Source organism: Myxine glutinosa, chromosome 4 (assembly GCF_964187855.1).
Source record: "Myxine glutinosa chromosome 4, kmMyxGlut1.1, whole genome shotgun sequence".
NCBI classification, from domain to species: Eukaryota; Metazoa; Chordata; class Myxini; order Myxiniformes; family Myxinidae; genus Myxine; species Myxine glutinosa.
The window spans coordinates 50,951,210-51,023,298 of NC_136264.1; positions in this window are offsets into that span (position 1 = coordinate 50,951,210).

Here is a 72,089-nt window from a genome sequence, read left to right on the forward strand (position 1 = left end):
CATTCGCGAAAAGTGGTTTTTCAACACTATCACAAGTGCGAAAAGTGTTTTTTCCACACTAATACAAGTGCAAAAGTGGTTTCCAGCACCAACACAAGTGCGAAATGTGGTTTTTCAACACTAACACAAGTGCGAAAATTGGTTTTTCAACACTAACACAAGTGCGAAAAGTGGTTTTTCAACACTAACACAAGTGCGAAAAGTGTTTTTTCCACACTAATACAAGTGCAAAAGTGGTTTCCTGCACCAACACAAATGCGAAAAGTGGTTTTTCAACACTAACACAAGTGCAAAAAGTGGTTTTTCAACACTAACACAAGTGCAAAAAGTGTTTTTTCCACACTAATACAAGTGCAAAAGTGGTTTCCTGCACCAACACAAGTGCGAAAAGTGGTTTTTCAACACTAACACAAGTGCGAAAAGTGATTTTTCAACACTAACACATGTGCGAAAAGTGGTTTTTCCACACTAATACAAGTGCAAAAGTGGTTTTTCCACACTAATACAAGTGCAGAAGTGGTTTTTCAACACTATCACAAGTGCAAAAAGTGTTTTTTCCACACTAATACAAGTGCAAAAGTGGTTTCCTGCACCAACACAAATGCGAAAAGTGGTTTTTCAACACTAACACAAGTGCGAAAAGTGGTTTTTCAACACTAACACAAGTGCGAATAGTGGTTTTTCAACACTAACACAAGTGCGGAAAGTGGTTTTTCAACACTAACACAAGTGCGAAAAGTGGTTTTTCAACACTATCACAAGTGCAAAAAGTGGTTTTTCCACACTAATACAAGTGCAAAAGTGGTTTCCTGCACCAACACAAGTGCGAAAAGTGGTTTTTCAACACTAACACAAGTGCGAAAAGTGTTTTTTCCACACTAATACAAGTGCAAAAGTGGTTTCCTGCACCAACGCAAATGCGAAAAGTGGTTTTTCAACACTAACACAAGTGCGAAAAGTGGTTTTTCAACACTAACACAAGTGCAAAAAGTGTTTTTTCCACACTAATACAAGTGCAAAAGTGGTTTCCTGCACCAACACAAGTGCGAAAAGTGGTTTTTCAACACTAACACAAGTGCGAAAAGTGGTTTTTCAACACTATCACAAGTGCAAAAAGTGTTTTTTCCACACTAATACAAGTGCGAAAAGTGGTTTTTCAACACTAACACAAGTGCGAAAAGTGGTTTTTCCACACTAATACAAGTGCAAAAGTGGTTTCCTGCACCAACACAAGTGCGAAAAGTGGTTTTTCAACACTAACACAAGTGCGAAAAGTGGTTTTTCAACACTAACACAAGTGCGAAAAGTGGTTTTTCAACACTAACACAAGTGCGAAAAGTGGTTTTTCAACACTATCACAAGTGCAAAAGTGGTTTCCTGCACCAACACAAGTGCGAAAAGTGGTTTTTCAACACTAACACAAGTGCGAAAAGTGGTTTTTCAACACTATCACAAGTGCAAAAAGTGTTTTTTCCATACTAATACAAGTGCAAAAGTGGTTTCCTGCACCAACACAAGTACGAAAAGTGGTTTTTCAACACTAACACAAGTGCGAAAAGTGGTTTTTCCACACTAATACAAGTGCAAAAGTGGTTTCCTGCACCAACACAAGTGCGAAAAGTGGTTATTTCAACACTAACACAAGTGCGAAAAGTGTTTTTTCCACACTAATACAAGTGCAAAAGTGGTTTCCTGCACCAACACAAGTGCGAAAAGTGGTTTTTCAACACTAACACAAGTGTGAAAAGTGGTTTTGCATTGCTAGCACAAGTGTGGACAGTGGTTTTGCATTGCCAGCACAAGTGTGGAAAGTGGTTAGCAACACCAACACAAGTGCGGCAAGTGGTGCTGCAACACTAACACAAGTGCAAAAAGTGGTTTTCTACCCTAACACAAGTACGGAAAGTGATTTTGCAACACCAACACAAGTGTGGAAAGTGGTTTTGCAACACTAACACAAGTGGGGAAAGTAGTTTTCTCCACTAACACAAGTGCGAAAAGTGGTTTTCAATGCAACCACAAGTGTTGAATGTAGTTTTACAACAAGTGGTTTTGCACTACTAGCACAAGTGTGTAAAGTGGTTCTGCAGCACTACCACAAGTGCGAAAAGTGGTTTTGCATTGGCAGCACAAGTGTGGAAAGTGGTTATGCAACACTAACTCAAATGCGGAAAGTGGTTCTGCAACACCAACACAAGTGCGAAAAGTGGTTTTCAACACTAACACAAGTGCGAAACGTCGTTTTGAATTACAAGCACAAGTGTGTAAAGTGGTTTTGCAACACCAACACAAGTGAGGAAAGTGGTTTTGCATCACTATCACAAGTGTGGAAAGTGGTTTTGCAACACTAACACAAGTGGGGAAAGTAGTTTTCTGCACTAACACAAGTGCGAAATGTGGTTTTCAATGCAACCAGAAGTGCAGAAAGTGGTTTTCAACACAACCACAAGTGAGGAAAGTGGTTCAGCAGCACTAACACAAGTGTGAAAAGTGGTTTTCAACACTAACACAAGTGCGAAAAGTGGTTTTCTACACCAACACAAGTGCGAAAAGTGGTTCTCAACGCAACTACAAGTGCGGAAAGTGGCTTTGCAATACTCGCACAAGTGTGAAAAGTGCTTCTGCATTGCGAGCACCAGTGCGGCAAGTGGTTATGCATCACCAACGCAAGTGCGGAAAGTGGTTCTGCATCACTACAACAAGTGGGGAAAGTGGCTTTGCATTACAAGCACAAGTGTGTTATGTGGTTTTGCAACACCAACACAAGTGTGGAAAGTGCTTTTGCATCACCAGCACAAGTGTGGAAAGTGGTTTTGCAACACTAACTCAAGTGTGGAAAGTGGTTCTGCAACACCAACACAAGTGGGGAAAGTAGTTTTCTCCACTAACACAAGTGCGAAAAGTGGTTTTCAACGCAACCACAAGTGTTGAAAGTGGTTTTTCAACAAGTGGATTTGCACTACTAGCACAAGTGTGTAAAGTGGTTTTGCAACACCAACACAAGTGTGATAAGTGGTTTTGCACTACTTGCACAGGTGTGGAAAGTGGTTTTGCAACACGAACAGAAATGCAAAAAGTGTATTTCAACACCAACAGGAGCGCGAAAAGTGGTTTTCCAACAATTACACAAGTGCGAAAAGTGGTTTTGCATTGGCAGCACAAGTGTGGAAATGTGGTTATGCAACACCAACACAAGTGTGGAAAGAGGTTTTGCAACACCAACACAAGTGTGATAAGTCGTTTTGCATCACTCGCACAAGTGTGGAAAGTGGTTTTCCAACACGAACACAAGTGAGGAAAGTAGTTTTCTCCACTAACACAAGTGCGAAAAGTGGTTTTCAACACCATCAGGAGCGCGAAAAGTGGTTCTGCAACACCAATACAAGTGTGAAAAGTGGTTTTTCAACACTAACACAAGTGCGAAAAGTGGTTTTTCCACACTAACACAAGTGCAAAAAGTGTTTTTTCCACACTAATACAAGTGCAAATGTGGTTTCCTGCACCAACACAAGTGCGAAAAGTGGTTTTTAAACACTAACACAAGTGCGAAAAGTGGTTTTTCAACACTAACACAAGTGCGAAAAGTGGTTTTTCAACACTATCACAAGTGCAAAAAGTGTTTTTTCCACATTAATACAAGTGCAAAAGTGGTTTCCTGCACCAACACAAGTGCGAAAAGTGGTTTTTCAACACTATCACAAGTTCAAAAAGTGTTTTTTCCACACTAATACAAGTGCAAAAGTGGTTTCCTGCACCAACACAAGTGCGAAAAGTGGTTTTTCAACACTAACACAAGTGCGAAAAGTGGTATTTCAACACTATCACAAGTGCAAAAAGTGTTTTTTCCACACTAATACAAGTGCAAAAGTGGTTTCCAGCACCAACACAAGTGCGAAATGTGGTTTTTCAACACTAACACAAGTGCGAAAATTGGTTTTTCAACACTAACACAAGTGCGAAAAGTGGTTTTTCAACACTAACACAAGTGCGAAAAGTGTTTTTTCCACACTAATACAAGTGCAAAAGTGGTTTCCTGCACCAACACAAATGCGAAAAGTGGTTTTTCAACACTAACACAAGTGCGAAAAGTGGTTTTTCAACACTAACACAAGTGCAAAAAGTGTTTTTTCCACACTAATACAAGTGCAAAAGTGGTTTCCTGCACCAACACAAGTGCGAAAAGTGGTTTTTCAACACTAACACAAGTGCGAAAAGTGATTTTTCAACACTAACACATGTGCGAAAAGTGGTTTTTCCACACTAATACAAGTGCAAAAGTGGTTTTTCCACACTAATACAAGTGCAGAAGTGGTTTTTCAACACTATCACAAGTGCAAAAAGTGTTTTTTCCACACTAATACAAGTGCAAAAGTGGTTTCCTGCACCAACACAAATGCGAAAAGTGGTTTTTCAACACTAACACAAGTGCGAAAAGTGGTTTTTCAACACTAACACAAGTGCGAATAGTGGTTTTTCAACACTAACACAAGTGCGAAAAGTGGTTTTTCAACACTAACACAAGTGCGAAAAGTGGTTTTTCAACACTATCACAAGTGCAAAAAGTGGTTTTTCCACACTAATACAAGTGCAAAAGTGGTTTCCTGCACCAACACAAGTGCGAAAAGTGGTTTTTCAACACTAACACAAGTGCGAAAAGTGGTTTTTCAACACTAACACAAGTGCGAAAAGTGGTTTTTCAACACTATCACAAGTGCAAAAATTGTTTTTTCCACACTAATACAAGTGCAAAAGTGGTTTCCTGCACCAACAGAAGTGCGAAAAGTGGTTTTCTACACCAACACAAGTGCGAAAAGTGGTTTTCAACGCAACTACAAGTGCGGAAAGTGGCTTTGCAATACTCGCACAAGTGTGAAAAGTGCTTCTGCATTGCGAGCACCAGTGCGGCAAGTGGTTATGCATCACCAACGCAAGTGCGGAAAGTGGTTCTGCATCACTACAACAAGTGGGGAAAGTGGCTTTGCATTACAAGCACAAGTGTGTTATGTGGTTTTGCAACACCAACACAAGTGTGGAAAGTGCTTTTGCATCACCAGCACAAGTGTGGAAAGTGGTTTTGCAACACCAACACAAGTGTGATAAGTGGTTTTGCACTACTTGCACAGGTGTGGAAAGTGGTTTTGCAACACGAACAGAAATGCAAAAAGTGTATTTCAACACCAACAGGAGCGTGAAAAGTGGTTTTCCAACAATTACACAAGTGCGAAAAGTGGTTTTGCATTGGCAGCACAAGTGTGGAAATGTGGTTATGCAACACCAACACAAGTGTGGAAAGAGGTTTTGCAACACCAACACAAGTGTGATAAGTCGTTTTGCATCACTCGCACAAGTGTGGAAAGTGGTTTTGCAACACGAACACAAGTGAGGAAAGTAGTTTTCTCCACTAACACAAGTGCGAAAAGTGGTTTTCAACACCATCAGGAGCGCGAAAAGTGGTGCTGCAACACCAATACAAGTGTGAAAAGTGGTTTGCATCACTCGCACAAGTGTGGAAAGTGGTTTTGCAACACGAACATAAATGCGAAAAGTGTATTTCAACACCAACAAGAGCGCGAAAAGTGGTTTTGCAACAATTACACAAGTGCGAAAAGTTGTTTTGCATTGCCAACAAGTGTGGAAAGTGGTTATGCAACACCAACACAAGTGTGGAAAGTGGTTTTGCAAAACTAACACAAGTGGGGAAAGTGGCTTTGCAATACTCGCACAAGTGCGAAAAGTGTTTTTTCCACACTAATACAAGTGCAAAAGTGGTTTCCTGCACCAACACAAGTGCGAAATGTGGTTTTCAATACTAACACAAGTGCGAAAATTGGTTTTTCAACACTAACACAAGTGCGAAAAGTGGTTTTTCAACACTAACACAAGTGCGAAAAGTGTTTTTTCCACACTAATACAAGTGCAAAGTGGTTCCCTGCACCAACACAAGTGCGAAAAGTGGTTTTTCAACACTAACACAACTGCGAAATGTGGTTTTTCAACACTAACACAAGTGCAAAAAGTGTTTTTTCCACACTAATACAAGTGCAAAAGTGGTTTCCTGCACCAACACAAGTGCGAAAAGTGGTTTTTCAACACTAACACAAGTGCGAAAAGTGGTTTTTCCACACTAATACAAGTGCAAAAGTGGTTTCCTGCACCAACACAAGTGCGAAAAGTGGTTTTTCAACACTAACACAAGTGCGAAAAGTGGTTTTTCAACACTATCACAAGTGCAAAAAGTGTTTTTTCCACACTAATACAAGTGCAAAAGTGGTTTCCTGCACCAACAAAAGTGCAAAAAGTGGTTTTTCAACACTAACACAAGTGCGAAAAGTGGTTTTTCAACACTATCATAAGTGCAAAAAGTGTTTTTTCCACACTAATACAAGTGCAAAAGTGGTTTTTCCACACTAATACAAGTGCAAAAGTGGTTTTTCCACACTAATACAAGTGCAAAAGTGGTTTCCTGCACCAATACAAGTGCGAATAGTGGTTTTTCAACACTAACACAAGTGTGAAAAGTGGTTTTTCAACACTATCACAAGTGCAAAAAGTGTTTTTTCCACACTAATACAAGTGCAAAAGTGGTTTCCTGCACCAACACAAGTGCGAAAAGTGGTTTTTCAACACTAACACAAGTGCGAAAAGTGGTTATTTCAACACTAACACAAGTGCGAAAAGTGGTTTTTCAACACTAACAAGTGTGAAAAGTGGTTTCCTGCACCAACACAAGTGCGAAAAGTGGTTTTTCAACACTAACAAGTGTGAAAAGTGGTTTTGCATTGCTAGCACAAGTGTGGACAGTGGTTTTGCATTGACAGCACAAGTGTGGAAAGTGGTTAGCGAACACCAACACAAGTGCGGCAAGTGGTGCTGCAACACTAACACAAGTGCAAAAAGTGGTTTTCTACCCTAACACAAGTACGGAAAGTGATTTTGCAACACCAACACAAGTGTGGAAAGTGGTTTTGCAACACTAACACAAGTGGGGAAAGTAGTTTTCTCCACTAACACAAGTGCGAAAAGTGGTTTTCAATGCAACCACAAGTGTTGAATGTAGTTTTACAACAAGTGGTTTTGCACTACTAGCACAAGTGTGTAAAGTGGTTCTGCAGCACTAACACAAGTGCAAAAAGTGGTTTTGCATTGGCAGCACAAGTGTGGAAAGTGGTTATGCAACACTAACTCAAATGCAGAAAGTGGTTCTGCAACACCAACACAAGTGCGAAAAGTGGTTTTCAACACTAACACAAGTGCGAAACGTCGTTTTGAATTACAAGCACAAGTGTGTAAAGTGGTTTTGCAACACCAACACAAGTGAGGAAAGTGGTTTTGCATCACTATCACAAGTGTGGAAAGTGGTTTTGCAACACTAACACAAGTGGGGAAAGTAGTTTTCTGCACTAACACAAGTGCGAAAAGTGGTTTTCAATGCAACCAGAAGTGCAGAAAGTGGTTTTCAACGCAACCACAAGTGCGGAAAGTGGTTCAGCAGCACTAACACAAGTGTGAAAAGTGGTTTTCAACACTAACACAAGTGCGAAAAGTGGTTTTCTACACCAACACAAGTGCGAAAAGTGGTTCTCAACGCAACTACAAGTGCGGAAAGTGGCTTTGCAATACTCGCACAAGTGTGAAAAGTGCTTCTGCATTGCGAGCACCAGTGCGGCAAGTGGTTATGCATCACCAACGCAAGTGCGGAAAGTGGTTCTGCATCACTACAACAAGTGGGGAAAGTGGCTTTGCATTACAAGCACAAGTGTGTTATGTGGTTTTGCAACACCAACACAAGTGTGGAAAGTGCTTTTGCATCACCAGCACAAGTGTGGAAAGTGGTTTTGCAACACTAACTCAAGTGTGGAAAGTGGTTCTGCAACACCAACACAAGTGGAGAAAGTAGTTTTCTCCACTAACACAAGTGCGAAAAGTGGTTTTCAACACAACCACAAGTGTTGAAAGTGGTTTTTCAACAAGTGGATTTGCACTACTAGCACAAGTGTGTAAAGTGGTTTTGCAACACCAACACAAGTGTGATAAGTGGTTTTGCACTACTTGTACAGGTGTGGAAAGTGGTTTTGCAACACGAACAGAAATGCAAAAAGTGTATTTCAACACCAACAGGAGCGCGAAAAGTGGTTTTCCAACAATTACACAAGTGCGAAAAGTTGTTTTGCATTGCCAACACAAGTGTGGAAAGTGGTTATGCAACACCAACACAAGTGTGGAAAGTGGTTTTGCAACACCAACACAAGTGTGATAAGTCGTTTTGCATCACTCGCACAAGTGTGGAAAGTGGTTTTGCAACACGAACACAAGTGAGGAAAGTGGTTTTGCATCACGAGCACAAGTGTAGAAAGTGGTTTTGCAACACGAACACAAGTGAGGAAAGTAGTTTTCTCCACTAACACAAGTGCGAAAAGTGGTTTTCAACACCATCAGGAGCGCGAAAAGTGGTTCTGCAACACCAATACAAGTGTGAAAAGTGGTTTGCATCACTCGCACAAGTGTGGAAAGTGGTTTTGCAACACGAACATAAATGCGAAAAGTGTATTTCAACACCAACAAGAGCGCGAAAAGTGGTTTTGCAACAATTACACAAGTGCGAAAAGTTGTTTTGCATTGCCAACACAAGTGTGGAAAGTGGTTATGCAACACCAACACAAGTGTGGAAAGTGGTTTTGCAAAACTAACACAAGTGGGGAAAGTGGCTTTGCAATACTCGCACAAGTGCGAAAAGTGGTTTTGCATTGCTTGCACAAGCAGGGAAAGTGGTTTTTCAACACTAACACAAGTGCGAAAAGTGGTTTTTCAACACTAACACAAGTGCGAAAAGTGTTTTTTCCACACTAATACAAGTGCAAAGTGGTTCCCTGCACCAACACAAGTGCGAAAAGTGGTTTTCAATACTAACACAAGTGCGAAAATTGGTTTTTCAACACTAACACAAGTGCGAAAAGTGGTTTTTCAACACTAACACAAGTGCGAAAAGTGTTTTTTCCACACTAATACAAGTGCAAAGTGGTTCCCTGCACCAACACAAGTGCGAAAAGTGGTTTTTCAACACTAATACAAGTGCAGAAGTGGTTTTTCCACACTAATACAAGTGCAGAAGTGGTTTTTCAACACTATCACAAGTGCAAAAAGTGTTTTTTCCACACTAATACAAGTGCAAAAGTGGTTTCCTGCACCAACACAAATGCGAAAAGTGGTTTTTCAACACTAACACAAGTGCGAAAAGTGGTTTTTCAACACTAACACAAGTGCGAATAGTGGTTTTTCAACACTAACACAAGTGCGAAAAGTGGTTTTTCAACACTAACACAAGTGCGAAAAGTGGTTTTTCAACACTATCACAAGTGCAAAAAGTGGTTTTTCCACACTAATACAAGTGCAAAAGTGGTTTCCTGCACCAACACAAGTGCGAAAAGTGGTTTTTCAACACTAACACAAGTGCGAAAAGTGGTTTTTCAACACTAACACAAGTGCGAAAAGTGGTTTTTCAACACTATCACAAGTGCAAAAAGTGTTTTTTCCACACTAATACAAGTGCAAAAGTGGTTTCCTGCACCAACACAAGTGCGAAAAGTGGTTTTCTACACCAACACAAGTGCGAAAAGTGGTTTTCAACGCAACTACAAGTGCGGAAAGTGGCTTTGCAATACTCGCACAAGTGTGAAAAGTGCTTCTGCATTGCGAGCACCAGTGCGGCAAGTGGTTATGCATCACCAACGCAAGTGCGGAAAGTGGTTCTGCATCACTACAACAAGTGGGGAAAGTGGCTTTGCATTACAAGCACAAGTGTGTTATGTGGTTTTGCAACACCAACACAAGTGTGGAAAGTGTTTTTGCAACACTAACTCAAGTGTGGAAAGTGGTTCTGCAACACCAACACAAGTGGGGAAAGTGGCTTTGCATTACAAGCACAAGTGTGTTATGTGGTTTTGCAACACCAACACAAGTGTGGAAAGTGTTTTTGCAACACTAACTCAAGTGTGGAAAGTGGTTCTGCAACACCAACACAATTGTGGAAAGTGGTTAGCGAACACCAACACAAGTGCGGCAAGTGGTGCTGCAACACTAACACAAGTGCAAAAAGTGGTTTTCTACCCTAACACAAGTACGGAAAGTGATTTTGCAACACCAACACAAGTGTGGAAAGTGGTTTTGCAACACTAACACAAGTGGGGAAAGTAGTTTTCTCCACTAACACAAGTGCGAAAAGTGGTTTTCAATGCAACCACAAGTGTTGAATGTAGTTTTACAACAAGTGGTTTTGCACTACTAGCACAAGTGTGTAAAGTGGTTCTGCAGCACTAACACAAGTGCAAAAAGTGGTTTTGCATTGGCAGCACAAGTGTGGAAAGTGGTTATGCAACACTAACTCAAATGCAGAAAGTGGTTCTGCAACACCAACACAAGTGCGAAAAGTGGTTTTCAACACTAACACAAGTGCGAAACGTCGTTTTGAATTACAAGCACAAGTGTGTAAAGTGGTTTTGCAACACCAACACAAGTGAGGAAAGTGGTTTTGCATCACTATCACAAGTGTGGAAAGTGGTTTTGCAACACTAACACAAGTGGGGAAAGTAGTTTTCTGCACTAACACAAGTGCGAAAAGTGGTTTTCAATGCAACCAGAAGTGCAGAAAGTGGTTTTCAACGCAACCACAAGTGCGGAAAGTGGTTCAGCAGCACTAACACAAGTGTGAAAAGTGGTTTTCAACACTAACACAAGTGCGAAAAGTGGTTTTCTACACCAACACAAGTGCGAAAAGTGGTTCTCAACGCAACTACAAGTGCGGAAAGTGGCTTTGCAATACTCGCACAAGTGTGAAAAGTGCTTCTGCATTGCGAGCACCAGTGCGGCAAGTGGTTATGCATCACCAACGCAAGTGCGGAAAGTGGTTCTGCATCACTACAACAAGTGGGGAAAGTGGCTTTGCATTACAAGCACAAGTGTGTTATGTGGTTTTGCAACACCAACACAAGTGTGGAAAGTGCTTTTGCATCACCAGCACAAGTGTGGAAAGTGGTTTTGCAACACTAACTCAAGTGTGGAAAGTGGTTCTGCAACACCAACACAAGTGGAGAAAGTAGTTTTCTCCACTAACACAAGTGCGAAAAGTGGTTTTCAACACAACCACAAGTGTTGAAAGTGGTTTTTCAACAAGTGGATTTGCACTACTAGCACAAGTGTGTAAAGTGGTTTTGCAACACCAACACAAGTGTGATAAGTGGTTTTGCACTACTTGTACAGGTGTGGAAAGTGGTTTTGCAACACGAACAGAAATGCAAAAAGTGTATTTCAACACCAACAGGAGCGCGAAAAGTGGTTTTCCAACAATTACACAAGTGCGAAAAGTTGTTTTGCATTGCCAACACAAGTGTGGAAAGTGGTTATGCAACACCAACACAAGTGTGGAAAGTGGTTTTGCAACACCAACACAAGTGTGATAAGTCGTTTTGCATCACTCGCACAAGTGTGGAAAGTGGTTTTGCAACACGAACACAAGTGAGGAAAGTGGTTTTGCATCACGAGCACAAGTGTAGAAAGTGGTTTTGCAACACGAACACAAGTGAGGAAAGTAGTTTTCTCCACTAACACAAGTGCGAAAAGTGGTTTTCAACACCATCAGGAGCGCGAAAAGTGGTTCTGCAACACCAATACAAGTGTGAAAAGTGGTTTGCATCACTCGCACAAGTGTGGAAAGTGGTTTTGCAACACGAACATAAATGCGAAAAGTGTATTTCAACACCAACAAGAGCGCGAAAAGTGGTTTTACAACAATTACACAAGTGCGAAAAGTTGTTTTGCATTGCCAACACAAGTGTGGAAAGTGGTTATGCAACACCAACACAAGTGTGGAAAGTGGTTTTGCAAAACTAACACAAGTGGGGAAAGTGGCTTTGCAATACTCGCACAAGTGCGAAAAGTGGTTTTGCATTGCTTGCACAAGCAGGGAAAGCGGTTTTTCAACACTAACACAAGTGCGAAAAGTGGTTTTTCAACACTAACACAAGTGCGAAAAGTGTTTTTTCCACACTAATACAAGTGCAAAGTGGTTCCCTGCACCAACACAAGTGCGAAAAGTGGTTTTCAATACTAACACAAGTGCGAAAATTGGTTTTTCAACACTAACACAAGTGCGAAAAGTGGTTTTTCAACACTAACACAAGTGCGAAAAGTGTTTTTTCCACACTAATACAAGTGCAAAGTGGTTCCCTGCACCAACACAAGTGCGAAAAGTGGTTTTTCAACACTAATACAAGTGCAGAAGTGGTTTTTCCACACTAATACAAGTGCAGAAGTGGTTTTTCAACACTATCACAAGTGCAAAAAGTGTTTTTTCCACACTAATACAAGTGCAAAAGTGGTTTCCTGCACCAACACAAATGCGAAAAGTGGTTTTTCAACACTAACACAAGTGCGAAAAGTGGTTTTTCAACACTAACACAAGTGCGAATAGTGGTTTTTCAACACTAACACAAGTGCGAAAAGTGGTTTTTCAACACTAACACAAGTGCGAAAAGTGGTTTTTCAACACTATCACAAGTGCAAAAAGTGGTTTTTCCACACTAATACAAGTGCAAAAGTGGTTTCCTGCACCAACACAAGTGCGAAAAGTGGTTTTTCAACACTAACACAAGTGCGAAAAGTGGTTTTTCAACACTAACACAAGTGCGAAAAGTGGTTTTTCAACACTATCACAAGTGCAAAAAGTGTTTTTTCCACACTAATACAAGTGCAAAAGTGGTTTCCTGCACCAACACAAGTGCGAAAAGTGGTTTTCTACACCAACACAAGTGCGAAAAGTGGTTTTCAACGCAACTACAAGTGCGGAAAGTGGCTTTGCAATACTCGCACAAGTGTGAAAAGTGCTTCTGCATTGCGAGCACCAGTGCGGCAAGTGGTTATGCATCACCAACGCAAGTGCGGAAAGTGGTTCTGCATCACTACAACAAGTGGGGAAAGTGGCTTTGCATTACAAGCACAAGTGTGTTATGTGGTTTTGCAACACCAACACAAGTGTGGAAAGTGTTTTTGCAACACTAACTCAAGTGTGGAAAGTGGTTCTGCAACACCAACACAAGTGGGGAAAGTAGTTTTCTCCACTAACACAAGTGCGAAAAGTGGTTTTCAACGCAACCACAAGTGTTGAAAGTGGTTTTTCAACAAGTGGATTTGCACTACTAGCACAAGTGTGTAAAGTGGTTTTGCAACACCAACACAAGTGTGATAAGTGGTTTTGCACTACTTGTACAGGTGTGGAAAGTGGTTTTGCAACACGAACAGAAATGCAAAAAGTGTATTTCAACACCAACAGGAGCGCGAAAAGTGGTTTTCCAACAATTACACAAGTGCGAAAAGTTGTTTTGCATTGCCAACACAAGTGTGGAAAGTGGTTATGCAACACCAACACAAGTGTGGAAAGTGGTTTTGCAACACGAACACAAGTGAGGAAAGTGGTTTTGCATCACGAGCACAAGTGTAGAAAGTAGTTTTGCAACACGAACACAAGTGAGGAAAGTAGTTTTCTCCACTAACACAAGTGCGAAAAGTGGTTTTCAACACCATCAGGAGCGCGAAAAGTGGTTCTGCAACACCAATACAAGTGTGAAAAGTGGTTTGCATCACTCGCACAAGTGTGGAAAGTGGTTTTGCAACACGAACATAAATGCGAAAAGTGTATTTCAACACCAACAAGAGCGCGAAAAGTGGTTTTGCAACAATTACACAAGTGCGAAAAGTTGTTTTGCATTGCCAACACAAGTGTGGAAAGTGGTTATGCAACACCAACACAAGTGTGGAAAGTGGTTTTGCAAAACTAACACAAGTGGGGAAAGTGGCTTTGCAATACTCGCACAAGTGCGAAAAGTGGTTTTGCATTGCTTGCACAAGCAGGGAAAGTGGTTTTTCAACACTAACACAAGTGCGAAAATTGGTTTTTCAACACTAACACAAGTGCGAAAAGTGGTTTTTCAACACTAACACAAGTGCGAAAAGTGTTTTTTCCACACTAATACAAGTGCAAAGTGGTTCCCTGCACCAACACAAGTGCGAAAAGTGGTTTTTCAACACTATCACAAGTTCAAAAAGTGTTTTTTCCACACTAATACAAGTGCAAAAGTGGTTTCCTGCACCAACACAAGTGCGAAAAGTGGTTTTTCAACACTAACACAAGTGCGAAAAGTTGTATTTCAACACTATCACAAGTGCAAAAAGTGTTTTTTCCACACTAATACAAGTGCAAAAGTGGTTTCCTGTACCAACACAAGTGCGAAAAGTGGTTTTTCAACACTAACACATTCGCGAAAAGTGGTTTTTCAACACTATCACAAGTGCGAAAAGTGTTTTTTCCACACTAATACAAGTGCAAAAGTGGTTTCCAGCACCAACACAAGTGCGAAATGTGGTTTTTCAACACTAACACAAGTGCGAAAATTGGTTTTTCAACACTAACACAAGTGCGAAAAGTGGTTTTTCAACACTAACACAAGTGCGAAAAGTGTTTTTTCCACACTAATACAAGTGCAAAAGTGGTTTCCTGCACCAACACAAATGCGAAAAGTGGTTTTTCAACACTAACACAAGTGCGAAAAGTGGTTTTTCAACACTAACACAAGTGCAAAAAGTGTTTTTTCCACACTAATACAAGTGCAAAAGTGGTTTCCTGCACCAACAAGTGCGAAAAGTGGTTTTTCAACACTAACACATGTGCGAAAAGTGGTTTTTCCACACTAATACAAGTGCAAAAGTGGTTTTTCCACACTAATACAAGTGCAGAAGTGGTTTTCTGCACCAACACAAATGCGAAAAGTGGTTTTTCAACACTAACACAAGTGCGAAAAGTGGTTTTTCAACACTATCACAAGTGCAAAAAGTGGTTTCCTGCACCAACACAAGTGCGAAAAGTGGTTTTTCAACACTATCACAAGTGCAAAAAGTGTTTTTTCCACACTAATACAAGTGCAAAAGTGGTTTCCTGCACCAACACAAGTGCGAAAAGTGGTTTTCTACACCAACACAAGTGCGAAAAGTGGTTTTCAACGCAACTACAAGTGCAGAAAGTGGCTTTGCAATACTCGCACAAGTGTGAGAAGTGCTTCTGCATTGCGAGCACCAGTGCGGCAAGTGGTTATGCATCACCAACGCAAGTGCGGAAAGTGGTTCTGCATCACTACAACAAGTGGGGAAAGTGGCTTTGCAATACTCGCACAAGTGCGAAAAGTGGTTTTGCATTGCTTGCACAAGCAGGGAAAGTGGTTTTTCAACACTAACACAAGTGCGAAAAGTGGTTTTTCAACACTAACACAAGTGCGAAAAGTGTTTTTTCCACACTAATACAAGTGCAAAGTGGTTCCCTGCACCAACACAAGTGCGAAAAGTGGTTTTTCAACACTAAAACAAGTGCGAAATGTGGTTTTTCAACACTAACACAAGTGCAAAAAGTGTTTTTTCCACACGAATACAAGTGCAAAAGTGGTTTCCTGCACCAACACAAGTGCGAAAAGTGGTTTTTCAACACTAACACAAGTGCGAAAAGTGATTTTTCAACACTAACACAAGTGCGAAAAGTGGTTTTTCCACACTAATACAAGTGCAAAAGTGGTTTCCTGCACCAACACAAGTGCGAAAAGTGGTTTTTCAACACTAACACAAGTGCGAAAAGTGGTTTTTCAACACTATCACAAGTGCGAAAAGTGTTTTTTCCACACTAATACAAGTGCGAAAAGTGGTTTTTCAACACTAACACAAGTGCGAAAAGTGGTTTTTCCACACTAATACAAGTGCAAAAGTGGTTTCCTGCACCAACACAAGTGCGAAAAGTGGTTTTTCAACACTAACACAAGTGCGAAAGTGGTTTTTCAACACTAACACAAGTGCGAAAAGTGGTTTTTCAACACTAACACAAGTGCGAAAAGTGGTTTTTCAACACTATCACAAGTGCAAAAAGTGTTTTTTCCACACTAATACAAGTGCAAAAGTGGTTTCCTGCACCAACACAAGTGCGAAAAGTGGTTTTTCAACACTAACACAAGTGCGAAAAGTGGTTTTTCAACACTATCACAAGTGCAAAAAGTGTTTTTGCCACACTAATACAAGTGCAAAAGTGGTTTCCTGCACCATCACAAGTGCGAAAAGTGGTTTTTCAACACTAACACAAGTGCGAAAAGTGGTTTTTCAACACTAACACAAGTGCGAAAAGTGGTTTTTCAACACTATCACAAGTGCAAAAAGTGTTTTTTCCACACTAATACAAGTGCAAAAGTGATTTCCTGCACCAACACAAGTGCGAAAAGTGGTTTTTCAACACTAACACAAGTGCCAAAAGTGGTTTTTCAACACTATCACAAGTGCAAAAAGTGTTTTTTCCACACTAATACAAGTGCAAAAGTGGTTTCCTGCACCAACACAAGTGCGAAAAGTGGTTTACTAACACAAGTGTGAAAAGTGGTTTTTCCACACCAATACAAGTGCAAAAGTGGTTTCCTGCACCAACACAAGTGCGAAAAGTGGTTTTTAAACACTAACACAAGTGCGAAAAGTGGTTTTTCAACACTAACACAAGTGCGAAAAGTGGTTTTTCAACACTATCACAAGTGCAAAAAGTGTTTTTTCCACATTAATACAAGTGCAAAAGTGGTTTCCTGCACCAACACAAGTGCGAAAAGTGGTTTTTCAACACTAACACAAGTGCGAAAAGTGGTTTTTCAACACTATCACAAGTTCAAAAAGTGTTTTTTCCACACTAATACAAGTGCAAAAGTGGTTTCCTGCACCAACACAAGTGCGAAAAGTGGTTTTTCAACACTAACACAAGTGCGAAAAGTGGTATTTCAACACTATCACAAGTGCAAAAAGTGTTTTTTCCACACTATACAAGTGCAAAAGTGGTTTCCTGTACCAACACAAGTGCGAAAAGTGGTTTTTCAACACTAACACATTCGCAAAAAGTGGTTTTTCAACACTATCACAAGTGCGAAAAGTGTTTTTTCCACACTAATACAAGTGCAAAAGTTGTTTCCAGCACCAACACAAGTGCGAAATGTGGTTTTTCAACACTTACACAAGTGCGAAAAGTGTTTTTTCCACACTAATACAAGTGCAAAAGTGGTTTCCTGCACCAACACAAATGCGAAAAGTGGTTTTTCAACACTAACACAAGTGCGAAAAGTGGTTTTTCAACACTATCACAAGTGCAAAAAGTGTTTTTTCCACACTAATACAAGTGCAAAAGTGGTTTCCTGCACCAACACAAGTGCGAAAAGTGGTTATTTCAACACAAACACAAGTGCGAAAAGTGTTTTTTCCACACTAATACAAGTGCAAAAGTGGTTTCCTGCACCAACACAAGTGCGAAAAGTGGTTTTTCAACACTAACACAAGTGTGAAAAGTGGTTTTGCATTGCTAGCACAAGTGTGGACAGTGGTTTTGCATTGCCAGCACAAGTGTGGAAAGTGGTTATGCAACACCAACACAAGTGCGGAAAGTGGTGCTGCAACACTAACACAAGTGCAAAAAGTGGTTTTCTACCCTAACACAAGTACGGAAAGTGATTTTGCAACACCAACACAAGTGTGGAAAGTGATTTTGCAACACCAACACAAGTGTGGAAAGTGGTTTTGCAACACTAACACAAGTGGGGAAAGTAGTTTTCTCCACTAACACAAGTGCGAAAAGTGGTTTTCAATGCAACCACAAGTGTTGAATGTAGTTTTACAACAAGTGGTTTTGCACTACTAGCACAAGTGTGGAAAGTGGTTCTGCAGCACTAACACAAGTGCGAAAAGTGATTTTGCATTGGCAGCACAAGTGTGGAAAGTGGTTATGCAACACTAACTCAAATGCGGAAAGTGGTTCTGCAACACCAACTCAAGTGCGAAAAGTGGTTTTCAATGCAACCAGAAGTGCAGAAAGTGGTTTTCAACCCAACCACAAGTGCGGAAAGTGGTTCAGCAGCACTAACACAAGTGTGAAAAGTGGTTTTCAACACTAACACAAGTGCGAAAAGTGGTTTTCTACACCAACACAAGTGCAAAAAGTGGTTTTCAACGCAACTACAAGTGCGGAAAGTGGCTTTGCAATACTCGCACAAGTGTGAAAACTGCTTCTGCATTGCGAGCACCAGTGCGGCAAGTGGTTATGCATCACCAACGCAAGTGCGGAAAGTGGTTCTGCATCACTACATCAAGTGGGGAAAGTGGCTTTGCATTACAAGCACAAGTGTGTTATGTGGTTTTGCAACACCAACACAAGTGTGGAAAGTGCTTTTGCATCACCAGCACAAGTGTGGAAAGTGGTTTTGCAACACTAACTCAAGTGTGGAAAGTGGTTCTGCAACACCAACACAAGTGGGGAAAGTAGTTTTCTCCACTAACACAAGTGCGAAAAGTGGTTTTCAACGCAACCACAAGTGTTGAAAGTGGTTTTTCAACAAGTGGATTTGCACTACTAGCACAAGTGTGTAAAGTGGTTTTGCAACACCAACACAAGTGTGATAAGTGGTTTTGCACTACTTGCACAGGTGTGGAAAGTGGTTTTGCAACACGAACATAAATGCAAAAAGTGTATTTCAACACCAACAGGAGCGCGAAAAGTGGTTTTCCAACAATTACACAAGTGCGAAAAGTGGTTTTGCATTGGCAGCACAAGTGTGGAAATGTGGTTATGCAACACCAACACAAGTGTGATAAGTCGTTTTGCATCACTCGCACAAGTGTGGAAAGTGGTTTTGCAACACGAACACAAGTGAGGAAAGTGGTTTTGCATCACGAGCACAAGTGTAGAAAGTGGTTTTGCAACACGAACACAAGTGAGGAAAGTAGTTTTCTCCACTAACACAAGTGCGAAAAGTGGTTTTCAACACCATCAGGAGCGCGAAAAGTGGTTCTGCAACACCAATACAAGTGTGAAAAGTGGTTTGCATCACTCGCACAAGTGTGGAAAGTGGTTTTGCAACACGAACATAAATGCGAAAAGTGTATTTCAACACCAACAAGAGCGCGAAAAGTGGTTTTGCAACAATTACACAAGTGCGAAAAGTTGTTTTGCATTGCCAACACAAGTGTGGAAAGTGGTTATGCAACACCAACACAAGTGTGGAAAGTGGTTTTGCAAAACTAACACAAGTGGGGAAAGTGGCTTTGCAATACTCGCACAAGTGCGAAAAGTGGTTTTGCATTGCTTGCACAAGCAGGGAAAGTGGTTTTTCAACACTAACACAAGTGCGAAAAGTGGTTTTTCAACACTAACACAAGTGCGAAAAGTGTTTTTTCCACACTAATACAAGTGCAAAAGTGGTTTCCTGCACCAACACAAGTGCGAAATGTGGTTTTCAATACTAACACAAGTGCGAAAATTGGTTTTTCAACACTAACACAAGTGCGAAAAGTGGTTTTTCAACACTAACAAGTGCGAAAAGTGTTTTTTCCACACTAATACAAGTGCAAAAGTGGTTCCCTGCACCAACACAAGTGCGAAAAGTGGTTTTTCAACACTAACACAAGTGCGAAATGTGGTTTTTCAACACTAACACAAGTGCAAAAAGTGTTTTTTCCACACTAATACAAGTGCAAAAGTGGTTTCCTGCACCAACACAAGTGCGAAAAGTGGTTTTTCAACACTAACACAAGTGCGAAAAGTGGTTTTTCAACACTAACAAGTGCGAAAAGTGGTTTTTCAACACTAACACAAGTGCGAAAAGTGGTTTTTCAACACTATCACAAGTGCAAAAAGTGTTTTTTCCACACTAATACAAGTGCAAAAGTGGTTTCCTGCACCAACACAAGTGCCAAAAGTGGTTTTCAACACTATCACAAGTGCAAAAAGTGTTTTTTCCACACTAATACAAGTGCAAAAGTGGTTTCCTGCACCAACACAAGTGCGAAAAGTGGTTTTTCAACACTAACACAAGTGCGAAAAGTGTTTTTTCCACACTAATACAAGTGCAAAAGTGGTTTCCTGCACCAACACAAATGCGAAAAGTGGTTTTTCAACACTAACACAAGTGCGAAAAGTGGTTTTTCAACACTAACACAAGTGCAAAAAGTGTTTTTTCCACACTAATACAAGTGCAAAAGTGGTTTCCTGCACCAACACAAGTGCGAAAAGTGGTTTTTCAACACTAACACAAGTGCGAAAAGTGGTTTTTCAACACTAACACAAGTGCGAAAAGTGGTTTTTCAACACTATCACAAGTGCAAAAAGTGTTTTTTCCACACTAATACAAGTGCAAAAGTGGTTTCCTGCACCAACACAAGTGCGAAAAGTGGTTTTTCAACACTAACACAAGTGCGAAAAGTGGTTTTTCAACACTATCACAAGTGCAAAAAGTGTTTTTTCCACACTAATACAAGTGCAAAAGTGGTTTCCTGCACCAACACAAGTGCGAAAAGTGGTTTTTCAACACTAACACAAGTGCGAAAAGTGGTTTTTCAACACTAAAACAAGTGCGAAAAGTGTTTTTTCCACACTAATACAAGTGCAAAAGTGGTTTCCTGCACCAACACAAGTGCGAAAAGTGGTTTTTCAACAATAACACAAGTGCGAAAAGTAGTTTTTCAACACTAGCACAAGTGCTAAAAGTGTTTTTTCCACACTAATACAAGTGCAAAAGTAGTTTCCTGCACCAACACTAGTGCGAAAAGTGGTTTTTCAACACTAACACAAGTGCGAAAAGTGGTTTTTCAACACTAACACAAGTGCGAAAAGTGGTTTTTCCACACTAATACAAGTGCAAAAGTGGTTTCCTGCACCAACACAAGTGCGAAAATTGGTTTTTCAACACTAACACAAGTGCGAAAAGTGATTTTTCAACACTAACACATGTGCGAAAAGTGGTTTTTCCACACTAATACAAGTGCAAAAGTGGTTTTTCCACACTAATACAAGTGCAAAAGTGGTTTCCTGCACCAACACAAGTGCGAAAAGTGGTTTTTCAACACTAACACAAGTGCGAAAAGTGGTTTTTCAACACTATCACAAGTGCAAAAAGTGTTTTTTCCACACTAATACAAGTGCGAAAAGTGGTTTTTCAACACTAACACAAGTGCGAAAAGTGGTTTTTCCACACTAATACAAGTGCAAAAGTGGTTTCCTGCACCAACACAAGTGCGAAAAGTGGTTCTTCAACACTAACACAAGTGCGAAAAGTGGTTTTTCAACACTAACACAAGTGCGAAAAGTGGTTTTTCAACACTAACACAAGTGCGAAAAGTGGTTTTTCAACGCTATCACAAGTTCAAAAAGTGTTTTTTCCACACTAATACAAGTGCAAAAGTGGTTTCCTGCACCAACACAAGTGCGAAAAGTGGTTTTTCAACACTAACACAAGTGCGAAAAGTGGTATTTCAACACTATCACAAGTGCAAAAAGTGTTATTTCCACACTAATACAAGTGCAAAAGTGGTTTCCTGTACCAACACAAGTGCGAAAAGTGGTTTTTCAACACTAACACATTCGCGAAAAGTGGTTTTTCAACACTATCACAAGTGTGAAAAGTGTTTTTTCCACACTAATACAAGTGCAAAAGTGGTTTCCAGCACCAACACAAGTGCGAAATGTGGTTTTTCAACACTAACACAAGTGCGAAAATTGGTTTTTCAACACTAACACAAGTGCGAAAAGTGGTTTTTCAACACTAACACAAGTGCGAAAAGTGTTTTTTCCACACTAATACAAGTGCAAAAGTGGTTTCCTGCACCAACACAAATGCGAAAAGTGGTTTTTCAACACTAACACAAGTGCAAAAAGTGGTTTTTCAACACTAACACAAGTGCAAAAAGTGTTTTTTCCACACTAATACAAGTGCAAAAGTGGTTTCCTGCACCAACACAAGTGCGAAAAGTGGTTTTTCAACACTAACACAAGTGCGAAAAGTGATTTTTCAACACTAACACATGTGCGAAAAGTGGTTTTTCCACACTAATACAAGTGCAAAAGTGGTTTTTCCACACTAATACAAGTGCAGAAGTGGTTTTTCAACACGATCACAAGTGCAAAAAGTGTTTTTTCCACACTAATACAAGTGCAAAAGTGGTTTCCTGCACCAACACAAATGCGAAAAGTGGTTTTTCAACACTAACACAAGTGCGAAAAGTGGTTTTTCAACACTAACACAAGTGCGAATAGTGGTTTTTCAACACTAACACAAGTGCGAAAAGTGGTTTTTCAACACTAACACAAGTGCGAAAAGTGGTTTTTCCACACTAATACAAGTGCAAAAGTGGTTTCCTGCACCAACACAAGTGCGAAAAGTGGTTTTTCAACACTAACACAAGTGCGAAAAGTGGTTTTTCAACACTAACACAAGTGCGAAAAGTGGTTTTTCAACACTAACACAAGTGCGAAAAGTGGTTTTTCAACACTATCACAAGTGCAAAAGTGGTTTCCTGCACCAACACAAGTGCGAAAAGTGGTTTTTCAACACTAACACAAGTGCGAAAAGTGGTTTTTCAACACTATCACAAGTGCAAAAAGTGTTTTTTCCATACTAATACAAGTGCAAAAGTGGTTTCCTGCACCAACACAAGTACGAAAAGTGGTTTTTCAACACTAACACAAGTGCGAAAAGTGGTTTTTCCACACTAATACAAGTGCAAAAGTGGTTTCCTGCACCAACACAAGTGCGAAAAGTGGTTATTTCAACACTAACACAAGTGCGAAAAGTGTTTTTTCCACACTAATACAAGTGCAAAAGTGGTTTCCTGCACCAACACAAGTGCGAAAAGTGGTTATTTCAACACTAACACAAGTGCGAAAAGTGTTTTTTCCACACTAATACAAGTGCAAAAGTGGTTTCCTGCACCAACACAAGTGCGAAAAGTGGTTTTTCAACACTAACACAAGTGTGAAAAGTGGTTTTGCATTGCTAGCACAAGTGTGGACAGTGGTTTTGCATTGCCAGCACAAGTGTGGAAAGTGGTTAGCAACACCAACACAAGTGCGGCAAGTGGTGCTGCAACACTAACACAAGTGCAAAAAGTGGTTTTCTACCCTAACACAAGTACGGAAAGTGATTTTGCAACACCAACACAAGTGTGGAAAGTGGTTTTGCAACACTAACACAAGTGGGGAAAGTAGTTTTCTCCACTAACACAAGTGCGAAAAGTGGTTTTCAATGCAACCACAAGTGTTGAATGTAGTTTTACAACAAGTGGTTTTGCACTACTAGCACAAGTGTGTAAAGTGGTTCTGCAGCACTACCACAAGTGCGAAAAGTGGTTTTGCATTGGCAGCACAAGTGTGGAAAGTGGTTATGCAACACTAACTCAAATGCGAAAAGTGGTTTTTCCACACTAATACAAGTGCAAAAGTGGTTTCCTGCACCAACACAAGTGCGAAATGTGGTTTTCAATACTAACACAAGTGCGAAAAGTGGTTTTTCAACACTAACACAAGTGCGAAAAGTGGTTTTTCCACACTAATACAAGTGCAAAAGTGGTTTCCTGCACCAACACCAGTGCGAAAAGTGGTTTTTCAACACTAACACAAGTGCGAAAAGTGGTTTTTCCACACTAATACAAGTGCAAAAGTGGTTTCCTGCACCAACACAAGTGCGAAAAGTGGTTTTTCAACACTAACACAAGTGCGAAAAGTGGTTTTTCAACACTAACACAAGTGCGAAAAGTGGTTTTTCAACACTATCACAAGTGCAAAAAGTGTTTTTTCCACACTAATACAAGTGCAAAAGTGGTTTCCTGCACCAACACAAGTGCGAAAAGTGGTTTTTCAACACTAACACAAGTGCGAAAAGTGGTTTTTCAACACCATCACAAGTGCAAAAAGTGTTTTTGCCACACTAATACAAGTGCAAAAGTGGTTTCCTGCACCATCACAAGTGCGAAAAGTGGTTTTTCAACACTAACACAAGTGCGAAAAGTGGTTTTTCAACACTAACACAAGTGCGAAAAGTGGTTTTTCAACACCATCACAAGTGCAAAAAGTGTTTTTTCCACACTAATACAAGTGCAAAAGTGGTTTCCTGCACCAACACAAGTGCGAAAAGTGGTTTTTCAACACTAACACAAGTGCCAAAAGCGGTTTTTCAACACTATCACAAGTGCAAAAAGTGTTTTTTCCACACTAATACAAGTGCAAAAGTGGTTTCCTGCACCAACACAAGTGCGAAAAGTGGTTTTTCAACACTAACACAAGTGTGAAAAGTGGTTTTTCCACACCAATACAAGTGCAAAAGTGGTTTCCTGCACCAACACAAGTGCGAAAAGTGGTTTTTCAACACTAACACAAGTGCGAAAAGTGGTTTTTCAACACTAACACAAGTGCGAAAAGTGGTTTTTCAACGCTATCACAAGTTCAAAAAGTGTTTTTTCCACACTAATACAAGTGCAAAAGTGGTTTCCTGCACCAACACAAGTGCGAAAAGTGGTTTTTCAACACTAACACAAGTGCGAAAAGTGGTATTTCCTCACTATCACAAGTGCAAAAAGTGTTTTTTCCACACTAATACAAGTGCAAAAGTGGTTTCCTGCACCAACACAAGTGCGAAAAGTGGTTTTTCAACACTAACACAAGTGCGAAAAGTGGTTTTTCAACACTAACACAAGTGCGAAAAGTGGTATTTCAACACTATCACAAGTGCGAAAAGTGGTTTTTCAACACTAACACATTCGCGAAAAGTGGTTTTTCAACACTATCACAAGTGCGAAAAGTGTTTTTTCCACACTAATACAAGTGCAAAAGTGGTTTCCAGCACCAACACAAGTGCGAAATGTGGTTTTTCAACACTAACACAAGTGCGAAAATTGGTTTTTCAACACTAACACAAGTGCGAAAAGTGGTTTTTCAACACTAACACAAGTGCGAAAAGTGTTTTTTCCACACTAATACAAGTGCAAAAGTGGTTTCCTGCACCAACACAAATGCGAAAAGTGGTTTTTCAACACTAACAAGTGCGAAAAGTGGTTTTTCAACAATAACACAAGTGCAAAAAGTGTTTTTTCCACACTAATACAAGTGCAAAAGTGGTTTCCTGCACCAACACAAGTGCGAAAAGTGGTTTTTCAACACTAACACAAGTGCGAAAAGTGATTTTTCAACACTAACACATGTGCGAAAAGTGGTTTTTCCACACTAATACAAGTGCAAAAGTGGTTTTTCCACACTAATACAAGTGCAGAAGTGGTTTTTCAACACTATCACAAGTGCAAAAAGTGTTTTTTCCACACTAATACAAGTGCAAAAGTGGTTTCCTGCACCAACACAAATGCGAAAAGTGGTTTTTTCAACACTAACACAAGTGCGAAAAGTGGTTTTTCAACACTAACACAAGTGCGAATAGTGGTTTTTCAACACTAACACAAGTGCGAAAAGTGGTTTTTCAACACTAACACAAGTGCGAAAAGTGGTTTTTCAACACTATCATAAGTGCAAAAAGTGGTTTTTCCACACTAATACAAGTGCAAAAGTGGTTTCCTGCACCAACACAAGTGCGAAAAGTGGTTTTTCAACACTAACACAAGTGCGAAAAGTGTTTTTTCCACACTAATACAAGTGCAAAAGTGGTTTCCTGCACCAACACAAATGCGAAAAGTGGTTTTTCAACACTAACACAAGTGCGAAAAGTGGTTTTTCAACACTAACACAAGTGCAAAAAGTGTTTTTTCCACACTAATACAAGTGCAAAAGTGGTTTCCTGCACCAACACAAGTGCGAAAAGTGGTTTTTCAACACTAACACAAGTGCGAAAAGTGGTTTTTCAACACTAAAACAAGTGCGAAAAGTGTTTTTTCCACACTAATACAAGTGCAAAAGTGGTTTCCTGCACCAACACAAGTGCGAAAAGTGGTTTTTCAACAATAACACAAGTGCGAAAAGTAGTTTTTCAACACTAGCACAAGTGCTAAAAGTGTTTTTTCCACACTAATACAAGTGCAAAAGTAGTTTCCTGCACCAACACTAGTGCGAAAAGTGGTTTTTCAACACTAACACAAGTGCGAATTTTCAACACTAACACAAGTGCGAAAAGTGGTTTTTCCACACTAATACAAGTGCAAAAGTGGTTTCCTGCACCAACACAAGTGCGAAAATTGGTTTTTCAACACTAACACAAGTGCGAAAAGTGATTTTTCAACACTAACACATGTGCGAAAAGTGGTTTTTCCACACTAATACAAGTGCAAAAGTGGTTTTTCCACACTAATACAAGTGCAAAAGTGGTTTCCTGCACCAACACAAGTGCGAAAAGTGGTTTTTCAACACTAACACAAGTGCGAAAAGTGGTTTTTCAACACTATCACAAGTGCAAAAAGTGTTTTTTCCACACTAATACAAGTGCGAAAAGTGGTTTTTCAACACTAACACAAGTGCGAAAAGTGGTTTTTCCACACTAATACAAGTGCAAAAGTGGTTTCCTGCACCAACACAAGTGCGAAAAGTGGTTTTTCAACACTAACACAAGTGCGAAAAGTGGTTTTTCAACACTAACACAAGTGCGAAAAGTGGTTTTTCAACACTAACACAAGTGCAAAAAGTGGTTTTTCAACGCTATCACAAGTTCAAAAAGTGTTTTTTCCACACTAATACAAGTGCAAAAGTGGTTTCCTGCACCAACACAAGTGCGAAAAGTGGTTTTTCAACACTAACACAAGTGCGAAAAGTGGTATTTCAACACTAATACAAGTGCAAAAGTGGTTTCCTGTACCAACACAAGTGCGAAAAGTGGTTTTTCAACACTAACACATTCGCGAAAAGTGGTTTTTCAACACTATCACAAGTGCGAAAAGTGTTTTTTCCACACTAATACAAGTGCAAAAGTGGTTTCCAGCACCAACACAAGTGCGAAATGTGGTTTTTCAACACTAACACAAGTGCGAAAATTGGTTTTTCAACACTAACACAAGTGCGAAAAGTGGTTTTTCAACACTAACACAAGTGCGAAAAGTGTTTTTTCCACACTAATACAAGTGCAAAAGTGGTTTCCTGCACCAACACAAATGCGAAAAGTGGTTTTTCAACACTAACACAAGTGCAAAAAGTGGTTTTTCAACACTAACACAAGTGCAAAAAGTGTTTTTTCCACACTAATACAAGTGCAAAAGTGGTTTCCTGCACCAACACAAGTGCGAAAAGTGGTTTTTCAACACTAACACAAGTGCGAAAAGTGATTTTTCAACACTAACACATGTGCGAAAAGTGGTTTTTCCACACTAATACAAGTGCAAAAGTGGTTTTTCCACACTAATACAAGTGCAGAAGTGGTTTTTCAACACTATCACAAGTGCAAAAAGTGTTTTTTCCACACTAATACAAGTGCAAAAGTGGTTTCCTGCACCAACACAAATGCGAAAAGTGGTTTTTCAACACTAACACAAGTGCGAAAAGTGGTTTTTCAACACTAACACAAGTGCGAATAGTGGTTTTTCAACACTAACACAAGTGCGAAAAGTGGTTTTTCAACACTAACACAAGTGCGAAAAGTGGTTTTTCAACACTATCACAAGTGCAAAAAGTGGTTTTTCCACACTAATACAAGTGCAAAAGTGGTTTCCTGCACCAACACAAGTGCGAAAAGTGGTTTTTCAACACTAACACAAGTGCGAAAAGTGTTTTTTCCACACTAATACAAGTGCAAAAGTGGTTTCCTGCACCAACACAAATGCGAAAAGTGGTTTTTCAACACTAACACAAGTGCGAAAAGTGGTTTTTCAACACTAACACAAGTGCAAAAAGTGTTTTTTCCACACTAATACAAGTGCAAAAGTGGTTTCCTGCACCAACACAAGTGCGAAAAGTGGTTTTTCAACACTAACACAAGTGCGAAAAGTGGTTTTTCAACACTATCACAAGTGCAAAAAGTGTTTTTTCCACACTAATACAAGTGCGAAAAGTGGTTTTTCAACACTAACACAAGTGCGAAAAGTGGTTTTTCCACACTAATACAAGTGCAAAAGTGGTTTCCTGCACCAACACAAGTGCGAAAAGTGGTTTTTCAACACTAACACAAGTGCGAAAAGTGGTTTTTCAACACTAACACAAGTGCGAAAAGTGGTTTTTCAACACTAACACAAGTGCGAAAAGTGGTTTTTCAACACTATCACAAGTGCAAAAGTGGTTTCCTGCACCAACACAAGTGCGAAAAGTGGTTTTTCAACACTAACACAAGTGCGAAAAGTGGTTTTTCAACACTATCACAAGTGCAAAAAGTGTTTTTTCCATACTAATACAAGTGCAAAAGTGGTTTCCTGCACCAACACAAGTACGAAAAGTGGTTTTTCAACACTAACACAAGTGCGAAAAGTGGTTTTTCCACACTAATACAAGTGCAAAAGTGGTTTCCTGCACCAACACAAGTGCGAAAAGTGGTTATTTCAACACTAACACAAGTGCGAAAAGTGTTTTTTCCACACTAATACAAGTGCAAAAGTGGTTTCCTGCACCAACACAAGTGCGAAAAGTGGTTTTTCAACACTAACACAAGTGTGAAAAGTGGTTTTGCATTGCTAGCACAAGTGTGGACAGTGGTTTTGCATTGCCAGCACAAGTGTGGAAAGTGGTTAGCAACACCAACACAAGTGCGGCAAGTGGTGCTGCAACACTAACACAAGTGCAAAAAGTGGTTTTCTACCCTAACACAAGTACGGAAAGTGATTTTGCAACACCAACACAAGTGTGGAAAGTGGTTTTGCAACACTAACACAAGTGGGGAAAGTAGTTTTCTCCACTAACACAAGTGCGAAAAGTGGTTTTCAATGCAACCACAAGTGTTGAATGTAGTTTTACAACAAGTGGTTTTGCACTACTAGCACAAGTGTGTAAAGTGGTTCTGCAGCACTACCACAAGTGCGAAAAGTGGTTTTGCATTGGCAGCACAAGTGTGGAAAGTGGTTATGCAACACTAACTCAAATGCGGAAAGTGGTTCTGCAACACCAACACAAGTGCGAAAAGTGGTTTTCAACACTAACACAAGTGCGAAACGTCGTTTTGAATTACAAGCACAAGTGTGTAAAGTGGTTTTGCAACACCAACACAAGTGAGGAAAGTGGTTTTGCATCACTATCACAAGTGTGGAAAGTGGTTTTGCAACACTAACACAAGTGGGGAAAGTAGTTTTCTGCACTAACACAAGTGCGAAATGTGGTTTTCAATGCAACCAGAAGTGCAGAAAGTGGTTTTCAACACAACCACAAGTGAGGAAAGTGGTTCAGCAGCACTAACACAAGTGTGAAAAGTGGTTTTCAACACTAACACAAGTGCGAAAAGTGGTTTTCTACACCAACACAAGTGCGAAAAGTGGTTCTCAACGCAACTACAAGTGCGGAAAGTGGCTTTGCAATACTCGCACAAGTGTGAAAAGTGCTTCTGCATTGCGAGCACCAGTGCGGCAAGTGGTTATGCATCACCAACGCAAGTGCGGAAAGTGGTTCTGCATCACTACAACAAGTGGGGAAAGTGGCTTTGCATTACAAGCACAAGTGTGTTATGTGGTTTTGCAACACCAACACAAGTGTGGAAAGTGCTTTTGCATCACCAGCACAAGTGTGGAAAGTGGTTTTGCAACACTAACTCAAGTGTGGAAAGTGGTTCTGCAACACCAACACAAGTGGGGAAAGTAGTTTTCTCCACTAACACAAGTGCGAAAAGTGGTTTTCAACGCAACCACAAGTGTTGAAAGTGGTTTTTCAACAAGTGGATTTGCACTACTAGCACAAGTGTGTAAAGTGGTTTTGCAACACCAACACAAGTGTGATAAGTGGTTTTGCACTACTTGCACAGGTGTGGAAAGTGGTTTTGCAACACGAACAGAAATGCAATAAGTGTATTTCAACACCAACAGGAGCGCGAAAAGTGGTTTTCCAACAATTACACAAGTGCGAAAAGTGGTTTTGCATTGGCAGCACAAGTGTGGAAATGTGGTTATGCAACACCAACACAAGTGTGGAAAGAGGTTTTGCAACACCAACACAAGTGTGATAAGTCGTTTTGCATCACTCGCACAAGTGTGGAAAGTGGTTTTCCAACACGAACACAAGTGAGGAAAGTAGTTTTCTCCACTAACACAAGTGCGAAAAGTGGTTTTCAACACCATCAGGAGCGCGAAAAGTGGTTCTGCAACACCAATACAAGTGTGAAAAGTGGTTTTTCAACACTAACACAAGTGCGAAAAGTGGTTTTTCCACACTAACACAAGTGCAAAAAGTGTTTTTTCCACACTAATACAAGTGCAAATGTGGTTTCCTGCACCAACACAAGTGCGAAAAGTGGTTTTTAAACACTAACACAAGTGCGAAAAGTGGTTTTTCAACACTAACACAAGTGCGAAAAGTGGTTTTTCAACACTATCACAAGTGCAAAAAGTGTTTTTTCCACATTAATACAAGTGCAAAAGTGGTTTCCTGCACCAACACAAGTGCGAAAAGTGGTTTTTCAACACTATCACAAGTTCAAAAAGTGTTTTTTCCACAATAATACAAGTGCAAAAGTGGTTTCCTGCACCAACACAAGTGCGAAAAGTGGTTTTTCAACACTAACACAAGTGCGAAAAGTGGTATTTCAACACTATCACAAGTGCAAAAAGTGTTTTTCCCACACTAATACAAGTGCAAAAGTGGTTTCCTGTACCAACACAAGTGCGAAAAGTGGTTTTTCAACACTAACACATTCGCGAAAAGTGGTTTTTCAACACTATCACAAGTGCGAAAAGTGTTTTTTCCACACTAATACAAGTGCAAAAGTGGTTTCCAGCACCAACACAAGTGCGAAATGTGGTTTTTCAACACTAACACAAGTGCGAAAATTGGTTTTTCAACACTAACACAAGTGCGAAAAGTGGTTTTTCAACACTAACACAAGTGCGAAAAGTGTTTTTTCCACACTAATACAAGTGCAAAAGTGGTTTCCTGCACCAACACAAATGCGAAAAGTGGTTTTTCAACACTAACACAAGTGCGAAAAGTGGTTTTTCAACACTAACACAAGTGCAAAAAGTGTTTTTTCCACACTAATACAAGTGCAAAAGTGGTTTCCTGCACCAACACAAGTGCGAAAAGTGGTTTTTCAACACTAACACAAGTGCGAAAAGTGATTTTTCAACACTAACACATGTGCGAAAAGTGGTTTTTCCACACTAATACAAGTGCAAAAGTGGTTTTTCCACACTAATACAAGTGCAGAAGTGGTTTTTCAACACTATCACAAGTGCAAAAAGTGTTTTTTCCACACTAATACAAGTGCAAAAGTGGTTTCCTGCACCAACACAAATGCGAAAAGTGGTTTTTCAACACTAACACAAGTGCGAAAAGTGGTTTTTCAACACTAACACAAGTGCGAATAGTGGTTTTTCAACACTAACACAAGTGCGAAAAGTGGTTTTTCAACACTAACACAAGTGCGAAAAGTGGTTTTTCAACACTATCACAAGTGCAAAAAGTGGTTTTTCCACACTAATACAAGTGCAAAAGTGGTTTCCTGCACCAACACAAGTGCGAAAAGTGGTTTTTCAACACTAACACAAGTGCGAAAAGTGGTTTTTCAACACTAACACAAGTGCGAAAAGTGGTTTTTCAACACTATCACAAGTGCAAAAAGTGTTTTTTCCACACTAATACAAGTGCAAAAGTGGTTTCCTGCACCAACAGAAGTGCGAAAAGTGGTTTTCAACGCAACTACAAGTGCGGAAAGTGGCTTTGCAATACTCGCACAAGTGTGAAAAGTGCTTCTGCATTGCGAGCACCAGTGCGGCAAGTGGTTATGCATCACCAACGCAAGTGCGGAAAGTGGTTCTGCATCACTACAACAAGTGGGGAAAGTGGCTTTGCATTACAAGCACAAGTGTGTTATGTGGTTTTGCAACACCAACACAAGTGTGGAAAGTGCTTTTGCATCACCAGCACAAGTGTGGAAAGTGGTTTTGCAACACCAACACAAGTGTGATAAGTGGTTTTGCACTACTTGCACAGGTGTGGAAAGTGGTTTTGCAACACGAACAGAAATGCAAAAAGTGTATTTCAACACCAACAGGAGCGTGAAAAGTGGTTTTCCAACAATTACACAAGTGCGAAAAGTGGTTTTGCATTGGCAGCACAAGTGTGGAAATGTGGTTATGCAACACCAACACAAGTGTGGAAAGAGGTTTTGCAACACCAACACAAGTGTGATAAGTCGTTTTGCATCACTCGCACAAGTGTGGAAAGTGGTTTTGCAACACGAACACAAGTGAGGAAAGTAGTTTTCTCCACTAACACAAGTGCGAAAAGTGGTTTTCAACACCATCAGGAGCGCGAAAAGTGGTTCTGCAACACCAATACAAGTGTGAAAAGTGGTTTGCATCACTCGCACAAGTGTGGAAAGTGGTTTTGCAACACGAACATAAATGCGAAAAGTGTATTTCAACACCAACAAGAGCGCGAAAAGTGGTTTTGCAACAATTACACAAGTGCGAAAAGTTGTTTTGCATTGCCAACAAGTGTGGAAAGTGGTTATGCAACACCAACACAAGTGTGGAAAGTGGTTTTGCAAAACTAACACAAGTGGGGAAAGTGGCTTTGCAATACTCGCACAAGTGCGAAAAGTGTTTTTTCCACACTAATACAAGTGCAAAAGTGGTTTCCTGCACCAACACAAGTGCGAAATGTGGTTTTCAATACTAACACAAGTGCGAAAATTGGTTTTTCAACACTAACACAAGTGCGAAAAGTGGTTTTTCAACACTAACACAAGTGCGAAAAGTGTTTTTTCCACACTAATACAAGTGCAAAGTGGTTCCCTGCACCAACACAAGTGCGAAAAGTGGTTTTTCAACACTAACACAACTGCGAAATGTGGTTTTTCAACACTAACACAAGTGCAAAAAGTGTTTTTTCCACACTAATACAAGTGCAAAAGTGGTTTCCTGCACCAACACAAGTGCGAAAAGTGGTTTTTCAACACTAACACAAGTGCGAAAAGTGGTTTTTCAACACTATCACAAGTGCAAAAAGTGTTTTTTCCACACTAATACAAGTGCGAAAAGTGGTTTTTCAACACTAACACAAGTGCGAAAAGTGGTTTTTCCACACTAATACAAGTGCAAAAGTGGTTTCCTGCACCAACACAAGTGCGAAAAGTGGTTTTTCAACACTAACACAAGTGCGAAAAGTAGTTTTTCAACACTATCACAAGTGCAAAAAGTGTTTTTGCCACACTAATACAAGTGCAAAAGTGGTTTCCTGCACCATCACAAGTGCGAAAAGTGGTTTTTCAACACTAACACAAGTGCGAAAAGTGGTTTTTCAACACTAACACAAGTGCGAAAAGTGGTTTTTCAACACTATCACAAGTGCAAAAAGTGTTTTTTCCACACTAATACAAGTGCAAAAGTGGTTTCCTGCACCAACAAAAGTGCAAAAAGTGGTTTTTCAACACTAACACAAGTGCGAAAAGTGGTTTTTCAACACTATCATAAGTGCAAAAAGTGTTTTTTCCACACTAATACAAGTGCAAAAGTGGTTTTTCCACACTAATACAAGTGCAAAAGTGGTTTCCTGCACCAATACAAGTGCGAATAGTGGTTTTTCAACACTAACACAAGTGCGAAAAGTGGTTTTTCAACACTAACAGAAGTGCGAAAAGTGGTTTTCCACACTAATGCAAGTGCAAAAGTGGTTTCCTGCACCAACACAAGTGCGAATAGTGGTTTTTCAACACTAACACAAGTGTGAAAAGTGGTTTTTCAACACTATCACAAGTGCAAAAAGTGTTTTTTCCACACTAATACAAGTGCAAAAGTGGTTTCCTGCACCAACACAAGTGCGAAAAGTGGTTTTTCAACACTAACACAAGTGCGAAAAGTGGTTATTTCAACACTAACACAAGTGCGAAAAGTGTTTTTTCCACACTAATACAAGTGCAAAAGTGGTTTCCTGCACCAACACAAGTGCGAAAAGTGGTTTTTCAACACTAACAAGTGTGAAAAGTGGTTTTGCATTGCTAGCACAAGTGTGGACAGTGGTTTTGCATTGACAGCACAAGTGTGGAAAGTGGTTAGCAACACCAACACAAGTGCGGCAAGTGGTGCTGCAACACTAACACAAGTGCAAAAAGTGGTTTTCTACCCTAACACAAGTACGGAAAGTGATTTTGCAACACCAACACAAGTGTGGAAAGTGGTTTTGCAACACTAACACAAGTGGGGAAAGTAGTTTTCTCCACTAACACAAGTGCGAAAAGTGGTTTTCAATGCAACCACAAGTGTTGAATGTAGTTTTACAACAAGTGGTTTTGCACTACTAGCACAAGTGTGTAAAGTGGTTCTGCAGCACTAACACAAGTGCAAAAAGTGGTTTTGCATTGGCAGCACAAGTGTGGAAAGTGGTTATGCAACACTAACTCAAATGCGGAAAGTGGTTCTGCAACACCAACACAAGTGCGAAAAGTGGTTTTCAACACTAACACAAGTGCGAAACGTCGTTTTGAATTACAAGCACAAGTGTGTAAAGTGGTTTTGCAACACCAACACAAGTGAGGAAAGTGGTTTTGCATCACTATCACAAGTGTGGAAAGTGGTTTTGCAACACTAACACAAGTGGGGAAAGTAGTTTTCTGCACTAACACAAGTGCGAAAAGTGGTTTTCAATGCAACCAGAAGTGCAGAAAGTGGTTTTCAACGCAACCACAAGTGCGGAAAGTGGTTCAGCAGCACTAACACAAGTGTGAAAAGTGGTTTTCAACACTAACACAAGTGCGAAAAGTGATTTTCTACACCAACACAAGTGCGAAAAGTGGTTCTCAACGCAACTACAAGTGCGGAAAGTGGCTTTGCAATACTCGCACAAGTGTGAAAAGTGCTTCTGCATTGCGAGCACCAGTGCGGCAAGTGGTTATGCATCACCAACGCAAGTGCGGAAAGTGGTTCTGCATCACTACAACAAGTGGGGAAAGTGGCTTTGCATTACAAGCACAAGTGTGTTATGTGGTTTTGCAACACCAACACAAGTGTGGAAAGTGCTTTTGCATCACCAGCACAAGTGTGGAAAGTGGTTTTGCAACACTAACTCAAGTGTGGAAAGTGGTTCTGCAACACCAACACAAGTGGAGAAAGTAGTTTTCTCCACTAACACAAGTGCGAAAAGTGGTTTTCAACACAACCACAAGTGTTGAAAGTGGTTTTTCAACAAGTGGATTTGCACTACTAGCACAAGTGTGTAAAGTGGTTTTGCAACACCAACACAAGTGTGATAAGTGGTTTTGCACTACTTGTACAGGTGTGGAAAGTGGTTTTGCAACACGAACAGAAATGCAAAAAGTGTATTTCAACACCAACAGGAGCGCGAAAAGTGGTTTTCCAACAATTACACAAGTGCGAAAAGTTGTTTTGCATTGCCAACACAAGTGTGGAAAGTGGTTATGCAACACCAACACAAGTGTGGAAAGTGGTTTTGCAACACCAACACAAGTGTGATAAGTCGTTTTGCATCACTCGCACAAGTGTGGAAAGTGGTTTTGCAACACGAACACAAGTGAGGAAAGTGGTTTTGCATCACGAGCACAAGTGTAGAAAGTGGTTTTGCAACACGAACACAAGTGAGGAAAGTAGTTTTCTCCACTAACACAAGTGCGAAAAGTGGTTTTCAACACCATCAGGAGCGCGAAAAGTGGTTCTGCAACACCAATACAAGTGTGAAAAGTGGTTTGCATCACTCGCACAAGTGTGGAAAGTGGTTTTGCAACACGAACATAAATGCGAAAAGTGTATTTCAACACCAACAAGAGCGCGAAAAGTGGTTTTGCAACAATTACACAAGTGCGAAAAGTTGTTTTGCATTGCCAACACAAGTGTGGAAAGTGGTTATGCAACACCAACACAAGTGTGGAAAGTGGTTTTGCAAAACTAACACAAGTGGGGAAAGTGGCTTTGCAATACTCGCACAAGTGCGAAAAGTGGTTTTGCATTGCTTGCACAAGCAGGGAAAGTGGTTTTTCAACACTAACACAAGTGCGAAAAGTGGTTTTTCAACACTAACACAAGTGCGAAAAGTGTTTTTTCCACACTAATACAAGTGCAAAGTGGTTCCCTGCACCAACACAAGTGCGAAAAGTGGTTTTCAATACTAACACAAGTGCGAAAATTGGTTTTTCAACACTAACACAAGTGCGAAAAGTGGTTTTTCAACACTAACACAAGTGCGAAAAGTGTTTTTTCCACACTAATACAAGTGCAAAGTGGTTCCCTGCACCAACACAAGTGCGAAAAGTGGTTTTTCAACACTAATACAAGTGCAGAAGTGGTTTTTCCACACTAATACAAGTGCAGAAGTGGTTTTTCAACACTATCACAAGTGCAAAAAGTGTTTTTTCCACACTAACACAAGTGCGAATAGTGGTTTTTCAACACTAACACAAGTGCGAAAAGTGGTTTTTCAACACTAACACAAGTGCGAAAAGTGGTTTTTCAACACTATCACAAGTGCAAAAAGTGGTTTTTCCACACTAATACAAGTGCAAAAGTGGTTTCCTGCACCAACACAAGTGCGAAAAGTGGTTTTTCAACACTAATACAAGTGCAAAAGTGGTTTCCTGCACCAACACAAATGCGAAAAGTGGTTTTTCAACACTAACACAAGTGCGAAAAGTGGTTTTTCAACACTAACACAAGTGCGAATAGTGGTTTTTCAACACTAACACAAGTGCGAAAAGTGGTTTTTCAACACTAACACAAGTGCGAAAAGTGGTTTTTCAACACTATCACAAGTGCAAAAAGTGGTTTTTCCACACTAATACAAGTGCAAAAGTGGTTTCCTGCACCAACACAAGTGCGAAAAGTGGTTTTTCAACACTAACACAAGTGCGAAAAGTGGTTTTTCAACACTAACACAAGTGCGAAAAGTGGTTTTTCAACACTATCACAAGTGCAAAAAGTGTTTTTTCCACACTAATACAAGTGCAAAAGTGGTTTCCTGCACCAACACAAGTGCGAAAAGTGGTTTTCTACACCAACACAAGTGCGAAAAGTGGTTTTCAACGCAACTACAAGTGCGGAAAGTGGCTTTGCAATACTCGCACAAGTGTGAAAAGTGCTTCTGCATTGCGAGCACCAGTGCGGCAAGTGGTTATGCATCACCAACGCAAGTGCGGAAAGTGGTTCTGCATCACTACAACAAGTGGGGAAAGTGGCTTTGCATTACAAGCACAAGTGTGTTATGTGGTTTTGCAACACCAACACAAGTGTGGAAAGTGCTTTTGCAACACTAACTCAAGTGTGGAAAGTGGTTCTGCAACACCAACCCAAGTGGGGAAAGTAGTTTTCTCCACTAACACAAGTGCGAAAAGTGGTTTTCAACGCAACCACAAGTGTTGAAAGTGGTTTTTCAACAAGTGGATTTGCACTACTAGCACAAGTGTGTAAAGTGGTTTTGCAACACCAACACAAGTGTGATAAGTGGTTTTGCACTACTTGTACAGGTGTGGAAAGTGGTTTTGCAACACGAACAGAAATGCAAAAAGTGTATTTCAACACCAACAGGAGCGCGAAAAGTGGTTTTCCAACAATTACACAAGTGCGAAAAGTTGTTTTGCATTGCCAACACAAGTGTGGAAAGTGGTTATGCAACACCAACACAAGTGTGGAAAGTGGTTTTGCAACACGAACACAAGTGAGGAAAGTGGTTTTGCATCACGAGCACAAGTGTAGAAAGTGGTTTTGCAACACGAACACAAGTGAGGAAAGTAGTTTTCTCCACTAACACAAGTGCGAAAAGTGGTTTTCAACACCATCAGGAGCGCGAAAAGTGGTTCTGCAACACCAATACAAGTGTGAAAAGTGGTTTGCATCACTCGCACAAGTGTGGAAAGTGGTTTTGCAACACGAACATAAATGCGAAAAGTGTATTTCAACACCAACAAGAGCGCGAAAAGTGGTTTTGCAACAATTACACAAGTGCGAAAAGTTGTTTTGCATTGCCAACACAAGTGTGGAAAGTGGTTATGCAACACCAACACAAGTGTGGAAAGTGGTTTTGCAAAACTAACACAAGTGGGGAAAGTGGCTTTGCAATACTCGCACAAGTGCGAAAAGTGGTTTTGCATTGCTTGCACAAGCAGGGAAAGTGGTTTTTCAACACTAACACAAGTGCGAAAATTGGTTTTTCAACACTAACACAAGTGCGAAAAGTGGTTTTTCAACACTAACACAAGTGCGAAAAGTGTTTTTTCCACACTAATACAAGTGCAAAGTGGTTCCCTGCACCAACACAAGTGCGAAAAGTGGTTTTTCAACACTATCACAAGTTCAAAAAGTGTTTTTTCCACACTAATACAAGTGCAAAAGTGGTTTCCTGCACCAACACAAGTGCGAAAAGTGGTTTTTCAACACTAACACAAGTGCGAAAAGTGGTATTTCAACACTATCACAAGTGCAAAAAGTGTTTTTTCCACACTAATACAAGTGCAAAAGTGGTTTCCTGTACCAACACAAGTGCGAAAAGTGGTTTTTCAACACTAACACATTCGCGAAAAGTGGTTTTTCAACACTATCACAAGTGCGAAAAGTGTTTTTTCCACACTAATACAAGTGCAAAAGTGGTTTCCAGCACCAACACAAGTGCGAAATGTGGTTTTTCAACACTAACACAAGTGCGAAAATTGGTTTTTCAACACTAACACAAGTGCGAAAAGTGGTTTTTCAACACTAACACAAGTGCGAAAAGTGTTTTTTCCACACTAATACAAGTGCAAAAGTGGTTTCCTGCACCAACACAAATGCGAAAAGTGGTTTTTCAACACTAACACAAGTGCGAAAAGTGGTTTTTCAACACTAACACAAGTGCAAAAAGTGTTTTTTCCACACTAATACAAGTGCAAAAGTGGTTTCCTGCACCAACAAGTGCGAAAAGTGGTTTTTCAACACTAACACATGTGCGAAAAGTGGTTTTTCCACACTAATACAAGTGCAAAAGTGGTTTTTCCACACTAATACAAGTGCAGAAGTGGTTTTCTGCACCAACACAAATGCGAAAAGTGGTTTTTCAACACTAACACAAGTGCGAAAAGTGGTTTTTCAACACTAACACAAGTGCATATAGTGGTTTTTCAACACTAACACAAGTGCGAAAAGTGGTTTTTCAACACTAACACAAGTGCGAAAAGTGGTTTTTCAACACTATCACAAGTGCAAAAAGTGGTTTCCTGCACCAACACAAGTGCGAAAAGTGGTTTTTCAACACTATCACAAGTGCAAAAAGTGTTTTTTCCACACTAATACAAGTGCAAAAGTGGTTTCCTGCACCAACACAAGTGCGAAAAGTGGTTTTCTACACCAACACAAGTGCGAAAAGTGGTTTTCAACGCAACTACAAGTGCAGAAAGTGGCTTTGCAATACTCGCACAAGTGTGAGAAGTGCTTCTGCATTGCGAGCACCAGTGCGGCAAGTGGTTATGCATCACCAACGCAAGTGCGGAAAGTGGTTCTGCATCACTACAACAAGTGGGGAAAGTGGCTTTGCAATACTCGCACAAGTGCGAAAAGTGGTTTTGCATTGCTTGCACAAGCAGGGAAAGTGGTTTTTCAACACTAACACAAGTGCGAAAAGTGGTTTTTCAACACTAACACAAGTGCGAAAAGTGTTTTTTCCACACTAATACAAGTGCAAAGTGGTTCCCTGCACCAACACAAGTGCGAAAAGTGGTTTTTCAACACTAACACAAGTGCGAAATGTGGTTTTTCAACACTAACACAAGTGCAAAAAGTGTTTTTTCCACACGAATACAAGTGCAAAAGTGGTTTCCTGCACCAACAAGTGCGAAAAGTGGTTTTTCAACACTAACACAAGTGCGAAAAGTGATTTTTCAACACTAACACAAGTGCGAAAAGTGGTTTTTCCACACTAATACAAGTGCAAAAGTGGTTTCCTGCACCAACACAAGTGCGAAAAGTGGTTTTTCAACACTAACACAAGTGCGAAAAGTGGTTTTTCAACACTATCACAAGTGCGAAAAGTGTTTTTTCCACACTAATACAAGTGCGAAAAGTGGTTTTTCAACACTAACACAAGTGCGAAAAGTGGTTTTTCCACACTAATACAAGTGCAAAAGTGGTTTCCTGCACCAACACAAGTGCGAAAAGTGGTTTTTCAACACTAACACAAGTGCGAAAGTGGTTTTTCAACACTAACACAAGTGCGAAAAGTGGTTTTTCAACACTAACACAAGTGCGAAAAGTGGTTTTTCAACACTATCACAAGTGCAAAAAGTGTTTTTTCCACACTAATACAAGTGCAAAAGTGGTTTCCTGCACCAACACAAGTGCGAAAAGTGGTTTTTCAACACTAACACAAGTGCGAAAAGTGGTTTTTCAACACTATCACAAGTGCAAAAAGTGTTTTTGCCACACTAATACAAGTGCAAAAGTGGTTTCCTGCACCATCACAAGTGCGAAAAGTGGTTTTTCAACACTAACACAAGTGCGAAAAGTGGTTTTTCAACACTAACACAAGTGCGAAAAGTGGTTTTTCAACACTAACACAAGTGCAAAAAGTGTTTTTTCCACACTAATACAAGTGCAAAAGTGATTTCCTGCACCAACACAAGTGCGAAAAGTGGTTTTTCAACACTAACACAAGTGCCAAAAGTGGTTTTTCAACACTATCACAAGTGCAAAAAGTGTTTTTTCCACACTAATACAAGTGCAAAAGTGGTTTCCTGCACCAACACAAGTGCGAAAAGTGGTTTACTAACACAAGTGTGAAAAGTGGTTTTTCCACACCAATACAAGTGCAAAAGTGGTTTCCTGCACCAACACAAGTGCGAAAAGTGGTTTTTAAACACTAACACAAGTGCGAAAAGTGGTTTTTCAACACTAACACAAGTGCGAAAAGTGGTTTTTCAACACTATCACAAGTGCAAAAAGTGTTTTTTCCACATTAATACAAGTGCAAAAGTGGTTTCCTGCACCAACACAAGTGCGAAAAGTGGTTTTTCAACACTAACACAAGTGCGAAAAGTGGTTTTTCAACACTATCACAAGTTCAAAAAGTGTTTTTTCCACACTAATACAAGTGCAAAAGTGGTTTCCTGCACCAACACAAGTGCGAAAAGTGGTTTTTCAACACTAACACAAGTGCGAAAAGTGGTATTTCAACACTATCACAAGTGCAAAAAGTGTTTTTTCCACACTATACAAGTGCAAAAGTGGTTTCCTGTACCAACACAAGTGCGAAAAGTGGTTTTTCAACACTAACACATTCGCAAAAAGTGGTTTTTCAACACTATCACAAGTGCGAAAAGTGTTTTTTCCACACTAATACAAGTGCAAAAGTTGTTTCCAGCACCAACACAAGTGCGAAATGTGGTTTTTCAACACTTACACAAGTGCGAAAAGTGTTTTTTCCACACTAATACAAGTGCAAAAGTGGTTTCCTGCACCAACACAAATGCGAAAAGTGGTTTTTCAACACTAACACAAGTGCGAAAAGTGGTTTTTCAACACTATCACAAGTGCAAAAAGTGTTTTTTCCACACTAATACAAGTGCAAAAGTGGTTTCCTGCACCAACACAAGTGCGAAAAGTGGTTATTTCAACACAAACACAAGTGCGAAAAGTGTTTTTTCCACACTAATACAAGTGCAAAAGTGGTTTCCTGCACCAACACAAGTGCGAAAAGTGGTTTTTCAACACTAACACAAGTGTGAAAAGTGGTTTTGCATTGCTAGCACAAGTGTGGACAGTGGTTTTGCATTGCCAGCACAAGTGTGGAAAGTGGTTATGCAACACCAACACAAGTGCGGAAAGTGGTGCTGCAACACAAGTGCAAAAAGTGGTTTTCTACCCTAACACAAGTACGGAAAGTGATTTTGCAACACCAACACAAGTGTGGAAAGTGGTTTTGCAACACTAACACAAGTGGGGAAAGTAGTTTTCTCCACTAACACAAGTGCGAAAAGTGGTTTTCAATGCAACCACAAGTGTTGAATGTAGTTTTACAACAAGTGGTTTTGCACTACTAGCACAAGTGTGGAAAGTGGTTCTGCAGCACTAACACAAGTGCGAAAAGTGATTTTGCATTGGCAGCACAAGTGTGGAAAGTGGTTATGCAACACTAACTCAAATGCGGAAAGTGGTTCTGCAACACCAACTCAAGTGCGAAAAGTGGTTTTCAATGCAACCAGAAGTGCAGAAAGTGGTTTTCAACCCAACCACAAGTGCGGAAAGTGGTTCAGCAGCACTAACACAAGTGTGAAAAGTGGTTTTCAACACTAACACAAGTGCGAAAAGTGGTTTTCTACACCAACACAAGTGCAAAAAGTGGTTTTCAACGCAACTACAAGTGCGGAAAGTGGCTTTGCAATACTCGCACAAGTGTGAAAAGTGCTTCTGCATTGCGAGCACCAGTGCGGCAAGTGGTTATGCATCACCAACGCAAGTGCGGAAAGTGGTTCTGCATCACTACATCAAGTGGGGAAAGTGGCTTTGCATTACAAGCACAAGTGTGTTATGTGGTTTTGCAACACCAACACAAGTGTGGAAAGTGCTTTTGCATCACCAGCACAAGTGTGGAAAGTGGTTTTGCAACACTAACTCAAGTGTGGAAAGTGGTTCTGCAACACCAACACAAGTGGGGAAAGTAGTTTTCTCCACTAACACAAGTGCGAAAAGTGGTTTTCAACGCAACCACAAGTGTTGAAAGTGGTTTTTCAACAAGTGGATTTGCACTACTAGCACAAGTGTGTAAAGTGGTTTTGCAACACCAACACAAGTGTGATAAGTGGTTTTGCACTACTTGCACAGGTGTGGAAAGTGGTTTTGCAACACGAACATAAATGCAAAAAGTGTATTTCAACACCAACAGGAGCGCGAAAAGTGGTTTTCCAACAATTACACAAGTGCGAAAAGTGGTTTTGCATTGGCAGCACAAGTGTGGAAATGTGGTTATGCAACACCAACACAAGTGTGATAAGTCGTTTTGCATCACTCGCACAAGTGTGGAAAGTGGTTTTGCAACACGAACACAAGTGAGGAAAGTGGTTTTGCATCACGAGCACAAGTGTAGAAAGTGGTTTTGCAACACGAACACAAGTGAGGAAAGTAGTTTTCTCCACTAACACAAGTGCGAAAAGTGGTTTTCAACACCATCAGGAGCGCGAAAAGTGGTTCTGCAACACCAATACAAGTGTGAAAAGTGGTTTGCATCACTCGCACAAGTGTGGAAAGTGGTTTTGCAACACGAACATAAATGCGAAAAGTGTATTTCAACACCAACAAGAGCGCGAAAAGTGGTTTTGCAACAATTACACAAGTGCGAAAAGTTGTTTTGCATTGCCAACACAAGTGTGGAAAGTGGTTATGCAACACCAACACAAGTGTGGAAAGTGGTTTTGCAAAACTAACACAAGTGGGGAAAGTGGCTTTGCAATACTCGCACAAGTGCGAAAAGTGGTTTTGCATTGCTTGCACAAGCAGGGAAAGTGGTTTTTCAACACTAACACAAGTGCGAAAAGTGGTTTTTCAACACTAACACAAGTGCGAAAAGTGTTTTTTCCACACTAATACAAGTGCAAAAGTGGTTTCCTGCACCAACACAAGTGCGAAATGTGGTTTTCAATACTAACACAAGTGCGAAAATTGGTTTTTCAACACTAACACAAGTGCGAAAAGTGGTTTTTCAACACTAACAAGTGCGAAAAGTGTTTTTTCCACACTAATACAAGTGCAAAAGTGGTTCCCTGCACCAACACAAGTGCGAAAAGTGGTTTTTCAACACTAACACAAGTGCGAAATGTGGTTTTTCAACACTAACACAAGTGCAAAAAGTGTTTTTTCCACACTAATACAAGTGCAAAAGTGGTTTCCTGCACCAACACAAGTGCGAAAAGTGGTTTTTCAACACTAACACAAGTGCGAAAAGTGGTTTTTCAACACTAACACAAGTGCGAAAAGTGGTTTTTCAACACTATCACAAGTGCAAAAAGTGTTTTTTCCACACTAATACAAGTGCAAAAGTGGTTTCCTGCACCAACACAAGTGCGAAAAGTGGTTTTTCAACACTAACACAAGTGCCAAAAGTGGTTTTTCAACACTATCACAAGTGCAAAAAGTGTTTTTTCCACACTAATACAAGTGCAAAAGTGGTTTCCTGCACCAACACAAGTGCAAAAAGTGGTTTTTCAACACTAACACAAGTGTGAAAAGTGGTTTTTCCACACCAATACAAGTGCAAAAGTGGTTTCCTGCACCAACACAAGTGCGAAAAGTGGTTTTTAAACACTAACACAAGTGCGAAAAGTGGTTTTTCAACACTAACACAAGTGCGAAAAGTGGTTTTTCAACACTATCACAAGTGCAAAAAGTGTTTTTTCCACACTAATACAAGTGCAAAAGTGGTTTCCTGCACCAACACAAGTGCGAAAAGTGGTTTTTCAACACTAACACATTCGCGAAAAGTGGTTTTTCAACACTATCACAAGTGCGAAAAGTGTTTTTTCCACACTAATACAAGTGCAAAAGTGGTTTCCAGCACCAACACAAGTGCGAAATGTGGTTTTTCAACACTAACACAAGTGCGAAAAGTGGTTTTTCAACACTAACACAAGTGCGAAAAGTGTTTTTTCCACACTAATACAAGTGCAAAAGTGGTTTCCTGCCCCAACACAAATGCGAAAAGTGGTTTTTCAACACTAACACAAGTGCAAAAAGTGTTTTTTCCACACTAATACAAGTGCAAAAGTGGTTTCCTGCACCAACACAAATGCGAAAAGTGGTTTTTCAACACTAACACAAGTGCAAAAAGTGGTTTTTCAACACTAACACAAGTGCGAATAGTGGTTTTTCAACACTAACACAAGTGCGAAAAGTGGTTTTTCAACACTAACACAAGTGCGAAAAGTGGTTTTTCAACACTATCACAAGTGCGAAAAGTGGTTTTTCAACACTAACACAAGTGCGAAAAGTGTTTTTTCCACACTAATACAAGTGCAAAAGTGGTTTCCTGCACCAACACAAGTGCGAAATGTGGTTTTCAATACTAACACAAGTGCGAAAATTGGTTTTTCAACACTAACACAAGTGCGAAAAGTGGTTTTTCAACACTAACAAGTGCGAAAAGTGTTTTTTCCACACTAATACAAGTGCAAAAGTGGTTCCCTGCACCAACACAAGTGCGAAAAGTGGTTTTTCAACACTAACACAAGTGCGAAATGTGGTTTTTCAACACTAACACAAGTGCAAAAAGTGTTTTTTCCACACTAATACAAGTGCAAAAGTGGTTTCCTGCACCAACACAAGTGCGAAAAGTGGTTTTTCAACACTAACACAAGTGCGAAAAGTGGTTTTTCAACACTAACACAAGTGCGAAAAGTGGTTTTTCAACACTAACACAAGTGCGAAAAGTGGTTTTTCAACACTATCACAAGTGCAAAAAGTGTTTTTTCCACACTAATACAAGTGCAAAAGTGGTTTCCTGCACCAACACAAGTGCGAAAAGTGGTTTTTCAACACTAACACAAGTGCCAAAAGTGGTTTTTCAACACTATCACAAGTGCAAAAAGTGTTTTTTCCACACTAATACAAGTGCAAAAGTGGTTTCCTGCACCAACACAAGTGCGAAAAGTGGTTTTTCAACACTAACACAAGTGTGAAAAGTGGTTTTTCCACACCAATACAAGTGCAAAAGTGGTTTCCTGCACCAACACAAGTGCGAAAAGTGGTTTTTAAACACTAACACAAGTGCGAAAAGTGGTTTTTCAACACTAACACAAGTGCGAAAAGTGGTTTTTCAACACTATCACAAGTGCAAAAAGTGTTTTTTCCACACTAATACAAGTGCAAAAGTGGTTTCCTGCACCAACACAAGTGCGAAAAGTGGTTTTTCAACACTAACACATTCGCGAAAAGTGGTTTTTCAACACTATCACAAGTGCGAAAAGTGTTTTTTCCACACTAATACAAGTGCAAAAGTGGTTTCCAGCACCAACACAAGTGCGAAATGTGGTTTTTCAACACTAACACAAGTGCGAAAAGTGGTTTTTCAACACTAACACAAGTGCGAAAAGTGTTTTTTCCACACTAATACAAGTGCAAAAGTGGTTTCCTGCCCCAACACAAATGCGAAAAGTGGTTTTTCAACACTAACACAAGTGCAAAAAGTGTTTTTTCCACACTAATACAAGTGCAAAAGTGGTTTCCTGCACCAACACAAATGCGAAAAGTGGTTTTTCAACACTAACACAAGTGCAAAAAGTGGTTTTTCAACACTAACACAAGTGCGAATAGTGGTTTTTCAACACTAACACAAGTGCGAAAAGTGGTTTTTCAACACTAACACAAGTGCGAAAAGTGGTTTTTCAACACTATCACAAGTGCAAAAAGTGGTTTTTCCACACTAATACAAGTGCAAAAGTGGTTTCCTGCACCAACACAAGTGCGAAAAGTGGTTTTTCAACACTAACACAAGTGCGAAAAGTGGTTTTTCAACACTAACACAAGTGCGAAAAGTGGTTTTTCAACACTATCACAAGTGCAAAAAGTGTTTTTTCCACACTAATACAAGTGCAAAAGTGGTTTCCTGCACCAACACAAGTGCGAAAAGTGGTTTTTCAACACTAACACAAGTGCGAAAAGTGTTTTTTCCACACTAATACAAGTGCAAAAGTGGTTTCCTGCACCAACACAAATGCGAAAAGTGGTTTTTCAACACCAACACAAGTGCGAAAAGTGGTTTTTCAACACTAACACAAGTGCAAAAAGTGTTTTTTCCACACTAATACAAGTGCAAAAGTGGTTTCCTGCACCAACACAAGTGCGAAAAGTGGTTTTTCAACACTAACACAAGTGCGAAAAGTGATTTTTCAACACTAACACATGTGCGAAAAGTGGTTTTTCCACACTAATACAAGTGCAAAAGTGGTTTTTCCACACTAATACAAGTGCAAAAGTGGTTTCCTGCACCAACACCAGTGCGAAAAGTGGTTTTTCAACACTAACACAAGTGCGAAAAGTGATTTTTCAACACTATCACAACTGCAAAAAGTGTTTTTTCCACACTAATACAAGTGCGAAAAGTGGTTTTTCAACACTAACACAAGTGCGAAAAGTGGTTTTTGCACACTAATACAAGTGCAAAAGTGGTTTCCTGCACCAACACAAGTGCGAAAAGTGGTTTTTCAACACTAACACAAGTGCGAAAAGTGGTTTTTCAACACTAACACAAGTGCGAAAAGTGGTTTTTCAACACTAACACAAGTGCGAAAAGTGGTTTTTCAACACTAACACAAGTGCGAAAAGTGGTTTTTCAACACTATCACAAGTGCAAAAAGTGTTTTTTCCACACTAATACAAGTGCAAAAGTGGTTTCCTGCACCAACACAAGTGCGAAAAGTGGTTTTTCAACACTAACACAAGTGCGAAAAGTGGTTTCCTGCACCAACACAAGTGCGAAAAGTGGTTTTTCAACACTATCACAAGTGCAAAAAGTGTTTTTTCCACACTAATACAAGTGCAAAAGTGGTTTCCTGCACCAACACAAGTGCGAAAAGTGGTTTTTCAACACTAACACAAGTGCGAAAAGTGGTTTTTCAACACTAACACAAGTGCGAAAAGTGGTTTTTCCACACTAATACAAGTGCAAAAGTGGTTTCCTGCACCAACACAAGTGCGAAAAGTGGTTTTTCAACACTAACACAAGTGCGAAAAGTGGTTTTTCAACACTAACACAAGTGCAAAAAGTGGTTTTTCAACACTATCACAAGTGCAAAAAGTGTTTTTTCCACACTAATACAAGTGCAAAAGTGGTTTCCTGCACCAACACAAGTGCGAAAAGTGGTTTTTCAACACTAACACAAGTGCGAAAAGTGGTTTTTCAACACTATCACAAGTGCAAAAAGTGTTTCTTCCATACTAATACAAGTGCAAAAGTGGTTTCCTGCACCAACACGAGTACGAAAAGTGGTTTTTCAACACTAACACAAGTGCGAAAAGTGTTTTTTCCACACTAATACAAGGGCAAAAGTGGTTTCCTGCACCAACACAAGTGCGAAAAGTGGTTTTTCAACAATAACACAAGTGCGAAAAGTGTTTTTTCCACACTAATATAAGTGCAAAAGTAGTTTCCTGCACCAACACTAGTGCGAAAAGTGGTTTTTCAACACTAACACAAGTGCGAAAAGTGGTTTTTCAACACTAAAACAAGTGCGAAAAGTGGTTTTTCCACACTAATACAAGTGCAAAAGTGGTTTCCTGCACCAACACCAGTGCGAAAAGTTGTTTTTCAACACTAACACAAGTGCGAAAAGTGGTTTTTCAACACTAACACAAGTGCGAAAAGTGGTTTTTCAACACTAACACAAGTGCGAAAAGTGGTTTTTCAACACTATCACAAGTGCAAAAAGTGTTTTTTCCACACTAATACAAGTGCAAAAGTGGTTTCCTGCACCAACAAAAGTGCAAAAAGTGGTTTTTCAACACTAACACAAGTGCGAAAAGTGGTTTTTCAACACTATCACAAGTGCAAAAAGTGTTTTTTCCACACTAATACAAGTGCAAAAGTGGTTTCCTGCACCAATACAAGTGCGAATAGTGGTTTTTCAACACTAACACAAGTGCGAAAAGTGGTTTTTCAACACTAACACAAGTGCGAAAAGTGGTTTTTCCACACTAATACAAGTGCAAAAGTGGTTTCCTGCACCAACACAAGTGCGAATAGTGGTTTTTCAACACTAACACAAGTGTGAAAAGTGGTTTTTCAACACTATCACAAGTGCAAAAAGTGTTTTTACCACACTAATACAAGTGCAAAAGTGGTTTCCTGCACCAACACAAGTGCGAAAAGTGGTTTTTCAACACTAACACAAGTGTGAAAAGTGGTTTTGCATTGCGAGCACAAGTGTGGACAGTGGTTTTGCATTGCCAGCACAAGTGTGGAAAGTGGTTAGCAACACCAACACAAGTGCGGATAGTGGTGCTGCAACACTAACACAAGTGCAAAAAGTGGTTTTCTACCCTAACACAAGTACGGAAAGTGATTTTGCAACACCAACACAAGTGTGGAAAGTGGTTTTGCAACACTAACACAAGTGGGGAAAGTAGTTTTCTCCACTAACACAAGTGCGAAAAGTGGTTTTCAATGCAACCACAAGTGTTGAATGTAGTTTTACAACAAGTGGTTTTGCACTACTAGCACAAGTGTGTAAAGTGGTTCTGCAGCACTAACACAAGTGCGAAAAGTGGTTTTGCATTGGCAGCACAAGTGTGGAAAGTGGTTATGCAACACTAACTCAAATGCGGAAAGTGGTTCTGCAACACCAACACAAGTGCGAAAAGTGGTTTTCAACACTAACACAAGTGCGAAACGTCGTTTTGAATTACAAGCACAAGTGTGTAAAGTGGTTTTGCAACACCAACACAAGTGAGGAAAGTGGTTTTGCATCACTATCACAAGTGTGGAAAGTGGTTTTGCAACACTAACACAAGTGGGGAAAGTAGTTTTCTGCACTAACACAAGTGCGAAAAGTGGTTTTCAATGCAACCAGAAGTGCAGAAAGTGGTTTTCAACGCAACCACAAGTGCGGAAAGTGGTTCAGCAGCACTAACACAAGTGTGAAAAGTGGTTTTCAACACTAACACAAGTGCGAAAAGTGGTTCTCAACGCAACTACAAGTGCGGAAAGTGGCTTTGCAATACTCGCACAAGTGTGAAAAGTGCTTCTGCATTGCGAGCACCAGTGCGGCAAGTGGTTATGCATCACCAACGCAAGTGCGGAAAGTGGTTCTGCATCACTACAACAAGTGGGGAAAGTGGCTTTGCATTACAAGCGCAAGTGTGTTTTGTGGTTTTGCAACACCAACACAAGTGTGGAAAGTGCTTTTGCATCACCAGCACAAGTGTGGAAAGTGGTTTTGCAACACTAACTCAAGTGTGGAAAGTGGTTCTGCAACACCAACACAAGTGGGGAAAGTAGTTTTCTCCACTAACACAAGTGCGAAAAGTGGTTTTCAACGCAACCACAAGTGTTGAAAGTGGTTTTTCAACAAGTGGATTTGCACTACTAGCACAAGTGTGTAAAGTCGTTTTGCAACACCAACACAAGTGTGATAAGTGGTTTTGCACTACTTGCACAGGTGTGGAAAGTGGTTTTGCAACACGAACTGAAATGCAAAAAGTGTATTTCAACACCAACAGGAGCGCGAAAAGTGGTTTTCCAACAATTACACAAGTGCGAAAAGTGGTTTTGCATTGGCAGCACAAGTGTGGAAATGTGGTTATGCAACACCAACACAAGTGTGGAAAGAGGTTTTGCAACACCAACACAAGTGTGATAAGTAGTTTTGCATCACTCGCACAAGTGTGGAAAGTGGTTTTGCAACACGAACACAAGTGAGGAAAGTAGTTTTCTCCACTAACACAAGTGCGAAAAGTGGTTTTCAACACCATCAGGAGCGCGAAAAGTGGTTCTGCAACACCAATACAAGTGTGAAAAGTGGTTTGCATCACTCGCACAAGTGTGGAAAGTGGTTTTGCAATACTCGCACAAGTGCGAAAAGTGGTTTTGCATTGCTTGCACAAGCAGGGAAAGTGGTTTTGCAACACGAACACAAGTGAGGAAAGTAGTTTTCTCCACTAACACAAGTGCGAAAAGTTGTTTTGCATTGCCAACACAAGTGTGGAAAGTGGTTATGCAACACCAACACAAGTGTGGAAAGTGGTTTTGCAAAACTAACACAAGTGGGGAAAGTGGCTTTGCAATACTCGCACAAGTGCGAAAAGTGGTTTTGCATTGCTTGCACAAGCAGGGAAAGTGGTTTTTCAACACTAACACAAGTGCGAAAAGTGGTTTTTCAACACTAACACAAGTGCGAAAAGTGTTTTTTCCACACCAATACAAGTGCAAAAGTGGTTTCCTGCACCAACACAAGTGCGAAATGTGGTTTTCAATACTAACAAGTGCGAAAAGTGGTTTTTCAACACTAACACAAGTGCGAAAAGTGGTTTTTCCACACTAATACAAGTGCAAAAGTGGTTTCCTGCACCAACACCAGTGCGAAAAGTGGTTTTTCAACACTAACACAAGTGCGAAAAGTGGTTTTTCAACACTAACACAAGTGCGAAAAGTGGTTTTTCAACACTAACACAAGTGCGAAAAGTGGTTTTTCAACACTAACACAAGTGCGTAAAGTGGTTTTTCAACACTATCACAAGTGCAAAAAGTGTTTTTTCCACACTAATACAAGTGCAAAAGTGGTTTCCTGCACCAATACAAGTGCGAATAGTGGTTTTTCAACACTAACACAAGTGCGAAAAGTGGTTTTTCAACACTAACACAAGTGCGAAAAGTGGTTTTTCCACACTAATACAAGTGCAAAAGTGGTTTCCTGCACCAACACAAGTGCGAATAGTGGTTTTTCAACACTAACACAAGTGCGAAAAGTGGTTTTTCAACACTATCACAAGTGCAAAAAGTGTTTTTTCCACACTAATACAAGTGCAAAAAGTGGTTTCCTGCACCAATACAAGTGCGAATAGTGGTTTTTCAACACTAACACAAGTGCGAAAAGTGGTTTTTCAACACTAACACAAGTGCGAAAAGTGGTTTTTCCACACTAATACAAGTGCAAAAGTGGTTTCCTGCACCAACACAAGTGCGAAAAGTGGTTTTTCAACACTAACACAAGTGCGAAAAGTGGTTTTTCAACACTAACACAAGTGTGAAAAGTGGTTTTGCATTGCTAGCACAAGTGTGGACAGTGGTTTTGCATTGCCAGCACAAGTGTGGAAAGTGGTTATGCAACACCAACACAAGTGCGGCAAGTGGTGCTGCAACACTAACACAAGTGGGGAAAGTAGTTTTCTCCACTAACACAAGTGCGAAAAGTGGTTTTCAAGGCAAACACAAGTGTTGAATGTAGTTTTACAACAAGTGGTTTTGCACTACTAGCACAAGTGTGTAAAGTGGTTCTGCAGCACTAACACAAGTGCGAAAAGTGGTTTTGCATTGGCAGCACAAGTGTGGAAAGTGGTTATGCAACACTAACTCAAATGCGGAAAGTGGTTCTGCAACACCAACACAAGTGCGAAAAGTGGTTTTCAACACTAACACAAGTGCGAAACGTCGTTTTGAATTACAAGCACAAGTGTGTAAAGTGGTTTTGCAACACCAACACAAGTGAGGAAAGTGGTTTTGCATCACTATCACAAGTGTGGAAAGTGGTTTTGCAACACTAACACAAGTGGGGAAAGTAGTTTTCTGCACTAACACAAGTGCGAAAAGTGGTTTTCAATGCAACCAGAAGTGCAGAAAGTGGTTTTCAACGCAACCACAAGTGCGGAAAGTGGTTCAGCAGCACTAACACAAGTGTGAAAAGTGGTTTTCAACACTAACGCAAGTGCGAAAAGTGGTTTTTCAACATTATCACAAGTGCAAAAAGTGTTTTTTCCACACTAATACAAGTGCAAAAGTGGTTTCCTGCACCAACACAAGTGCGAAAAGTGGTTTTTCAACACTAACACAAGTGCGAAAAGTGGTTTTTCAACACTATCACAAGTGCAAAAAGTGTTTTTGCCACACTAATACAAGTGCAAAAGTGGTTTCCTGCACCATCACAAGTGCGAAAAGTGGTTTTTCAACACTAACACAAGTGCGAAAAGTGGTTTTTCAACACTAACACAAGTGCGAAAAGTGGTTTTTCAACACTAACACAAGTGCGAAAAGTGGTTTTTCAACACTAACACAAGTGCGAAAAGTGGTTTTTCAACACTATCACAAGTGCAAAAAGTGTTTTTTCCACACTAATACAAGTGCAAAAGTGGTTTCCTGCACCAACACAAGTGCGAAAAGTGGTTTTTCAACACTAACACAAGTGCCAAAAGTGGTTTTTCAACACTATCACAAGTGCAAAAAGTGTTTTTTCCACACTAATACAAGTGCAAAAGTGGTTTCCTTTACCAACACAAGTGCGAAAAGTGGTTTTTCAACACTAACACATTCGCGAAAAGTGGTTTTTCAACACTATCACAAGTGCGAAAAGTGTTTTTTCCACACTAATACAAGTGCAAAAGTGGTTTCCAGCACCAACACAAGTGCGAAATGTGGTTTTTCAACACTAACACAAGTGCGAAAATTGGTGTTTCAACACTAACACAAGTGCGAAAAGTGGTTTTTCAACACTAACACAAGTGCGAAAAGTGTTTTTTCCACACTAATACAAGTGCAAAAGTGGTTTCCTGCACCAACACAAATGCGAAAAGTGGTTTTTCAACACTAACACAAGTGCGAAAAGTGGTTTTTCAACACTAACACAAGTGCAAAAAGTGTTTTTTCCACACTAATACAAGTGCAAAAGTGGTTTCCTGCACCAACACAAGTGCGAAAAGTGGTTTTTCAACACTAACACAAGTGCGAAAAGTGGTTTTTCAACACTAACACAAGTGCGAATAGTGGTTTTTCAACACTAACACAAGTGCGAAAAGTGGTTTTTCAACACTAACACAAGTGCGAAAAGTGGTTTTTCAACACTATCACAAGTGCAAAAGTGGTTTTTCCACACTAATACAAGTGCAAAAGTGGTTTCCTGCACCAACACAAGTGCGAAAAGTGGTTTTTCAACACTAACACAAGTGCGAAAAGTGGTTTTTCAACACTTACACAAGTGCGAAAAGTGGTTTTTCAACACTATCACAAGTGCAAAAAGTGTTTTTTCCACACTAATACAAGTGCAAAAGTGGTTTCCTGCACCAACACAAGTGCGAAAAGTGGTTTTTCAACACTAACACAAGTGCGAAAAGTGTTTTTTCCACACTAATACAAGTGCAAAAGTGGTTTCCTGCACCAACACAAATGCGAAAAGTGGTTTTTCAACACTAACACAAGTGCGAAAAGTGGTTTTTCAACACTAATGCAAGTGCAAAAGTGGTTTTTCCACACTAATACAAGTGCAAAAGTGGTTTCCTGCACCAACACAAGTGCGAAAAGTGGTTTTTCAACACTAACACAAGTGCGAAAAGTGGTTTTTCAACACTATCACAAGTGCAAAAAGTGTTTTTTCCACACTAATACAAGTGCGAAAAGTGGTTTTTCAACACTAACACAAGTGCGAAAAGTGGTTTTTCCACACTAATACAAGTGCAAAAGTGGTTTCCTGCACCAACACAAGTGCGAAAAGTGGTTTTTCAACACTAACACAAGTGCGAAAAGTGGTTTTTCAACACTAACACAAGTGCGAAAAGTGGTTTTTCAACACTAACACAAGTGCGAAAAGTGTTTTTTCCACACTAACACAAGTGCGAAAAGTGGTTTTTCAACACTAAAACAAGTGCGAAAAGTGTTTTTTCCACACTAATACAAGTGCAAAAGTGGTTTCCTGCACCAACACAAGTGCGAAAAGTGGTTTTTCAACAATAACACAAGTGCGAAAAGTGGTTTTTCAACACTAACACAAGTGCGAAAAGTGTTTTTTCCACACTAATACAAGTGCAAAAGTAGTTTCCTGCACCAACACTAGTGCGAAAAGTGGTTTTTCAACACTAACACAAGTGCGAAAAGTGGTTTTTCAACACTAACACAAGTGCGAAAAGTGGTTTTTCAACACTAACACAAGTGCGAAAAGTGGTTTTTCCACACTAATACAAGTGCAAAAGTGGTTTCCTGCACCAACACCAGTGCGAAAAGTTGTTTTTCAACACTAACACAAGTGCGAAAAGTGGTTTTTCAACACTAACACAAGTGCGAAAAGTGGTTTTTCAACACTAACACAAGTGCGAAAAGTGGTTTTTCAACACTATCACAAGTGCAAAAAGTGTTTTTTCCACACTAATACAAGTGCAAAAGTGGTTTCCTGCACCAACAAAAGTGCAAAAAGTGGTTTTTCAACACTAACACAAGTGCGAAAAGTGGTTTTTCAACACTATCACAAGTGCAAAAAGTGTTTTTCCACACTAATACAAGTGCAAAAGTGGTTTCCTGCACCAATACAAGTGCGAATAGTGGTTTTTCAACACTAACACAAGTGCGAAAAGTGGTTTTTCAACACTAACACAAGTGCGAAAAGTGGTTTTTCCACACTAATACAAGTGCAAAAGTGGTTTCCTGCACCAACACAAGTGCGAAAAGTGGTTTTTCAACACTAACACAAGTGTGAAAAGTGGTTTTGCATTGCTAGCACAAGTGTGGACAGTGGTTTTGCATTGCCAGCACAAGTGTGGAAAGTGGTTATGCAACACCAACACAAGTGCGGCAAGTGGTGCTGCAACACTAACACAAGTGCAAAAAGTGGTTTTCTACCCTAACACAAGTGCGAAAAGTGGTTTTCAATGCAACCACAAGTGTTGAATGTAGTTTTACAACAAGTGGTTTTGCACTACTAGCACAAGTGTGTAAAGTGGTTCTGCAGCACTAACACAAGTGCGAAAAGTGGTTTTGCATTGGCAGCACAAGTGTGGAAAGTGGTTATGCAACACTAACTCAAATGCGGAAAGTGGTTCTGCAACACCAACACAAGTGCGAAAAGTGGTTTTCAACACTAACACAAGTGCGAAACGTCGTTTTGAATTACAAGCACAAGTGTGTAAAGTGGTTTTGCAACACCAACACAAGTGAGGAAAGTGGTTTTGCATCACTATCACAAGTGTGGAAAGTGGTTTTGCAACACTAACACAAGTGGGGAAAGTAGTTTTCTGCACTAACACAAGTGCGAAAAGTGGTTTTCAATGCAACCAGAAGTGCAGAAAGTGGTTTTCAACGCAACCACAAGTGCGGAAAGTGGTTCAGCAGCACTAACACAAGTGTGAAAAGTGGTTTTCAACACTAACACAAGTGCGCAAAGTGGTTTTCTACACCAACACAAGTGCGAAAAGTGGTTCTCAACGCAACTACAAGTGCGGAAAGTGGCTTTGCAATACTCGCACAAGTGTGAAAAGTGCTTCTGCATTGCGAGCACCAGTGCGGCAAGTGGTTATGCATCACCAACGCAAGTGCGGAAAGTGGTTCTGCATCACTACAACAAGTGGGGAAAGTGGCTTTGCATTACAAGCACAAGTGTGTTATGTGGTTTTGCAACACCAACACAAGTGTAGAAAGTGCTTTTGCATCACCATCACAAGTGTGGAAAGTGGTTTTGCAACACTAACTCAAGTGTTGAAAGTGGTTTTTCAACAAGTGGATTTGCACTACTAGCACAAGTGTGTAAAGTGGTTTTGCAACACCAACACAAGTGCGAAAAGTGGTTTTTCAACACTAACACAAGTGCGAAAAGTGGTTTTTCAACACTATCACAAGTGCAAAAAGTGTTTTTTCCACACTAATACAAGTGCAAAAGTGGTTTCCTGCACCAACACAAGTGCGGAAAGTGGTTTTCTACACCAACACAAGTGCGAAAAGTGGTTTTCAACGCAACTACAAGTGCGGAAAGTGGCTTTGCAATACTCGCACAAGTGTGAAAAGTGCTTCTGCATTGCGAGCACCAGTGCGGCAAGTGGTTATGCATCACCAGCACAAGTGTGGAAAGTGGTTCTGCAACACCAACACAAGTGGGGAAAGTAGTTTTCTCCACTAACACAAGTGCGAAAAGTGGTTTTCAACGCAACCACAAGTGTTGAAAGTGGTTTTTCAACAAGTGGATTTGCACTACTAGCACAAGTGTGTAAAGTGGTTTTGCAACACCAACACAAGTGTGATAAGTGGTTTTGCACTACTTGCACAGGTGTGGAAAGTGGTCTTGCAACACGAACAGAAATGCAAAAAGTGTATTTCAACACCAACAGGAGCGCGAAAAGTGGTTTTCCAACAATTACACAAGTGCGAAAAGTGGTTTTGCATTGGCAGCACAAGTGTGGAAATGTAGTTATGCAACACCAACACAAGTGTGATAAGTCGTTTTGCATCACTCGCACAAGTGTGGAAAGTGGTTTTGCAACACGAACACAAGTGAGGAAAGTGGTTTTGCATCACGAGCACAAGTGTAGAAAGTGGTTTTGCAACACGAACACAAGTGAGGAAAGTAGTTTTCTCCACTAACACAAGTGCGAAAAGTGGTTTTTCCACACTAATACAAGTGCAAAAGTGGTTTCCTGCACCAACACAAGTGCGAATAGTGGTTTTTCAACACTAACACAAGTGTGAAAAGTGGCTTTCAACACTATCACAAGTGCAAAAAGTGTTTTTTCCACACTAATACAAGTGCAAAAGTGGTTTCCTGCACCAACACAAGTGCGAAAAGTGGTTTTTCAACACTAACACAAGTGCGAAAAGTGGTTATTTCAACACTAACACAAGTGCGAAAAGTGTTTTTTCCACACTAATACAAGTGCAAAAGTGGTTTCCTGCACCAACACAAGTGCGAAAAGTGGTTTTTCAACACTAACACAAGTGTGAAAAGTGGTTTTGCATTGCTAGCACAAGTGTGGACAGTGGTTTTGCATTGCCAGCACAAGTGTGGAAAGTGGTTAGCAACACCAACACAAGTGCGGCAAGTGGTGCTGCAACACTAACACAAGTGCAAAAAGTGGTTTTCTACCCTAACACAAGTACGGAAAGTGATTTTGCAACACCAACACAAGTGTGGAAAGTGGTTTTCAATGCAACCACAAGTGTTGAATGTAGTTTTACAACAAGTGGTTTTGCACTACTAGCACAAGTGTGTAAAGTGGTTCTGCAGCACTAACACAAGTGCGAAAAGTGGTTTTGCATTGGCAGCACAAGTGTGGAAAGTGGTTATGCAACACTAACTCAAATGCGGAAAGTGGTTCTGCAACACCAACACAAGTGCGAAAAGTGGTTTTCAACACTAACACAAGTGCGAAACGTCGTTTTGAATTACAAGCACAAGTGTGTAAAGTGGTTTTGCAACACCAACACAAGTGAGGAAAGTGGTTTTGCATCACTATCACAAGTGTGGAAAGTGGTTTTGCAACACTAACACAAGTGGGGAAAGTAGTTTTCTGCACTAACACAAGTGCGAAAAGTGGTTTTCAATGCAACCAGAAGTGCAGAAAGTGGTTTTCAACGCAACCACAAGTGCGGAAAGTGGTTCAGCAGCACTAACACAAGTGTGAAAAGTGGTTTTCAACACTAACACAAGTGCGAAAAGTGGTTCTCAACGCAACTACAAGTGCGGAAAGTGGCTTTGCAATACTCGCACAAGTGTGAAAAGTGCTTCTGCATTGCGAGCACCAGTGCGGCAAGTGGTTATGCATCACCAACGCAAGTGCGGAAAGTGGTTCTGCATCACTACAACAAGTGGGGAAAGTGGCTTTGCATTACAAGCACAAGTGTGTTTTGTGGTTTTGCAACACCAACACAAGTGTGGAAAGTGCTTTTGCATCACCAGCACAAGTGTGGAAAGTGGTTTTGCAACACTAACTCAAGTGTGGAAAGTGGTTCTGCAACACCATCACAAGTGGGGAAAGTAGTTTTCTCCACTAACACAAGTGCGAAAAGTGGTTTTTCAACAAGTGGATTTGCACTACTAGCACAAGTGTGTAAAGTCGTTTTGCAACACCAACACAAGTGTGATAAGTGGTTTTGCACTACTTGCACAGGTGTGGAAAGTGGTTTTGCAACACGAACAGAAATGCAAAAAGTGTATTTCAACACCAACAGGAGCGCGAAAAGTGGTTTTCCAACAATTACACAAGTGCGAAAAGTGGTTTTGCATTGGCAGCACAAGTGTGGAAATGTGGTTATGCAACACCAACACAAGTGTGGAAAGAGGTTTTGCAACACCAACACAAGTGTGATAAGTCGTTTTGCATCACTCGCACAAGTGTGGAAAGTGGTTTTGCAACACGAACACAAGTGAGGAAAGTAGTTTTCTCCACTAACACAAGTGCGAAAAGTGGTTTTCAACACCAACAGGAGCGCGAAAAGTGGTTTTCCAACAATTACACAAGTGCGAAAAGTGGTTTTGCATTGGCAGCACAAGTGTGGAAAGTGGTTATGCAACACCAACACAAGTGTGGAAAGTGGTTTTGCAAAACTAACACAAGTGGGGAAAGTGGCTTTGCGATACTCGCACAAGTGCGAAAAGTGGTTTTGCATTGCTTGCACAAGCAGGGAAAGTGGTTTTTCAACACTAACACAAGTGCGAAAAGTGGTTTTTCAACACTAACACAAGTGCGAAAAGTGGTTTTTCAACACTAACACAAGTGCGAAAAGTGGTTTTTCAACACTATCATAAGTGCAAAAAGTGTTTTTTCCACACTAATACAAGTGCAAAAGTGGTTTCCTGCACCAATACAAGTGCGAATAGTGGTTTTTCAACACTAACACAAGTGCGAAAAGTGGTTTTTCAACACTAACACAAGTGCGAAAAGTGGTTTTTCCACACTAATACAAGTGCAAAAGTGGTTTCCTGCACCAACACAAGTGCGAATAGTGGTTTTTCAACACTAACACAAGTGCGAAAAGTGGTTTTTCAACACTATCACAAGTGCAAAAAGTGTTTTTTCCACACTAATACAAGTGCAAAAGTGGTTTCCTGCACCAACACAAGTGCGAAAAGTGGTTTTTCAACACTAACACAAGTGCGAAAAGTGGTTATTTCAACACTAACACAAGTGCGAAAAGTGTTTTTTCCACACTAATACAAGTGCAAAAGTGGTTTCCTGCACCAACACAAGTGCGAAAAGTGGTTTTTCAACACTAACACAAGTGTGAAAAGTGGTTTTGCATTGCTAGCACAAGTGTGGACAGTGGTTTTGCATTGCCAGCACAAGTGTGCAAAGTGGTTATGCAACACCAACACAAGTGTGGCAAGTGGTGCTGCAACACTAACACAAGTGCAAAAAGTGGTTTTCTACCCTAACACAAGTACGGAAAGTGATTTTGCAACACCAACACAAGTGTGGAAAGTGGTTTTGCAACACTAACACAAGTGGGGAAAGTAGTTTTCTCCACTAACACAAGTGCGAAAAGTGGTTTTCAATGCAAACACAAGTGTTGAATGTAGTTTTACAACAAGTGGTTTTGCACTACTAGCACAAGTGTGTAAAGTGGTTCTACAGCACTAACACAAGTGCGAAAAGTGGTTTTGCATTGGCAGCACAAGTGTGGAAAGTGGTTATGCAACACTAACTCAAATGCGGAAAGTGGTTCTGCAACACCAACACAAGTGCGAAAAGTGGTTTTCAACACTAACACAAGTGCGAAACGTCGTTTTGAATTACAAGCACAAGTGTGTAAAGTGGTTTTGCAACACCAACACAAGTGAGGAAAGTGGTTTTGCATCACTATCACAAGTGCGAAAAGTGGTTTTTCAACATTATCACAAGTGCAAAAAGTGTTTTTTCCACACTAATACAAGTGCAAAAGTGGTTTCCTGCACCAACACAAGTGCGAAAAGTGGTTTTTCAACACTAACACAAGTGCGAAAAGTGGTTTTTCAACACTAACACAAGTGCAAAAAGTGTTTTTGAAACACTAATACAAGTGCAAAAGTGGTTTCCTGCACCAACACAAGTGCGAAAAGTGGTTTTTCAACACTAACACAAGTGCCAAAAGTGGTTTTTCAACACTATCACAAGTGCAAAAAGTGTTTTTTCCACACGAATACAAGTGCAAAAGTGGTTTCCTGCACCAACACAAGTGCGAAAAGTGGTTTTTCAACACTAACACAAGTGCGAAAAGTGGTATTTCAACACTATCACAAGTGCAAAAAGTGTTTTTTCCACACTAATACAAGTGCAAAAGTGGTTTCCTGTACCAACACAAGTGCGAAAAGTGGTTTTTCAACACTAACACATTCGCGAAAAGTGGTTTTTCAACACTATCACAAGTGCGAAAAGTGTTTTTTCCACACTAATACAAGTGCAAAAGTGGTTTCCAGCACCAACACAAGTGCGAAATGTGGTTTTTCAACACTAACACAAGTGCGAAAATTGGTTTTTCAACACTAACACAAGTGCGAAAAGTGGTTTTTCAACACTAACACAAGTGCGAAAAGTGTTTTTTCCACACTAATACAAGTGCAAAAGTGGTTTCCTGCACCAACACAAATGCGAAAAGTGGTTTTTCAACACTAACACAAGTGCGAAAAGTGGTTTTTCAACACTAACACAAGTGCAAAAAGTGTTTTTTCCACACTAATACAAGTGCAAAAGTGGTTTCCTGCACCAACACAAGGGCGAAAAGTGGTTTTTCAACACTAACACAAGTGCGAAAAGTGATTTTTCAACACTAACATGTGCGAAAAGTGGTTTTTCCACACTAATACAAGTGCAAAAGTGGTTTTTCCACACTAATACAAGTGCAGAAGTGGTTTTTCAACACTATCACAAGTGCAAAAAGTGTTTTTTCCACACTAATACAAGTGCAAAAGTGGTTTCCTGCACCAACACAAATGCGAAAAGTGGTTTTTCAACACTAACACAAGTGCGAAAAGTGGTTTTTCAACACTAACACAAGTGCGAAAAGTGGTTTTTCAACACTAACACAAGTGCGAATAGTGGTTTTTCAACACTAACACAAGTGCGAAAAGTGGTTTTTCAACACTATCACAAGTGCAAAAGTGGTTTTTCCACACTAATACAAGTGCAAAAGTGGTTTCCTGCACCAACACAAGTGCGAAAAGTGGTTTTTCAACACTAACACAAGTGCGAAAAGTAGTTTTTCAACACTTACACAAGTGCGAAAAGTGGTTTTTCAACACTATCACAAGTGCAAAAAGTGTTTTTTCCACACTAATACAAGTGCAAAAGTGGTTTCCTGCACCAACACAAGTGCGAAAAGTGGTTTTTCAACACTAACACAAGTGCGAAAAGTGTTTTTTCCACACTAATACAAGTGCAAAAGTGGTTTCCTGCACCAACACAAATGCGAAAAGTGGTTTTTCAACACTAACACAAGTGCGAAAAGTGGTTTTTCAACACTAATACAAGTGCAAAAGTGGTTTTTCCACACTAATACAAGTGCAAAAGTGGTTTCCTGCACCAACACAAGTGCGAATAGTGGTTTTTCAACACTAACACAAGTGCGAAAAGTGGTTTTTCAACACTAACACAAGTGCGAAAAGTGGTTTTTCCACACTAATACAAGTGCAAAAGTGGTTTCCTGCACCAACACAAGTGCGAAAAGTGGTTTTTCAACACTAACACAAGTGTGAAAAGTGGTTTTGCATTGCTAGCACAAGTGTGGACAGTGGTTTTGCATTGCCAGCACAAGTGCGGCAAGTGGTGCTGCAACACTAACACAAGTGCAAAAAGTGGTTTTCTACCTTAACACAAGTACGGAAAGTGATTTTGCAACACCAACACAAGTGTGGAAAGTGGTTTTGCAACACTAACACAAGTGGGGAAAGTAGTTTTCTCCACTAACACAAGTGCGAAAAGTGGTTTTTCAACACTATCACAAGTGCAAAAGTGGTTTTTCCACACTAATACAAGTGCAAAAGTGGTTTCCTGCACCAACACAAGTGCGAAAAGTGGTTTTTCAACACTAACACAAGTGCGAAAAGTGGTTTTTCAACACTTACACAAGTGCGAAAAGTGGTTTTTCAACACTATCACAAGTGCAAAAAGTGTTTTTTTCCACACTAATACAAGTGCAAAAGTGGTTTCCTGCACCAACACAAGTGCGAAAAGTGGTTTTTCGACACTAACACAAGTGCGAAAAGTGTTTTTTCCACACTAATACAAGTGCAAAAGTGGTTTCCTGCACCAACACAAATGCGAAAAGTGGTTTTTCAACACTAACACAAGTGCGAAAAGTGGTTTTTCAACACTAATACAAGTGCAAAAGTGGTTTTTCCACACTAATACAAGTGCAAAAGTGGTTTCCTGCACCAACACAAGTGCGAAAAGTGGTTTTTCAACACTATCACAAGTGCAAAAGTGGTTTCCTGCACCAACACAAGTGCGAAAAGTGGTTTTTCAACACTAACACAAGTGCAAAAGTGGTTTCCTGCACCAACACAAGTGCGAAAAGTGGTTTTTCAACACTAACACAAGTGCGAAAAGTGGTTTTTCAACACTATCACAAGTGCGAAAAGTGTTTTTTTCCACACTAATACAAGTGCGAAAAGTGGTTTTTCAACACTAACACAAGTGCGAAAAGTGGTTTTTCCACACTAATACAAGTGCAAAAGTGGTTTCCTGCACCAACACAAGTGCGAAAAGTGGTTTTTCAACACTAACACAAGTGCGAAAAGTGGGTTTTCAACACTAACACAAGTGCGAAAAGTGGTTTTTCAACACTAACACAAGTGCGAAAAGTGGTTTTTCAACACTATCACAAGTGCAAAAAGTGTTTTTTCCACACTAATACAAGTGCAAAAGTGGTTTCCTGCACCAACACAAGTGCGAAAAGTGGTTTTTCAACACTAACACAAGTGCGAAAAGTGGTTTTTCAACACTATCACAAGTGCAAAAAGTGTTTTTGCCACATTAATACAAGTGCAAAAGTGGTTTCCTGCACCATCACAAGTGCGAAAAGTGGTTTTTCAACACTAACACAAGTGCGAAAAGTGGTTTTTCAACACTAACACAAGTGCGAAAAGTGGTTTTTCAACACTAACACAAGTGCGAAAAGTGGTTTTTCAACACTATCACAAGTGCAAAAAGTGTTTTTTCCACACGAATACAAGTGCAAAAGTGGTTTCCTGCACCAACACAAGTGCGAAAAGTGGTTTTTCAACACTGACACAAGTGCGAAAAGTGTTTTTTCCACACTAATACAAGTGCAAAAGTGGTTTCCTGCACCAACACAAGTGCGAAAAGTGGTTTTTCAACACTAACACAAGTGTGAAAAGTGGTTTTTCCACACCAATACAAGTGCAAAAGTGGTTTCCTGCACCAACACAAGTGCGAAAAGTGGTTTTTAAACACTAACACAAGTGCGAAAAGTGGTTTTTCAACACTAATACAAGTGCAAAAGTGGTTTCCTGTACCAACACAAGTGCGAAAAGTGGTTTTTCAACACTAACACAAGTGCGAAAAGTGGTTTTTCAACACTATCACAAGTGCAAAAAGTGTTTTTTCCACACTAATACAAGTGCAAAAGTGGTTTCCTGTACCAACACAAGTGCGAAAAGTGGTTTTTCAACACTGACACAAGTGCGAAAAGTGGTTTTTCAACACTGACAAGTGCGAAAAGTGGTTTTTCAACACTATCACAAGTGCGAAAATTGGTTTTTCAACACTGACACAAGTGCGAAAAGTGGTTTTTCAACACTGACACAAGTGCGAAAAGTGGTTTTTCAACACTAACACAAGTGCGAAAAGTGTTTTTTCCACACTGATACAAGTGCAAAAGTGGTTTCCTGCACCAACACAAATGCGAAAAGTGGTTTTTCAACACTAACACAAGTGCGAAAAGTGGTTTTTCAACACTAACACAAATGCAAAAGTGGTTTCCTGCACCAACACAAGTGCGAAAAGTGGTTTTTCAACACTAACACAAGTGCGAAAAGTGATTTTTCAACACTAACACATGTGCGAAAAGTGGTTTTTCCACACTAATACAAGTGCAAAAGTGGTTTTTCCACACTAATACAAGTGCAGAAGTGGTTTTTCAACACTATCACAAGTGCAAAAAGTGTTTTTTCCACACTAATACAAGTGCAAAAGTGGTTTCCTGCACCAACACAAGTGCGAAAAGTGGTTTTTCAACAATAACACAAGTGCGAAAAGTGGTTTTTCAACACTAACACAAGTGCGAAAAGTGTTTTTTCCACACTAATACAAGTGCAAAAGTAGTTTCCTGCACCAACACTAGTGCGAAAAGTGGTTTTTCAACACTAACACAAGTGCGAAAAGTGGTTTTTCAACACTAACACAAGTGCGAAAATGGTTTTTCCACACTAATACAAGTGCAAAAGTGGTTTCCTGCACCAACACCAGTGCGAAAAGTTGTTTTTCAACACTAACACAAGTGCGAAAAGTGGTTTTTCAACACTAACACAAGTGCGAAAAGTGGTTTTTCAACACTATCACAAGTGCAAAAAGTGTTTTTCCACACTAATACAAGTGCAAAAGTGGTTTCCTGCACCAACACAAGTGCAAAAAGTGGTTTTTCAACACTAACACAAGTGCGAAAAGTGGTTTTTCCACACTAATACAAGTGCAAAAGTGGTTTCCTGCACCAATACAAGTGCGAATAGTGGTTTTTCAACACTAACACAAGTGCGAAAAGTGGTTTTTCAACACTAACACAAGTGCGAAAAGTGGTTTTTCCACACTAATACAAGTGCAAAAGTGGTTTCCTGCACCAACACAAGTGCGAAAAGTGGTTTTTCAACACTAACACAAGTGTGAAAAGTGGTTTTGCATTGCTAGCACAAGTGTGGACAGTGGTTTTGCATTGCCAGCACAAGTGCGGCAAGTGGTGCTGCAACACTAACACAAGTGCAAAAAGTGGTTTTCTACCTTAACACAAGTACGGAAAGTGATTTTGCAACACCAACACAAGTGTGGAAAGTGGTTTTGCAACACTAACACAAGTGGGGAAAGTAGTTTTCTCCACTAACACAAGTGCGAAAAGTGGTTTTTCAACACTATCACAAGTGCAAAAGTGGTTTTTCCACACTAATACAAGTGCAAAAGTGGTTTCCTGCACCAACACAAGTGCGAAAAGTGGTTTTTCAACACTAACACAAGTGCGAAAAGTGGTTTTTCAACACTTACACAAGTGCGAAAAGTGGTTTTTCAACACTATCACAAGTGCAAAAAGTGTTTTGTCCACACTAATACAAGTGCAAAAGTGGTTTCCTGCACCAACACAAGTGCGAAAAGTGGTTTTTCAACACTAACACAAGTGCGAAAAGTGTTTTTTCCACACTAATACAAGTGCAAAAGTGGTTTCCTGCACCAACACAAATGCGAAAAGTGGTTTTTCAACACTAACACAAGTGCGAAAAGTGGTTTTTCAACACTAATACAAGTGCAAAAGTGGTTTTTCCACACTAATACAAGTGCAAAAGTGGTTTCCTGCACCAACACAAGTGCGAAAAGTGGTTTTTCAACACTATCACAAGTGCAAAAAGTGTTTTTTCCACACTAATACAAGTGCGAAAAGTGGTTTTTCAACACTAACACAAGTGCAAAAGTGGTTTCCTGCACCAACACAAGTGCGAAAAGTGGTTTTTCAACACTAACACAAGTGCGAAAAGTGGTTTTTCAACACTATCACAAGTGCGAAAAGTGTTTTTTCCACACTAATACAAGTGCGAAAAGTGGTTTTTCAACACTAACACAAGTGCGAAAAGTGGTTTTTCCACACTAATACAAGTGCAAAAGTGGTTTCCTGCACCAACACAAGTGCGAAAAGTGGTTTTTCAACACTAACACAAGTGCGAAAAGTGGGTTTTCAACACTAACACAAGTGCGAAAAGTGGTTTTTCAACACTAACACAAGTGCGAAAAGTGGTTTTTCAACACTATCACAAGTGCAAAAAGTGTTTTTTCCACACTAATACAAGTGCAAAAGTGGTTTCCTGCACCAACACAAGTGCAAAAAGTGGTTTTTCAACACTAACACAAGTGCGAAAAGTGGTTTTTCAACACTATCACAAGTGCAAAAAGTGTTTTTGCCACATTAATACAAGTACAAAAGTGGTTTCCTGCACCATCACAAGTGCAAAAAGTGTTTTTTCCACACGAATACAAGTGCAAAAGTGGTTTCCTGCACCAACACAAGTGCGAAAAGTGGTTTTTCAACACTAACACAAGTGCCAAAAGTGGTTTTTCAACACTATCACAAGTGCAAAAAGTGTTTTTTCCACACTAATACAAGTGCAAAAGTGGTTTCCTGCACCAACACAAGTGCGAAAAGTGGTTTTTCAACACTAACACAAGTGTGAAAAGTGGTTTTTCCACACCAATACAAGTGCAAAAGTGGTTTCCTGCACCAACACAAGTGCGAAAAGTGGTTTTTAAACACTAACACAAGTGCGAAAAGTGGTTTTTCAACACTAACACAAGTGCGAAAAGTGGTTTTTCAACACTATCACAAGTGCAAAAGTGTTTTTTCCACACTAATACAAGTGCAAAAGTGGTTTCCTGCACCAACACAAGTGCGAAAAGTGGTTTTTCAACACTAACAAGTGCGAAAAGTGGTTTTTCAACACTATCACAAGTGCAAAAAGTGTTTTTTCCACACTAATACAAGTGCAAAAGTGTTTCCTGTACCAACACAAGTGCGAAAAGTGGTTTTTCAACACTATCACAAGTGCGAAAATTGTTTTTCAACACTGACACAAGTGCGAAAAGTGGTTTTTCAACACTGACACAAGTGCGAAAAGTGGTTTTTCAACACTAACACAAGTGCGAAAAGTGTTTTTTCCACACTAATACAAGTGCAAAAGTGGTTTCCTGCACCAACACAAATGCGAAAAGTGGTTTTTCAACACTAACACAAGTGCGAAAAGTGGTTTTTCAACACTAACACAAGTGCAAAAGTGGTTTCCTGCACCAACACAAGTGCGAAAAGTGGTTTTTCAACACTAACACAAGTGCGAAAAGTGATTTTTCAACACTAACACATGTGCGAAAAGTGGTTTTTCCACACTAATACAAGTGCAAAAGTGGTTTTTCCACACTAATACAAGTGCAGAAGTGGTTTTTCAACACTATCACAAGTGCAAAAAGTGTTTTTTCCACACTAATACAAGTGCAAAAGTGGTTTCCTGCACCAACACAAATGCGAAAAGTGGTTTTTCAACACTAACACAAGTGCGAAAAGTGGTTTTTCAACACTAACACAAGTGCGAATAGTGGTTTTTCAACACTAACAAGTGCGAAAAGTGGTTTTTCAACACTAACACAAGTGCGAAAAGTGGTTTTTCAACACTATCACAAGTGCAAAAAGTGGTTTTTCCACACTAATACAAGTGCAAAAGTGGTTTCCTGCACCAACACAAGTGCGAAAAGTGGTTTTTCAACACTAAGACAAGTGCGAAAAGTGGTTTTTCAACACTAACACAAGTGCGAAAAGTGGTTTTTCAACACTATCACAAGTGCAAAAAGTGTTTTTTCCACACTAATACAAGTGCAAAAGTGGTTTCCTGCACCAACACAAGTGCGAAAAGTGTTTTTTCCACACTAATACAAGTGCAAAAGTGGTTTCCTGCACCAACACAAATGCGAAAAGTGGTTTTTCAACACTAACACAAGTGCGAAAAGTGGTTTTTCAACACTAACACAAGTGCAAAAAGTGTTTTTTCCACACTAATACAAGTGCAAAAGTGGTTTCCTGCACCAACACAAGTGCGAAAAGTGGTTTTTCAACACAAACACAAGTGCGAAAAGTGATTTTTCAACACTAACACATGTGCGAAAAGTGGTTTTTCCACACTAATACAAGTGCAAAAGTGGTTTTTCCACACTAATACAAGTGCAAAAGTGGTTTCCTGCACCAACGCAAGTGCGAAAAGTGGTTTTTCAACACTAACACAAGTGCGAAAAGTGGTTTTTCAACACTATCACAAGTGCAAAAAGTGTTTTTTCCACACTAATACAAGTGCGAAAAGTGGTTTTTCAACACTAACACAAGTGCGAAAAGTGGTTTTTCCACACTAATACAAGTGCAAAAGTGGTTTCCTGCACCAACACAAGCGCGAAAAGTGGTTTTTCAACACTAACACAAGTGCGAAAAGTGGTTTTTCAACACTAACACAAGTGCGAAAAGTGGTTTTTCAACACTAACACAAGTGCGAAAAGTGGTTTTTCAACACTATCACAAGTGCAAAAAGTGTTTTTTCCACACTAATACAAGTGCAAAAGTGGTTTCCTGCACCAACACAAGTGCGAAAAGTGGTTTTTCAACACTAACAAGTGCGAAAAGTGGTTTCCTGCACCAACACAAGTGCGAAAAGTGGTTTTTCAACACTAACACAAGTGCGAAAAGTGGTTTTTCAACACTAACACAAGTGCGAAAAGTGGTTTTTCAACACTAACACAAGTGCGAAAAGTGGTTTTTCAACACTATCACAAGTGCAAAAATTGTTTTTTCCACACTAATACAAGTGCAAAAGTGGTTTCCTGCACCAACACAAGTGCGAAAAGTGGTTTTTCAACACTAACACAAGTGCGAAAAGTGTTTTTTCCACACTAATACAAGTGCAAAAGTGGTTTCCTGCACCAACACAAATGCGAAAAGTGGTTTTTCAACACTAACACAAGTGCGAAAAGTGGTTTTTCAACACTAACACAAGTGCAAAAAAGTGTTTTTTCCACACTAATACAAGTGCAAAAGTGGTTTCCTGCACCAACACAAGTGCGAAAAGTGGTTTTTCAACACTAACACAAGTGCGAAAAGTGATTTTTCAACACTAACACATGTGCGAAAAGTGGTTTTTCCACACTAATACAAGTGCAAAAGTGGTTTTTCCACACTAATACAAGTGCAAAAGTGGTTTCCTGCACCAACACAAGTGCGAAAAGTGGTTTTTCAACACTAACACAAGTGCGAAAAGTGGTTTTTCAACACTAACACAAGTGCGAAAAGTGGTTTTGCCACACTAATACAAGTGCAAAAGTGGTTTCCTGCACCAACACAAGTGCGAAAAGTGGTTTTTCAACACTAACACAAGTGCGAAAAGTGGTTTTTCAACACTATCACAAGTGCAAAAAGTGTTTTTTCCACACTAATACAAGTGCAAAAGTGGTTTCCTGCACCAACACAAGTGCGAAAAGTGGTTTTTCAACACTATCACAAGTGCAAAAAGTGTTTTTTCCATACTAATACAAGTGCAAAAGTGGTTTCCTGCACCAACACAAGTACGAAAAGTGGTTTTTCAACACTAACACAAGTGCGAAAAGTGGTTTTTCCACACTAATACAAGTGCAAAAGTGGTTTCCTGCACCAACACAAGTGCGAAAAGTGGTTATTTCAACACTAACACAAGTGCGAAAAGTGTTTTTTCCACACTAATACAAGTGCAAAAGTGGTTTCCTGCACCAACACAAGTGCGAAAAGTGGTTTTTCAACACTAACACAAGTGTGAAAAGTGGTTTTGCATTGCTAGCACAAGTGTGGAAAGTGGTTAGCAACACCAACACAAGTGCGGCAAGTGGTGCTGCAACACTAACACAAGTGCAAAAAGTGGTTTTCTACCCAAACACAAGTACGGAAAGTGATTTTGCAACACCAACACAAGTGTGGAAAGTGGTTTTGCAACACTAACACAAGTGGGGAAAGTAGTTTTCTCCACTAACACAAGTGCGAAAAGTGGTTTTCAATGCAACCACAAGTGTTGAATGTAGTTTTACAACAAGTGGTTTTGCACTACTAGCACAAGTGTGTAAAGTGGTTCTGCAGCACTAACACAAGTGCGAAAAGTGGTTTTGCATTGGCAGCACAAGTGTGGAAAGTGGTTATGCAACACTAACTCAAATGCGGAAAGTGGTTCTGCAACACCAACACAAGTGCGAAAAGTGGTTTTCAACACTAACACAAGTGCGAAACGTCGTTTTGAATTACAAGCACAAGTGTGTAAAGTGGTTTTGCAACACCAACACAAGTGAGGAAAGTGGTTTTGCATCACTATCACAAGTGTGGAAAGTGGTTTTGCAACACTAACACAAGTGGGGAAAGTAGTTTTCTGCACTAACACAAGTGCGAAAAGTGGTTTTCAATGCAACCAGAAGTGCAGAAAGTGGTTTTCAACGCAACCACAAGTGCGGAAAGTGGTTCAGCAGCACTAACACAAGTGTGAAAAGTGGTTTTCAACGCTAACACAAGTGCGAAAAGTGGTTCTCAACGCAACTACAAGTGCGGAAAGTGGCTTTGCAATACTCGCACAAGTGTGAAAAGTGCTTCTGCATTGCGAGCACCAGTGCGGCAAGTGGTTATGCATCACCAACGCAAGTGCGGAAAGTGGTTCTGCATCACTACAACAAGTGGGGAAAGTGGCTTTGCATTACAAGCACAAGTGTGTTATGTGGTTTTGCAACACCAACACAAGTGTGGAAAGTGCTTTTGCATCACCAGCACAAGTGTGGAAAGTGGTTTTGCAACACTAACTCAAGTGTGGAAAGTGGTTCTGCAACACCAACACAAGTGGGGAAAGTAGTTTTCTCCACTAACACAAGTGCGAAAAGTGGTTTTCAATGCAACCACAAGTGTTGAAAGTGGTTTTTCAACAAGTGGATTTGCACTACTAGCACAAGTGTGTAAAGTGGTTTTGCAACACCAACACAAGTGTGATAAGTGGTTTTGCACTACTTGCACAGGTGTGGAAAGTGGTTTTGCAACACGAACAGAAATGCAAAAAGTGTATTTCAACACCAACAGGAGCGCGAAAAGTGGTTTTCCAACAATTACACAAGTGCGAAAAGTGGTTTTGCATTGGCAGCACAAGTGTGGAAATGTGGTTATGCAACACCAACACAAGTGTGGAAAGAGGTTTTGCAACACCAACACAAGTGTGATAAGTCGTTTTGCATCACTCGCACAAGTGTGGAAAGTGGTTTTGCAACACGAACACAAGTGAGGAAAGTAGTTTTCTCCACTAACACAAGTGCGAAAAGTGGTTTTCAACACCACCAGGAGCGCGAAAAGTGGTTCTGCAACACCAATACAAGTGTGAAAAGTGGTTTGCATCACTCGCACAACTGTGGAAAGTGGTTTTGCAACACGAACATAAATGCGAAAAGTGTATTTCAACACCAACAAGAGCGCGAAAAGTGGTTTTGCAACAATTACACAAGTGCGAAAAGTTGTTTTGCATTGCCAACACAAGTGTGGAAAGTGGTTATGCAACACCAACACAAGTGTGGAAAGTGGTTTTGCAAAACTAACAAGTGGGGAAAGTGGCTTTGCAATACTCGCACAAGTGCGAAAAGTGGTTTTGCATTGCTTGCACAAGCAGGGAAAGTGGTTTTTCAACACTAACACAAGTGCGAAAAGTGGTTTTTCAACACTAACACAAGTGCGAAAAGTGTTTTTTCCACACTAATACAAGTGCAAAAGTGGTTTCCTGCACCAACACAAGTGCGAAATGTGGTTTTCAATACTAACACAAGTGCGAAAAGTGGTTTTTCAACACTAACAAGTGCGAAAAGTGGTTTTTCCACACTAATACAAGTGCAAAAGTGGTTTCCTACACCAACACCAGTGCGAAAAGTGGTTTTTCAACACTAACACAAGTGCGAAAAGTGGTTTTTCAACACTAACACAAGTGCGAAAAGTGGTTTTTCAACACTAACACAAGTGCGAAAAGTGGTTTTTCAACACTAACACAAGTGCGAAA